This window comes from Salmo trutta, chromosome 37 (genome assembly GCF_901001165.1).
Source record: "Salmo trutta chromosome 37, fSalTru1.1, whole genome shotgun sequence".
NCBI classification, from domain to species: Eukaryota; Metazoa; Chordata; class Actinopteri; order Salmoniformes; family Salmonidae; genus Salmo; species Salmo trutta.
Window position 1 is genome coordinate 565680 of NC_042993.1, and position 69958 is coordinate 635637.

The window sequence follows — 69958 nt, forward strand, 5'->3', positions numbered from 1 at the left end:
GTGGCTAAGAATGTTAGTCCCAGATGTTGCATATTGCGTTCTGCCAGTCAGGTTGCAGAAGTCTGTATACCCCACCCATAGCAGCGTTGGCGGATGTTTCTGGTTTTCAGGAACACAGTATTTTTTAACTAACTTCTGTTTCCCCTGAAAAACAGAAGTGGGAACTCCGCTCAGGCTTCTTTCTATGCCTGCTATGTTAGTTTACCTCTGGCTGAACTGGGAGCGCAACATCATGGAAGAGTGCGCTTGTTTGAAATGGAAAAGCGTTGCAGTAGCTTTTGATAAAGAAGAACATCAAGACGAAGATTGTGGAGATTGTGACAGCCGGCTAAATGGCATCCCTTGAGAATGCAAGAACAAGATGGATGTCAGGAGAAGTGCAGTATTATCACAAGGAGATGTATATTTGGAATATGGAGGAGGAATGGAGGGAAAAGAGAGGCAGAGGAGGTCTAAGAGAGAGGAAGGAAGAGGCTGAGCTTGAGTTGGTTAAAAATGGCGGAAAAAAGGGAGATCATTTGTTAAAGAAGAATTGTAGAAAGTGTAAGCAGATTGAGCTGAAGACAGGAGGAGAAATGGAAGTGAATGAGGTTGAAGTATCGGAGGTGGAAGGTGTGGTGAAGTTCTCGGAGCCCGAGGGTCAGGATAAAGAGGAGTGTGACAGTAGGAGTGAAGTTTTGGGAAAAACTGGACCCCTGCCTTTTGGCTGATCCATTTGTGGTTTCAGGCTGGGTTAAAACAGAGATGGGGGCTGTGAGATGGGTGCTGTTTTGTGATAATTGTTTGTGTTTCTGCTGGTCAGAGGGAGAAGGCACTCCACATTAAACGAATGGGAGCAAGAAATGTGAATTGTTTTGCTCTCAAGAAAATGGCACCATTGAAAGGATTGATTACTGGGTTAACAGTAAATGTAAAAGTTGACCAACTGAAGGGGAAGAGTCCCGGTGTTTGTTATGCTCGTCATTTGGTGCGATGCAGACAATGTGGCGAGTGGTGAAACAGAAAAGTAATTTTCTGTTCTTTTGAGTTTTGATGTTGAGTCTTTGCCCAGCAAAGTGATGTGAGGATATTTAAGTTATCCTGTACGAGATTTTGTGCCAAATACATTACATTGTTACAGGTGTCAAGCTTTTGTGCATGTGGCAGCAGTGTGTTGGGGGGAGGTTCCTAGTTGTGAGAAGTGTGCAGAAGGGCATGAGACAAAGGAACGTGTAGCATTGGGGAAGGTAGTGGTATGTGTTAGTTGTAGGGGTGTCGATGGGGCTGAGGATCAAAAATGTCCAGTGCAAGAGAGACAGGTTGAGGTTTCCAGGGTTAGAGTAGTTGCCATATGCTGAGGCAGTGAAGAAAGTAGAGTAAGATGGGTCAAGGGGAGGGATCCTGAGAGTAGTGGTGTGAGTTGTAGATCTGTACCAGTACAGAGGGATATGCCAACAAGTGATATACGTTTCAGGAAGATTGGATGTTGGGCATTTATAGCAATGGTTATCAACTGTACTGCAGGGATGGAACCTAAGTCGCAGAAAATTGAGGTTGTGGTGGCAGCTGCAGAGACGTATTTGGGTGTGCGGGCTTGACATCAGAAAAATTACAGGATGTGTTAAGTGGTGGTGTCCCATCCTTTGAGGTTGTTGGCCTGAGGTAGGACTAAATAGATTTAAATAGTGTAGTAGGGTGGTGTCAATTTTTATTCATTTTTTGTAGTGTTAGATTGTAGGATTTTTGTTAAAAAAAATTCAGGCAAAGTATAAGGGAATTGTACTCCAGTCTAGTAGGTGGCGGTAATGCAAGTTTATTGGATGCCAACCGCCGTTAAACCTCATCGAAGAAGAGCGCGACATCAGGAACTTGCATGGTGTTTCATAAAGAAACTATACATATTATCTCTGTTCCCCCCGCCTTCTCGCCATTGAATTAGAATGTTTTATGTGCGAACCGGTCTAAGGGAGATACACAAAGTCATAAACCAGCCTATTTCTACAATTTATCTACTTAAGTTTTTATTTTAAATCTAACCAGAACCACACTGCTTAACCGTATGTCTAACCATAACCCCAAATTAAGACCAAATAGCACATTTTGGTTTTCATATAGTTTTACAATACAGCCAATTTTGACTTTGCCGCTGGCCGTCTACTAGCTAGTGGATACCCATACCAAATATTTGTTATATCTGTTCCGATACCGGCCAATCCAAAATGGCGACCGCCGTTCCAGTTGATTCGGGATTGACTGCTCCGACAGGTATCTATAATAACTAATTTAGGTCTCCTTGAAGTAGTTTGCACGAAAATGCAATCTAATTAACGTAGCTACAGATTCAGCACCGCCTGTAGCTGAATATGGTTATTTTGTCTGAATTCAACTGACTCAATTTCTCTTTCTGTCTGAGCTAGCTAACGTTATCACAGTTGCCGTTAGCCAGTTTGCTAACGTCAACAATCGGATCGGATGGATAGTTAGCTAGGCATCTAACGTTACCAACTGTCGTCACACACTTGAAATCGGGTCATGTACTTTATGGATGTTTGTAGTAAGGGCTTGGGATGGGATAGCCGCACACCCGAAAATGTTGTTATTTTCAATCAGATGTAGTTAGTTAATGTTAGCTCACCCTGAATGGGGCAAATTCTCCAACTCAGCAATGTTAACAAACTACAGTAGTTGGCTAATTTACTGCCTCTGTTAACTATTTGTTATGCTCGAAACAAGTGGGCCTTTGTTGATATTTTGTCATATTTGCCGCATCTCGTAGTAGGACAAAACACCTGTTAATTGATGTTAGCTGATTAACTCGCCAGCTAACTAGCCAACCCAACAAACTGAGGCCAGCCAGCAATGTTGGCTAGCTAACTAGGTGTGTTGAATATTTACTTGTAATGCCAACACAATTGTTTTCGTGGATAGAATGTGGTGGTCATGTTTATGTTGTTGACACAGTAATGTTCTTCTGCAGCTTTTGGACTCATGAAAAAAACAGGCAGTCACTAATCAATTAGGCTAAGTAACTTTAGTTAGGGTGGAATAGATACAGATTTCGCTTCCACGGGAGATACAATTTTTTATTTAACTAGGCAAGTCAGTTAAGAACAAATTCTTATTTACAATGACGGCCTAGGAACAGTGCCTTGTTCAGGGGCAGAACGACAGAGTTTTGCCTTGTCAGCTCGAGGGATTCGATCTAGCACCCTTTCGGTTACTGGCCCAACGCTCTAACCACTAGGCTACCTGCCACACCGGCTCCCTGATAATAAGCAATAGTCTGAGTAATGTAGGCCTATGTGGTTGAAGAAGAGACTCCTGCTTTGTCATCATTCCAGCACATTTACAGAGAACTTCACAGGAAGTCACAGAGAGGAAGAGGAATTCACGGGGAGTCCTGACTAGAGCTGGGCGATAAGTACATAGATCCATATCGCGTTAAATTGCCCGAATTGATGCGAGAATGATACGTTTATAACATTAATGTTCACCACACTTAAAAAAAAAATCATCCTTTATACTACTACTGGTTTGATGGTTGTAGTTATCAATTGTCCCATTAACAATCGCCCAAATTAGCCAACTTATTTCATTTCAAACTTCACATTTTTCTAGTATAGGCTATGGATTGAAATGAACGATATCAGCAAAATGCCTGCGATAAGTGATTAGTGTTGATCATTTTTGGTTTATTTCCCCAGGTATAGTCCTGACGGATTTGGTTTTTGGTTGTGGTCACGTTATTCACTTGTTCAGAATCAGTTGATATCAGAGGTAATGATGTGAACAGTGACGCTGGGTCCGGACAGGAGAGTCTTCTCCACCTTTCTAAGCCTGTTATGGTACAGGCTCTTATCAGCTTGACTACGGTGTTTGTTACAGTTGATCTTCCCTTGGTACTGTAGTAGCTAGCCAGTTTGAGTCAGGTCATGAGAATAGACAGGTCTGTTTTGGTCCCGCAATAACAAGACTGATTGCTTTATGGGAATCTAAGTCTGAATACAGGACTGCGAACTGAGGCAATAAACACACACATACAAATGATACAGGGTGTTTTCACTATATACAGTACCAGTCAAAAGTTTGGACACATATTCATTGCAGGGTTTTTCTTTATTTTTTTACTATTTTCAACATTGTAGAATAATAGTGAAGACATCAAAACTATGAAATAACACATATGGAATCATGTAGTAACCAAAAAACTGTTAAACAAATCAAAATATTTTATATTTGAGATTCTTCAAAGTAGTCACCCTTTGCATTGATGACAGCTTTGCACACGCTTGGCATTCTCTCAACCAGCTTTATGAGGAATGTTTTTTGAAGGAGTTCCCACATATGCTGAGCACTTGTTGGCTGCTTTTCCTTCAATCTATGGTCCAACTCATCCCAAACCATCTCAATTGGGTCGAGGTCAGCTGATTGTGGAGGCCAGGTCATCTGATGCAGCACTCCATCACTCTCCTTAGTCAAATAGCCCTTACACAGCCTGGAGGTGTGATTTGGGTCATTGTTCTGTTGAGAAACAAATGATAGTCCCACTAAGCCAAACCAGATGTGATGGCGTATCGCTGCAGAATGTTGTGGTAGCCGTTCTGGTTAGGTGTGCCTTGTATTCTAAATAAATCACTGACAGTGTCACCAGCAAAGCACCATCACACCTCTACCATGCTTCACGGTGGGAACCACATATGCAGAGATCATCCATTTACCTACTCTGCGTCTCACAAAGACATACCGGTTGGAACCAAACATTTCACATTTGGACTCATCAGACCAAAGGACAGATTTCTACCGGTCTAATGTCCATTGGTTGTTTTTCTTGGCTCAAGCAGGTCTCTTCTTCTGATTGGTGTCCTTTTAGTAGTGATTTGTTTGCAGCAATTCGACCATGAAAGCCTGATTCACGCTGAATTCTCCGCTGAACAGTTGATGTTGAGATGTCTGTTACTTGAACTCTGTGAAGCATTTATTTGTACTGCAATTTCTGAGGCTGGTAACTCTAATGAACTTATCTTGAACTTGAACTTATGTTGGGGGCGGCATGTAGCCTAGTGGTTAGAGCGCTGGGCCAGTAACTGGAAGGTAGCTAGATCGAATCCCCGAGCTGACAAGGTAAAAATCTGTCATCCTGCCCCTGAACCCACTGTTCTTAGGCCGTCATTGTAAATAAGAATTTGTTCTTAACTGACTTGCCTATTTAAACAAAGGTAAAATAAAAATCCTCTGCAGCAGAGGTAACTCTGGGTCTTCCTTTCCTGTGGTGGTCCTCATGAGAGCCAGTTTCATCACAGTGCTTGATGGTTTTTGTGACTGCACTTGAAGAAAATGATTTGGCTCAAACGCATTAAGAAGGAAAGAAATTCCACAAATTAACTTTTAACAAGGCACACCTGCTAATTGAATTGCATTCCAGGTGACTACCTCATGAAGCTGGTTGAAAGAATGCCAATAGTGCAAAGCTGTCAAGGTTCATGAGGTAATCACCTGGAATGCAATTCAATGGCTACTTTGAAGTGTCTCTAATATATGAAATATTTAGATTTGTTTAGCCTTTTTGGTTACTACATGATTCCATATGTGTTATATCATAGTTTTGATGTCTTCACTATTATTCTACAATGTTGAAAAAAGTACAAATAAAAACCCTGGAATGAGTAGGTGTCCATACTTTTGACTGGTACTGTATAAGTTCATAAATTAGGCCAATAACCAGCACATTTACTCTACTCTGTCAGACAAAAATAGGGGAGTGTCCCATATTATTGCTCTACATGCAGGCTACAGTACAGGCTGCTAGCAGGCAAACAGCCAACATGTGTTTTGAACTGAACTGCGCTGGCACTGGGAGATATGTTTAGTATGCACGCACCCTCATTGTAACTGTGGAAATGTTTGGACACAATGTCGAACTAGGATGTTATTGAAATCCTATTGTAAAAACAAGCTTTTCTTAAATGGAGCGCTGCTTGTTTCTAGATCTCTGTAGCATGTGGTCCATTTAGGCTAATTTAGAGGCGAGCAATGTGATTGAAGCCTAATTCGGTTGCATGCATGCCTTGTTCATGTGTAACTGGTTGTGGTTGTTCTGTATCTTCTTCCATAGACATTAGGACTCAGTTCTGGAGGAGAGCCTTGCAGAGAGGTACCTGCATGGGGTTGTAGTGTGTGTTTGCGTGTGCTTTGTTCCTGTGAGTGCCTCTTACAGGTATTACAGGGCCTTGTGCATTTCAGCAAGCTGAGAGCAAGCAAAGGACGAGTGGACCAAATATAGGCTGTTAACCGTTGTTTTCTATTGTGCGTGTTTGCTTTCTATTGTGTGTGCAATGCATTTCGCAGTGAAATGGCTACAACATGGTTTAGCAAGACAAAGTGCTTCTCCACTCCCTGAATGAACTAATCCTTGTGGTGTTTGCTCAAGCAATGTGGATTGGTTTAATTGATTGATTTCATCCATCTCACAATTTGAATAGGCCTAGCCTAATATTACAGACAAATAGCCGTTAGGCTGTTTCCTGTTTCGCTATCAGTACCCCACCTTTCCATTATATATTTTCAGTAGGTCTTCCTCTTGCCTCTCACTGTCCTCAACGTAACTCTGACCTGCCCACACTATTACTATAACAGCAGACAAGTTTTTTGCCAACTGGTTGTAATATCACTATGTTGAAACTCAGAAATAGCAGTTGCTATTGGTTACAGGCCTGAAGTTCTCATGGAGTGGGTGAGAAGGCGAATCTCACACACGCACACAATTTTAAATGGCGAATCCTTTTGTGAGGAGCACATTTTTCAAGCATTGTCATGATGATGTGAGAACATAGAGAAACACGTGTGAAAAATCTAGAAGCAAAATATGTCTGGTATTTTCTCAATGTTGGCATGTTTCACACAAATTGGCAATGTTTTACAATAGGCTAGGACCTGGGGTCTGCAGGATCGAATTTATTCTTAGAGAGGATTGGTAATGAGCACATCCCTACCAAAAATGAAGATTGTAACTCATTGAGTCACAGGGAAAGTCCCAAGCTTAGTTTGGGTGATGGAGAAAGTTTAGTCATTTGCCTGTTGTAGAGGACCCAGTGGTCTAGAGAGAGTATCAGACTGGGGTTATATCTGCCAGAGACCTGTGGTAGAAGACCCAGTGGTCTAGACACAGTATCAGACTGGGGTTATGTCTGCCAGAGACCTGTTGTAGAGGACCCAGTGGTCTAGACACAGTATCAGACTGGGGTTATGTCTGCCAGAGACTTGTGGTAGAGGACCCAGTGGTCTAGAGACAGTATCAGACTGGGGTTATGTCTGCCAGAGACCTGTGGTAGAGGACCCAGTGGTCTAGAGACAGTATCAGACTGGGGTTATGTCTGCCAGAGACCTGTGGTAGAGGACCCAGTGGTCTAGACACAGTATCAGACTGGGGTTATGTCTGCCAGAGACCTGTGGTAGAGGACCCAGTGGTCTAGAGACAGTATCAGACTGGGGTTATATCTGCCAGAGACCTGTGGTAGAGGACCCAGTGGTCTAGACACAGTATCAGACTGGAGTTATGTTTTGCAGAGACTGGTGTATGTCCCTGTGTCGATGCCAAGAGTTCTCGTAATTTCCTCCCACCATCCTGACCTTTCCCTGTATCCGGTGTTCCCCATTAAACCTAATACCAGGCTATGTCCACTCATCGCTCTGTATTTCTGTGTGTGTGGTGTGTTATGCAGCGAGTGGTCAGTTAACTTGTTGCCCTTCCACTGCTCTATGCTCTCTCACAGTATCTGCTCTGTGGTAGACTGTCTGAGAGGGAATGTCTGCTGTCATACTATACTATACTGTCTGGAGATGGAGGCATTAAGTAACAGATAGGCAGTCAGTAAGGGTAGTAACTGCAAGCTACAACATTTGGTGTTTTAGAATTTAGTGAAAAAGTCATACAAATGCAATGCATCCTGAGCAGTGACTGAAGTACAAGGGTTCCCCTGGATTGTTTTAGGCTTGAGGCAAAGGCCCAACCACAACAGCATCCAGGGCAGGCTGACATGGAAGCAGCATTAGAGGGAAAGTGGTGTAAATCTAGAGCAGAATGTGATTGGGAGCAGCAGTTAGCCTAGGCCTATCCATTCCTGTGGCTGTGTAGGTCTAACTATGGCTCGGCATCTGGAAAATTACACGGTTGATGGCTGTTTTTGTAATTAACTAAGAGTGGTTGTCAAGCATTTACTGTGACAAATTTCTTCTCAAGTCAAAATTACGCAGAAATGTATTAGGTTTTGTGCATGGAGTGGAAAGACTGCAATGAAGCAATTCGGTCAGACACTAGGTTTGTACGATTGCATCGTTCATGATGACATCTCAATGTCAAACGATAGTTTAACTTATTTGAATTTGACTACACCGCTGGAGTCTGTTAGCTCACAACAGTGCAGTGAGCACACAGCAGGGCGGCATGCCAAATGGCCTACACCCTAATTGCCGTAGTCTACATTTTCAATACATGTGGTAGTTAGATTATTAACATAATGCAAGAGAACAATGTAGAAAGAGCGGAGAGCAGCAACGCAGAGCAAAATGTCAGACCGGGCCTAACGTGTGTTTAAAAAAATCCCCTCTCCAATGGGTCTTTTGCAGCTGACACTCTTGTCTGGTTTATTGTTTTAAAATCTTAATTTCCCTTTTTGTCCTTAATCCCCATTCGTTGTTGTTGTAGGCATAGCCTACTCTTTCATGATCAACCATCCAATGAATCTATAGACGGAGTTCCATCTCAGAAAGTTGTTTGCAAATAGCCTAAATAAAAACGAGAGCGAAAACAATTGCAAGATCGACTAAGAAGTTTAAACAAACCTGATACAGTACGTTTCAGCTTTACTTGATAAGTGTTGGCAATATAAATTCTGCCGTTAAATCCCTCTTGTCAATAAGTTGCAGTAAACGTTACTTTGACAAGTTCAACTAATGTATAATATTGTCGAAGTGTTTTATTAATGTCCTTGAATTGTGCAACGGGCAATCGGGTATAAGCTCCTGCAGCAGCATTTTCAATAAGCGGGAACGAAAAATAAATGAATGTTGTCTCACAAAGAGTATCGAACTCAGCAGGATGACGGAGGTGTGTGGTCTCCATCCTTTGCCCTGATAATCTTTTCGCATATTCTGCAAGTGCCTTGGGTAAGGTCTGCTGGCTCACCTTAATCATATGGCCTGAAATTGAGCGAAAAACTGCCAAACAGGCGAAGACGTGCTTCCCCCCCACTAAAAGTCAGACATCGTTTTTTTTCTTCTGATTTAGCAACGGCAGGCTACACTACAGTTACTAAGTGAAATCCACTTTTTGAAACTGAAGGAAAGAAGCCTAATGGAAGAAAGAATGTCACATGCGCTTTTCCAGATGACCAAGATGAAATAACAATACACTTGATATGGCTGTAATATTTGTTTTTAAAAGGTCTACTAATATAACTGATATCGGAGTATTTTTATGGACAAGAGAATAATAGACCTTCCTGTTTGAAAATCCTTCTGTAGCCAAGAACAAGGTAAAAATAATAAGTAAACCATGTTTTGAACAATGATTTAATGAACTTGTTTGTGGCTTTTGTAACAGTTTGAATGAGAACAATGATTACATGCACCAAATCACAGTTCTGGTATAACCAATGTGTCTTTTTATATTGCGTTCTTCCCGCCAATTGACCCCTCCGTGCGCAATGTATATCAACGACGTTTGGATGGGACGATGTGTCATTCCAGACATCGCACAACCCGATCAGACACTTTAATGCCGGTTCCTTCCTCCAAAAACTACTGTACTATATGATAAGTTCATCACTACAGCTGGCTAGCATGACTCTAGCTCTGTGATATTCGTTAGGTTCTGTCGGTAACTATTAGATTCCAAGAGGACTGAGTTGCGCATGGAACATGGAGGAGCCTAACAAAAATTGGCCCATCACTCTGCTCTCTAATGTTTTTCTTTTTTCTCTCGCCTCTCTCCCTCAAGGGTCCAGTGCGTCTCGGAAAATGGCATCTCCAGAGGTAAGACAGACACCATCCCCGACTCACAAAACCACTAATTACAGCACTCTGCTGATGATGCTGGAGCACTGTTGATGAAACTGTGTTTTCCACTACCTTTAGGTTTAGGGAACTGTGTGTGTGTGTGTGTGTGTGTGTGTGTGTGTGTGTGTGTGTGTGTGTGTGTGTGTGTGTATTTACACAATATCTATAGACCCTGGTGAAGATGTGTTGTATATCACCTCTCTGTCTAGGGAGAGGACACAGGATATGTGGAAAAGGAGGGGGAACTGGTTTTGATGGTTTCTGTGTGTCAATGACAGATGTTTACCTTTAAGCTGTGTGTCATAAAACCAAACAATGGAGCGAACAGGATGATGCTGCAACTTGTTTTAATGGAGTCAAACACACCTTCTCTACTGTGCATTTCTTAGTTTCTTAATACCTTTTATTTCTCCCCATGCTCTCTCTTCCATCTCTCTCTCTCTCTCTCTCTGTGTCTCAGATGCCTGGATCCAGTCAGAGTATGAAGAAGACCATTGGACACAGAGGAGTTGAGACGAACACTGGAGAGACCACCTATAAGAAGGTCAGCATGGGGTCAACACACACACACACCACATGTGTGCTAAAATTACCCGTAGCCTGAAACCCTTCCACATCCACACCCAATGATGACTCGCAGAATGTAATGTACACAAGCATTTGAGAGTCATAGATTAATTATAACATGAGAATTCCTCAGACAGAATGAATTGATCAATCTCTCTTAACAAGCCTCCATTTCTCTCTTCTACTTCCCCCTCCAGACCACGTCGTCAGCCCTGAAAGGAGCAATTCAGCTGGGCATCACTCACACTGTGGGCAGCCTGAGTCAGAAGGCTGAGAGGGATGTTCTCATGCAGGACTTTGTGGTGGTCGAGAGCATCTTCTTCCCCAGGTTAGGGGTGTGTGTGTGTGTGTGTCACTGGCGTAGCACACAACCCCGGAGCACCTGCATAAGGTATGGGGGCCCCCGACTCCCCCCCAAAATATAGGTCGGGCCCCCCCAGATACTATATGAACATGTCATAAACCATAAAGGAAATGTTTATAATTACAGGAAATTGGCTTTAAAACTGAAACATGTTCTCTCAGCTTCATGGCAAAATGTGTAAAACACCATGAAATTAGCTAGAAAACAATTTTTTCTGAACTGCGCTACACCACTGGTCTGTGCCCATCTTGCATTGATGCTTGAGAGAAGTCTTCCTGTATTCAGCACTCATTAACACCCTTCTCTCTGTCTCTGTCACTCTCTGTCTCAGTGAGGGCAGTAACCTGACCCCTGCCCACCACTACAGTGATTTCAGGTTTAAGACCTACGCCCCCATTGCCTTCCGCTACTTCAGAGAACTCTTTGGCATCCGGCCAGACGACTACCTGGTCAGTAGACTACAAAAATTCACTTAATTGAATCTGGTTGATTGGTTGTAGTTCTCTATGGTTGATTGGTTGTGTCTGGTTGTAGTTCTGTGGTCAGGATGCTAACTAACTCCTCTCCTACAGTACTCTCTGTGTAACGACGGCCTGATAGAGCTGTCTAACTCCGGGGCCAGCGGCTCTCTCTTCTACGTGTCCAGTGATGATGAGTTCATTATCAAGACGGTGCAGCACAAAGAGGCTGAGTTTCTCCAGAAGCTACTACCAGGATACTTCATGGTGAGATATTGAAGGGGGGGGAATTCATGGAGAGATACAGTTGAAGTTGTAAGTTTACATACACCTTAGCCAAATACATTTAAACTCATTTTTTCACAATTCCTGACATTCCCTGTTTTAGGTCAGTTAGGATCACCACTTTTATTTTAAGAATGTGAAACGTCTGAATAATAGTAGAGTGATTTATTTCAGCTTTTATTTCTTTCATCACATTCCCAGTGGGTCAGAAGTTTACATACACTCAATTAGTATTTGGTAGCATTGTCTTTAAATTGTTTAACTTGGGTCAAATGTTTCGGGTAGCCTTCCACATGCTTCCCACAATAAGTTAGGTGTATTTAGGCCCATTCCTCCTGACAGAGCTGGTGTAACTGAGTCAGGTTTGTTGGCCTCCTTGCTCGCACACACTTTTTCAGTTCTGCCCACAAATATTCTATAGGCTTGAGGTCAGGGCTTTGTGATGGCCAATCCAGTTCCTTTACTTTGTTGTTCTTAAGCCATTTTGCCACAACTTTGGAAGTATGCTTGGGGTCCTTGTCCATTTGGAAGACCCATTTGGGACCAAGCTTTAACTTCCTGACTGATGTCTTGAGATGTTGCTTCAGTATATCCACATCATTTTCCTACCTCATGATGCCATCTATTTTGTGAAGTGCACCAGTCCCTCTTGCAGCAAAGCACCCCCACAACATGATGCTGCCACCCCCGTGCTTCACGGTTGGGATGGGGTTCTTCGGTTTGCAAGCCTCCCCCTTATTCCTCCAAACATAACGATGGTCATTACGGCCAAACAGTTCTATTTTTGTTTCATCAGACCAGAGGACATTTCTCCAAAAAGTACGATCTTTGTCCCCATGTGCAGTTGCAAACCGTAGTCTGTCTTTTTTAATGGTGATTTTGGAGCAGTGGCTTCTTCCTTGCTGAGCGACCTTTCAGGTTATATCGATATAGGGCTCGTTTTACTGTGGATATAGATACTTTTGTACCTGTTTCCTCCAGCATCTTCACAAGGTCTTTTGCTGTTGTTCTGGGATTGATTTTCACTTTTCGCACCAAAGTACGTTCATCTCTAGGAGACAGAACGCGTCTCCTTCCTGAGCGGTATGACGGCCGCGTGGTCCCATTGTTTCTACAGATGAATGTGGTACCTTCAGGCGTTTGGAAATTGCTCCCAAGGATGAACCAGACTTGTGGAGGTCTACAATTTGATTTCTGAGGTCTTCGCTGATTTTCCCATGATGTCAAGCAAAGAGGCACTGAGTTTGAAGGTAGGCCTTAATACATCCACAGGTACACCTCCAATTGACTCAAATGATGTCAATTAGCCTATCAGAAGCTTCTAAGGCCATGACATCATTTTCTGGAATTTTCCAAGCTGTTTAAAGGCACTGTCAACTTAGTGTATGTTAACTTCTGACCCACTGGAATTGTGATACAGTGAAATAATCTGTCTGTAAACAATTGTTGGAAAAATGACTTGTCATGCACAAAGTAGATGTCCTAACCGACTTGCCAAAACTATAGTTTGTTAACAAGAAATTTGTGGAGTGGTTGAAACACTTAGGTTGGAGTCATTAAAAGTAGTTTATGTAAACTTCCGACTTCAACTGTATTGAGGGAGGGGAGAGATATTGGAGGACGAGGGGGTGGAGACTTCATGGAGAGATATTGGGGTAGGAGGGGACTTCATGGTGAGATTTTGAAGGAGGAGGTGGGGGGAGACTTCATGGAGAGATTGAAGGAGGATGGGGGACTTCATGAGGAGATATTGAAGGAGGGGGGAGACTCCATGAGGTGATACTTCATGGAGAGATATTGAAGGAGGAGACACTTCATGGTGAGATTTTGAAGCAGGAGATAATACCTAGCTGTCTGTGGTGGCCTCTTGTCTTTTTCACTCTCCTCCTCTCCTTTCTACTTGTCCCTTCCCCTTCTATAGAACCTGAATCAGAACAAACGGACCCTGCTCCCTAAGTTCTACGGTCTGTACTGCATCCAGGCGGGAGGGAAGAACATCCGCCTGGTGGTGATGAACAACCTGCTGCCCCGCGTGGTCCACATGCACCATAAGTACGACATGAAGGGTTCCACCTATAAGAGACGGGCCTCAGCCAAGGAGAGGGACAAGACTTTTCCCACCTTTAAAGACCTGGACTTCATCCAGGACCTGCCTGATGGACTGCTGCTGGAGACGGACAACTACAACGCCCTTAGCAAGACCATCCAGAGAGACTGCCTGGTGAGAGGGAGGGAGGGTGGGTGGGGGTGTGTGTTCTGTGTGTGCTGTTTGGGTCTACTGTATAGTAACTCTTGTGTGTTTGTGTGTGTGCTCCAGCTCCTGCAGAGTTTTAAAATCATGGACTACAGTCTACTGGTGGGGATCCATAACCTGGAGCAGGCTAGTAGAGAGAGGGAGCGAGGTGGGGGGCAGATGGGGGACAGTGGGGGGTCAGAGGGGGCGGTGACCCCAGACCAGCGCCGACCCCAGGCCCAGAAAAGTCTATACTGCACAGCCATGGAGTCTATACAGGGAGAGGCCCGCGGGAAGGGAGCCCTGGAGTCTGAGGACCAGTGAGTCAATCAATACATCACACAATATTACCTTGGGAAAAGGTAAATCAGGATTTGTTGATGGTGATTGGTTGGTGTGGCGTATGATGTCATTTCAGTATGGGCGGGATCCCAGCCAGGAACTCTAAAGGAGAGAGGTTGCTGGTCTTTATCGGCATCATCGACATTCTGCAGTCCTACAGGTAGGTGCTTGTGTTTCTTTGTGTGTGTGCGTTCTTGTGTACAGACTACATACAATTTAACATAGTAATATAATGACACAGTGCTCAAAGTATTGGGAAAGTGACACATTTTTTGTTTGACTCCAGCATTTTGGATTTGAAATGATACACTGACCTGGTATGGATGAAAATACACTCAAATCAAAGCTTGACAGTCTGCACTTTAACCTCATAGTCATTGTATCATTTTAAATCCAAAGTGCTGGGGTACAGAGCCAAAACAACAACAAAAAATTGACACTGTCCCAATACTTTTGGAGCTCACTGTATATACCATTTAGCAGATGCTTTTATCCAAAGCGACTTAGTCATGCGTTCTTATATTTTACGTATGGATTGTCCCGGGAGTCGAACCCACTATCCTGGCACCATGCTTTACCAACTGAGCTACGTTCACTAAGACTGTTTTTCAGGTTCATCAAGAAGTTGGAACACTCGTGGAAGGCCCTCGTCCACGATGGGGTAAGATCTACACACACACGCATTACCTGAAGTACATTATGAAAGATGCCACAGATGGATGTGTCAGATCTGCCACTCCTTATGTCAGGCCTCTGTCAGGTTATAACTGGTTTATTCCTTTTCCTCTGTAGGATACAGTGTCGGTGCACAGACCAGGCTTCTACGCTGAGCGCTTCCAACAATTCATGTGTAACACAGTGTTCAAGAAGATCCCATGTAAGACTGCTGTGTGTGTGTATCTTCTCTTTTCAATATTTACTTTTATGATATAACGTGCTGTCGTTATTTTGTTTTCCCCACCCCTCAGTGAAGCTCTCCCCATCCAAGAAGTCTCGTGGTGGGGGTCCGGGGGGTCTGAGGAGAGCTCCTACCTTGGGAGGCCCCACACCCCTCTCCCACGCTGCTGGACAGTCTGTGATGGACTCCCGACTCGTCTACCAATCCCACTTCAACAGGACTGACGCAGAGGGAGACAGCGGTGAGTGAACAGTTAACACAAACATTGATTGTATGTTTGATCAGAGGTCAAGGTGGACCAGAGCTACATGAAGTGCCTATGGACAAGGCATTAGAGGTGGACTTGGAATTGTGCTATTAGTTCCCCCTATTTACTCCCTCTTTCTGTTCAGGCATGCAGTCGGGCAGGCCAGACCTGGTGCCAAGGACCCCTCCCCTGGCGGCAGGGTTAGGGGATGCAGAGGCCAACTTTTCCACGTCCTCATTAGGAAGCACAGGACTCACCTCCTCCTCTCCTCCGCTACAGTAACACATCCCTCCATCCCCTCCACAAAGTCAGTCCTCCTCTTCAAGTCATCCAGTTCTCATGTGTTTCTCACCCTCTCGCTCTCTCTCTAGGTCAGTAGGGGTTGAGGTGCATAGAGCAGTAACAAGCACAGACCAAGACCACGGTGTCTCCCACAGGTACACAAATGAATTACACCACTGACTCATATAATCCCACTTACATGAACACACACAAACCCTTATCAGTCTTCTCTCTATGTCTCTCAGTATGGGTGCGGAAGTGGAAGCATCAGGTGATCAGTCAGGTAATGAAGATGCCATCTCACTATCAGACATCGTCCCAGAGACCAACATCTGCTTTGTAAGTCTGGCCCAATCCTTTTCCTCCTCCTCTTCTTAAGATCTTCACTATGGTGTTTCCCATAGCTCACTGGCCTCCCTCCCTGTGTGTCCCCCACAGTAACAACTGATCTGGAGTCATCTGAGGAAAAGGTGATTCTGGAACCAAGGAGGTGGGTGGAAGAGGGGGAGAGTAGTCTTGCATCCTCCATCCTCTTTCGATCCATCCCTCCTTTTCTGCGGGGGAGGTTTAGAACATACTTCAGGCTGACTGAATGGGATGGGGGGTTGGAAGTGAAAGAGAGGGAGAGTGTGACTGGGTGCCAGAGAGAGAGGTGTGTGTGTGTGTGTGTGTGTGTGTGTGTGTGTGTGTGTGTGAGAGAGGTGGTGGCTGTCTAAAGGCTTGGTCAGCCAGACAGACACACGGCTATGCTGCTAGAAACCCTTCTCCAACTAAGTTACAGGAGTCTCTGTGTCACGAAACCCACTTACACTGTCCCACCTATCACAAAGCCTGAAGGGGAGATGGATGTGGGCATAGACACCCCTGCATCAACAGTGTGGAGGAGGAACACCATGCTCTATATCACTCTCTGTTCTGTTACTTTGTGCATTCCTTCTTGTGGACAGTCTAAGTGTTTTCAGTGACTCTGAGCATAATATCTCATATGTTATCATTCTACATCTGTCCACCCCCTCCTCACTCCACACAGCCAGGAGATGGGACGGACACAGGAGAATCATCTCTATATGTAGTGTTTTTTAATTCTTTTTATTATGACCACACTTTTACTGCTATGGACAGAACATATGACTTCATCACACAGACCTTCTATTCTTTTAGATTATAGATGTATACAGTAGCTGACTGACTGGATTTGGGGGCAGGAATGTACAGGCCAGAGCTATACTGCCCTACTAAGCAAAAAGGCAGTAACTGCTCATAGCGTGGAACTGAGAAAAATGGCTTTTATTTACCTTAGTTTCACAGTTACCTAGTGCAGTTACTGCTAATATGACCCCCATTTTCTCAAACACAATACGAGGCAGGATACTTGCCCACATGATTAAGTCATTTTTGCTACATTAAATATATGCTAACTCATTTTTGACCAAATGAGCAGTTACTGCCTTTTTTCTTGGTAGGGCAATATGGGTAGGCTATACACCAGAGGAGGTTGGTGGCACCTTAATTGGGGAGGACGGGCTCGTGGTAATGGCTTGAGTGGAATGGTATAAAATACATCAAACACATGTATTTGCACTGTTCCATTCCATTTGCACTGTTCCAGTCATTATTATGAGCCGTCCTCCCCTCAACAGCCTCCACTGCTATACACAGTGTTACCGGCTGATGGGATGGCTCTGTCTGTCACTGTCTCCATGGTTATCCTGGAATCTTCCTCTCTGATGAGACCACATGTGCTATATTGATCTAGGAGTGAGAGACCAGAGCAAGAACATAGTAATGGCCGCCACCTCCATGCCCTTAGAATAGAGCGGGGTTCTCCAACTGGTGGCCTGCGGATGCAATTTTTTTAATTGGTGGACATAAAAGGTAAACACCAGCAAATCAGCTCCAAATGATTTCAATTTAAGAATCTGTTCTAAAGTATTCCTATGCAAAATAGAGATGTGTGATTTGTAAGCAAGGTTTGAAATTGTTTGTCAAATATTATCTGTTTGGGCTTTCTTGCGGTCAATTTTCAGTCTACAAATTATTTGTAATTATGTTCCGGCCCCCTGACCATCCGCTCAAGAAAGAAAATCACCCCACAGCTGAATCTAGTTGATGATCCTTCGAATGGAGGTTCACCACACCAGAGAAGAGACAAAGAGGAGCAGTAACAGAAGGACAGTGACCTGACCACACTAACGCTAGCTGCCTGTCACTTACGGTCTTCCTTTTTATAAAAGGGCCTTTGTGTCTGTCTGGTGCTAGTCTTGCTGAGCTGTGTGTGTCTCATATTTTTGTTTCTTTAATGTCCCGTTACACATACATTCAAACTCTTGTTTGTCTGTTTTTATATTCTCACTACCAATCAAAAGTATCTTTGAAAGAAAATTGACCAATCAACCGGCAGGGTTCAAAGGAATGAGCCAATCAAAATTCAGAGTGAGCATTTAACGCACACTCTACACATGCCTTTTTCTGTCTTCGTATGGCAGTTCAGTTTCATCACATTCATTCACACCCAGCCATTTAGACTGTTTTGTACACAAAGATTATAAGTGTTCTTCAAGCAATGGTAATTCTACCACTGTCATTCAAGCACTTTGATACTTTTATGTACAATGACCTGACTTTCATTAATAAGCAACAAGGGATTTCTGCAGGCTACAGAAATGGCTGCTTCACCCCACTGAGTTTGAGACTCACCACATTGTGTGAATGACTTTGTTTGCGTCTCTGTAGTACACCTCTTGTACATTAACGTTTATATAAACATGGGTTTGTTATTTTTTTCCCATTTGCTCAGTCAATGTGTAGAATGCTAACACAAGCGCCGGGTGGCCGCTCATACTATTTATCCTGTAGTAGGATATTTCAGACACAGGGATACATATCACTGCCTAGTGGTTATGCTAGATCTTGTATTTCACACCAACACAGTGCGATTTAAAGGGCCACCATGGCCTGATTGTGAGGACACATTTCTAAGTAGAAGGGAGTGCACGTGTGGTCCAAAGCAGAGAGGGAGAGATGGACAGACTGACAAAGTGGGGGATATCAGCCTGTGGTGGAAATGATTCATGTTCATCGATGCACCGTGAGACAATAGGGAATGTTTAAAGGGAATGGGGGAGTACAAGAACACAGCCATGCCCTGAAGAAACTAGAGGCTGGAAGTGGAGCTCTTTCTGATCAACTGTCATGACAAATTGGAAAAGCAATCAAAATGGTATGGACTTGAACATGGATGAACTCACTGCATATGGAAACTACATGGAGACCTATGCTTCAGAACTTGAGTTTTGATGAACTTGATGTTTTCCTAACAGATCTGAGTTTAATGACCCTTCAAACAGAGTTGCAGCGCTCACAGTTTTAGAGGAGCTGTCCTGCATGATAACTATACATATTTTAAAGCACACAGGAAGGAAGGGCACAAGAGAGGGTGGTATTGGTTCCAAGTTAGTTATTTACACAAATAACTTACTACATGGTTTGATTCATTTCAAGTCCTTGCGTTCACTACTTTTTCTCGCGAACCCACCCTCTTTGTAAAAAGCTCATATGGTATTCCTGGTTGATTTATTTCCAAACATGGCCCTCAATTAAAAGTTGTGCTCTTTTGAATGTTTTGACCTTTGACCCTGATAACCCTGCTCAGCTTCCCCATCATTTCAAAGAGCTCAGTTCAGTCTTGTGCTTTTTGTTTGAGAACAGTTGGACACCAAAGAAAACACTCCAAGCCCCATGTTCCCAAGTTTTGAATCACGTTTTCAAAAGATGGTATTGTGTCTTATTATAACAAGGGCCTTAGTGTGACAACAGGGTCTGGATTTGACTCCATTAACACTGATCATGACTTAGCGTATGCTTAACTTTACAAACTAACATCTGACAGTCAGAACAATGTTGTTTTAAAGCCTGTGTGCTTCTGTGTAGATGCTGGATTAAACCTGTTGCAGTGTCTGGTGACTTGACTGGACCACAGCACAACAAACACCTCACCCTTTGGTGCTCAAAGGGCGGTACACTTGCAACACAGACACTACAGAACATATGAACTAATGCAATATGAACAAGTCTGCCATCTTAAAGTTTCAAGAATCGTATTTATTGTATTTGTATTATTATGACCTTGTAGCCTGAAATTATTCATAAGTTGTACATGTACCGTAGATGATTGTACGTATAATAATGTATTCTTCTGACAGGAAATGTCAGATTTAAGTAGTGTATTGCATATGGGAGGGGATTATTTGACAATTTCACTTTTTATATTTCATGTTTGATTTTGATAGTGATATATTCTCCATTGTCCTGGGGCAAGGATGTCCCATGCTTTTCTATGTTGAATGTTTCACACAGCCTCCGAGCCAATGTTGCTGGTTACCGTCTATGCTTCAATTACTTTATTTTTACTCTTCCTGTATAAAATGTGTATATGTATATAGTAGTCACGGAAATGCCTTCTCATGCTGCCTGTTCCTTCTACCATCTTTCAGTAATGTGATGTTTTTCATATTGGCTCTCTGATTTTAGAATAAACTTATTTTCTAAATGTTGGTTCTTGTCCTTATTCCTGAACATGATACAACTGTTTAGGGATTGGAAGGGTAGGTCTACACTACAGTAGATCCACAAACTCACATCACTTTATTTGTGAGTGGGGGAGTCTTGTCCTTGACATGGAATTTTACAGTATATTGACTTTTAGGTTTTTATTTGCAGGAGAGGCTAAGAAGGCCTTAAGCAGGGCCCAAAAAATGTTATATTAGGTGTTCTTGCGTTCACTACTTTTTCTCCCTAACCCACCCTCTTTGTAAAAAGCTCCTAATGTATTCCTGGTTAATGTTATTAACAACCATGGCCCTCAAAAGTTGTGCTCTTTTGAATGTTTTGACCTTTGACCCTGATAACCCTGCTCAGCTTCCCTGCTCAGTAAACCAAACCAAAATGTGGATTGCAGTCTCTCTTGGTCCATAACGTATGTCAGTGGAGGCTGCTCATAATGACTGGAAAGGAAGGAAGGGCACAGAAGAGGGTGGTATTGGTTCCACAATGAGTTATTTACACGAATTACTGAATTACTACATGGTTTGATGTATTTGATAGCATTCCACTAATTCTGCTCCAGCCATTACCATCAGCCCGTCCTCCCCAATTAAGGTGCCACCAACCTCCTGTGGTGTACGTGTAAGTCATTGTCAACAAATATATGAGCAGGTATTTTGGGGCCGAACTGCATTTCCCATCGATCATCAGTTCTGGTGACGTAGACCGCAACAAAAAGATTCCAAGATGGGGCTCGAAAGTACTATGGTCTGGTAAGGGAAAGGAACAATAAATTGTCATATGTATTATTATCTAACTAAGAGGAAGAGTTTGTTTAGTTTAATGTGAACGTGCGTCTTTTTTTTTAATCATGAAATTGCCGCTAACATGAGTTTTGTAAACACGTCCGGACAGCAATCCTAGCCATTTTCCTGAGTCATTTTTGGCTTGCTAATGCTAGCTTCGCTATGACATGCAACGGTTATGATTGCAATACAACACATCAGAGAATTTAGAGCAGCTTAGTTAGCTAGCAAGATGTTCTACGAGAAGTTGTTTCAAGTAAGGTCGTGATGGATTTTTGCCAATGTAGCAAGCATTTCATCCCTAAACTTATCGTTAGCTAGCTAGTATTCTTTGTTATTTGGTGAACAAGGCAGTGGTTTAAACATAAGGTTCGGTAAACGATTACCTTAGTCTTTGTTTCTGCCTACTGTAAGCTGCTCTGGATAAAAGCTTCCTATGTCAACATCGACAACATTCGCTAGCTAGGCACCTCAATATGTCCCCTACCATCAGTCTGTTTAGGGATTAGCAGTAGTATGGGAGAAGGGGGTAAAATGGAGAGTCCTGGTTGGGGAAAACGGTTGGCAGAATGTTAAACTGTTGCCAGTTAAAGGGCACACTTAGATGCACGTTGCAGAAATGGCTCCGCCATTTCCTGGTTGCTAAAATTCTAATAGTTATAATTTGTTTGTGACAAAAAAAAGCAAGTATTGTGTAGAGCACCATTGTACCATCTAAACCACTGTGAAATATCTTTTCCATAACCACAAATATTGTGTTTTCAGTTGTTTTGAAGCTGGTGTACACAACCAAACGTAAAATACTTGCTTTCAATGAGAATTACAACTCACATTTCTATGTGAATTTGGTCAGTGCGCCCAAAAACGTACAAATGGCAGCATTAACTAATTTATGCTACACTGTTCTAAATATAGATATAATACCAGCCACCTTGTCACTGTGCTCTAATACAGGGTTTCCCAAACTCAGGCCTGGTGCACGTTTTGTTTTTTGCCCTAGCACTACACAGCTGATTCAAATGATGAACTCATTAAGCTTTGGTGGTTTGAATCAACTGTGTAGTGTTAAGGCAAAAAACTAAATGTGCACCCAAGGAGGGGCCCCAGGACCGAGTTTGGGAAACCCTGCTCTCGTGGGCCTACATCAGGGATGGGCAACTCCAGTCCTCGGGAGCCTAGTTGGTGTCACAGTTTTGCTCCAGCTAACACACCTGACTCCAAGAATCAACTAATCATGATCTTCAGTTTAGAATGCAATTCGTTTAAATCAGCTGTGTTTGCTATTGGGGGGGGTGACACAACTCTGGCCCCTGAGGACTGGAGTTGCCCCTCCCTGACCTACATGCTACACTGTGTAACGTATGTATGTACTGGGTTGTCCGTGTGCCTCAGTGTGGACAACAGTGAGTATATGAGGAATGGAGACTTCCTCCCCACCAGACTTCAGGCCCAGCAAGATGCTGTCAACATTGTGTGTCACTCCAAGACACGCAGCAACCCCGAGAACAATGTGGGCCTCATCACCATGGCCAAGTAAGGAGCTGTGTGTGTGTGAGATGTCTTTGTGTTTGTCCTATGGTCGCAACAAAAATTTTAAACATTCATCATTTAGATATTACAGGATGCCTGGATACTTGTGATTATTTTTAGTGATTGCATGTAAGAAATGTGTAGTAATTATTGTTCTCTGCGCAGTAACTGTGAGGTGTTGACCACGTTGACTGCAGACGCGGGGAGGATACTGTCTAAACTACACGCTGTCCAGCCCCGTGGAAACATCAGCTTCTGCACCGGCATCAGAGTGGCACATGTATGTATACTACACAATAATACAATACACTTCATCTTATTGTATGTCATGACACTGAACCCTGTGTCCTCTCCTCTCCCAGTTGGCTCTGAAGCACAGACAGGGGAAGAACCACAAGATGCGTATAATTGCCTTTGTGGGCAGCCCAGTGGAGGACAACGAGAAGGATGTGAGTGTTCTATCAATGCAGTGTGTGGCATGTGTTGATAACTGCATGCATGTCCCCTCTGACATCATTTCCTGTCACGTTCTCGCTAGCTGGTGAAAATGGCAAAGCGTCTAAAGAAAGAGAAAGTCAGTGTGGACATCATTAACTTTGGCGAGGAGGTACCAAATATCTTACCTAATATTTATCTGGTCTCATTATTTCTTTATAGCCATCACTGTCTCCCTTACATAAACTCCTTTTGGTCTCCAGGAGGTGAACACAGAAAAGCTGACGGCCTTCATCAACACTCTGAATGGGAAGGAAGGAGCAGGTTCCCACCTTGTGACAGTGCCTCCAGGTCCCAGTCTGGCTGATGCCCTGCTGTCCTCTCCTATCCTTGCTGGGGAGGGAGGAGCCATGCTGGGCCTGGGTTCCAGTGACTTTGAGTTTGGAGTGGACCCCAGTGCAGACCCAGAGCTGGCACTGGTGAGAGGGGGAGGACTAGATGGATTGATCATCTTCTCTCACTCTTGTTTTTACGCTTTCTAGTTCTCTCTCTCGCATTGCCTCTTTTTTGGGTGATTATTATCGTATGCTACAATCTTCCTCCTATGAACTTTTTCTGCACTCTGTGCCTTCTCCAGGCTCTGAGGGTGTCTATGGAGGAGCAGAGACAGAGGCAGGAGGATGAGACTCGCAGGGCAGCAGTGGTGTCTGCTGCTGAGGCCGGGGTTCCCTCGCCTACCGCTGACGGTGAGTCAAATACACAACTCTCCATCTACACCCTGTACACATAACTATAACCCTCCACCTACAAACTAATCACTCATCTATAACTGGCAACCAACCAATGCCCATACACCATTATCTCTCTCCCCTCTCTGTACTTGAATTTTCCCTGGAGGGAGACACTGCATATGGGGGACTAAACTGTTAACCTCCCCCTGTTCCAGAGTCAGACGAAGCTCTGCTGAAGATGTCAGTCCCCCAGGCTGACACGGCCACGCCCGCTATGCCCGACTTCAGCCGCATGACGGAGGACGAGCAGATTGCCTACGCCCTACAGATGTCCATGCAGGGTGGAGGTCAGTGACATATACCTGCCATAGCCAGTTATAACATGGCACAGTCAGTCTGTAACATCTGTCCTATCCTACCCAGCAGAGTTTGGTGCAGAGTCAATGGACATGGACACAGGAGCCCCCGTAGACTCAGAGGGTGCTAAGGTACGGCCAACTCTCACACCACTGAGATGAAAGTGTACATGTGTAGCGGACATATCCCGCTTGTTACACATGCTCAAAGGCTCTTGTTTTTCTAGCGTATGTTGATCTCTCTCTGTAGGATGAGGAGGACTATGATGTGATGCAGGACCCAGAGTTCCTCCAGAGCGTCCTGGAGAACCTACCGGGTGTCGACCCCAACAACGAGGCCATCCGGAATGCCATGGGCTCGCTGGCCTCACAGACAGGATCCAAACCTGACAGCAAGAAAGATAAAAACGATGAGAAGAAGAAATGAACATTTACACAGTAAACATAATAGATACCCTGGCGTTGACCTGTTGACAATGGCTCCTTTAATATAATAGTTGTGCAAACTGTAACCTCAAATGACCTCTAGGTTTTTTAGTATCGCCATACTCAAACAGTTGAACAGGGCTTTCTTTATCTTTGTTGTGTCAAGGTTAATGATGCATGTTGCCTTTAAAAAAAAAAAAATACGTTTGTACTAAAGTGGGACCTTATCAACCCAAGCACATTCAGTAAGTGTACATTTGTGTGCTGATAATAATAAATACATTTACATATTTCAAGAGAACACCTCGGCTGGTTGTTGTGGAATTTTGTGCCAATGTTGACATGCTGTACACATACTCCTTCCAAAAAGGGGATTGATGACTACACAACAGATGTGGTGGAATATGGACTTTTATTATAAAAATGTCAGATAAACATTGATTTTATTGCAAACTATCCCTGTGTAACTGTAGGTCTTTCTGAAAAGCCATGCTTTGTGAAACACATAAGATATGTTGTCCCTGCAACACCACAAATGCAACAAAAGCATGCCCTTGGCTTTGGAGGACATTGTGCCATAAAGGTTATTTGATTGTACCACTGCCATTTTCAGGAAAAGATAGCCAACACTCGCCAGAGCAAGAACAAGGCATTACAATATAACACGTATGTACGTCAGGAGTGTGGAAAACAGCTGGAAAATTGCATACACATCAGCTTCCAACGTTGACACGTTATGAACCTGGCAGGACCCATCTCCCCTGTCGTTTCTGGTGACGAACAACTCATGCGTCAAAAAGGAAAGTCGGGAACCGAAGAGCCAGGTAAACAAACCACATTTCCTTCACATTTAAAACTAGATATACATTTCTGCTTGTCACATATACCCGTATAAACCACTTATTCAAAGGAATGTCCTTAAATAATTTCCAATTGTATGGTTTAAATACCTGAAAAGCAGGCGTTAAAAGGCTTCCTTGCGTTGACGACGACGTAGAAAATTCTAGCTAAGTAATGTTAGCTACGCTAGCTTGTCGGAGCAATGCTAGAAGGGAACGTAACTAGTTAGTGTATGTGTGCCGAGGTGGTTGACAGTTCAGTGTGGTAGCTAGCTACATAGCTAAATACACATTCTGTCTGATAACGATAAAATATCCATATTTTGTGTACTCGCAAACTCAGCGAGTATAGCTAGCTAGCTAGAACAGCTGCACTGCATGAAGCATGTGCAACAAGAAAAAAAAAACGCTGTCTGAACTAGGCCTAGCAATCGGTCTTGTTAGCTGTACTAACTTGCTAACATTAGCTCAGTAGCCAGTTCACACGAGGGCAGTTGGGGAACTTGAACTTTCAAACAAGTTTCTAACTTCCAAATAAAGTGGTTGCTTCTAACTGCTAACTCATTCAACAAGTTTGCCAGGTTTGAGGTTTATTGGGTTCCAGTAATTTACTTACATAGCTACCTGAAATATAGGCTATTCAACATTGCTATTCAACATTATGATGATGATGATGCATGTTCAAAACAGGAAGTCACATCTATGTTTGTCATGAATTATCAAGATTCATAGTATTCGGTCCTGCCTCAGGCTTCGGTTGGGTTGGAGACAACAGTGTTTATTTCTCACCCCTGTGTGTCCGTTCTGCAGGTTTTGTAATCCGGGAATGGGGGACATGAAAACCCCAGATTTCGACGACTTGTTGGCAGCCTTCGACATTCCAGACATCGATGCCAAAGAGGCCATCCAGTCTGCGCCAGAAGAGGGTGGGGAGGGGTCAGGGAAGGTCGGGGGCAGCGTGTCGGGGGCCGGGGGTCCCTCGCCAAGACCTTCCAGCCCCACTGACTCCCCTCCCAACTCCCAAAGTGAGCCTCCAGTGGTCAGTGTGATTGTTAAGAACAGGGTGAGGCCTGACTCCTATGAAGAGACTGAGGGGTCAGATGAAGAGGATGGGGACAGCCCTGGGGGCAGTGGGACAGACCCTGAGGTGGAGACTGGGATGGGAGTCAAGGGGGCCCTGCTGAATTCACAACTGGCTCCTAGGATGCCTGGTCTGGTCTCCTCAGAACCTCTCCTCCAGAATGGGTTTGAGGGGTCCACAGTCACGCTGGAGCCCAGTGTGAGAGGCCAGGGGTTGGGCCAGGCCAACGGGGATCTCTGGTCAACCTGCTCCCCTCCCACTGCGAGTGAAGGAGGGGGCAGCATTGGAGGCGCAGGGGGGTCGGCCTGCACAACCAAACATACAGTTAATATTCTCAACAGACGGAAACCTCTCTCCTCTCATACTTCTGCTGGTCCTATAACCTCCACATCCTCCTCATCATCATCGTTGTCCTCACTCTCTGTCAACCCACACCTCTCTCCTCCCTCCATCCTGAGTGAGGACACTCCGTGCCCTCCCGGGCCTCTTTCCTCCCCCCCTCCCTCCAACGGAAGCCTGAGAGTGGGGGTGAGGCGCATCATGGACTCGGATGAGGATGACTCTGAACCGGATTTGGGAAGCCCTCTAGTGATCCAAGAGAGCCCAGATTCTCCCATGTGCTCCCCTCCCAAATTTCCACGCAGACACCGCCAAGTGTCCTCTTCAGAGCTGTTCAGCTCCCCAACTCCCTCCTCCCCTCCTCTCCTCTCTTGCCCTCCTCCTCTCTCCTCCAAACCCCCTCCCTCCATCTCTCAGACATCCTCCAGCTCTAAACCCCCCCCTCCAGATGAAGTACCCTCCACCCCCAGGTCTCCCTCCCCTCCTCCTGCCCAGCCCCAGGCCCGTCAGTCCTGGCTGGCTGCTGCCCTCAGTAACCCCAGACCCATCTCTAGCCCTGTGATGGAGGAAAGAAACCCGGAACATGTGATCGAGGAGAGGGACTCACCAGAGAGCCCCCCGCCTGACCAGACAGGTTCTGCTATGTCCACTGTGCCCAAGAGGAGCTCCAGCCCTGCACCAACCTCAGCATCAACTCCACAGAGGGCTAGAGAGGGAGAGGAGCCCATGGAGAGTGAGCCTAGCCTGGGGAGCAGGTCAGAGAACAGTGAGAAGATGGAGGTTGTGGATGGAAGACAAACAGGAGACACAGAGACAGCTCTGGCCAACGCTACGACAACACCAACAGCCCCCGTTCGCCCGCTCAAAGTCCGAATCAAAACGGTCAAGACCCCTACAGGCAGCATCACCAGGACAGTGACGCGAGTAGCATCCAAAGGAGCAGGGGGGACCCCCTCAAAAGGCGCAGATGGCTCCAAACCCTCCCCGGGGGGTCGTAAGGTCCTCAGCCGGAGGGTGGCATCTCAGCAGCCTCCGCAGCAGAAGTCAAAGGGTGGCAGCGTCCTGCCTGTGTCTACACTCCAGGATGCAAGTACCGCCATGTTGATGGCCGCCAGCAAGGCCCAAAACAAGATGGCCGCCGACAGCAACAAGCCCAAAGTGTCGGCTACGGCTGTCAGCATCACCAAGTCAGCAGCCCTCCCTTCTGTCTCTTCCGCCTCTTCCTCATCCCCCAGATTCAGTCCAGGGGGGGCCGGCGTGCGCAGCCTGGGCCAGAAGACCCTGAATGGTGGTGTGTCTGTGTCCCCCTCCCCCCTCCTCACCCCTCAGGGGGGCAGTAGACCAGCCTCCATAGTGAACAGTACAGGAGCCATTATCTCCAGGAGCCAGTCCAGTCTGGTGGAGGCCTTCAACAAGATCCTCAACAGCAAGAACCTGCTGCCCAGCTACAGACCAGACCTCTGTACACCACTACCACCGGAGTGGGACCTGCCTCTGCCTGCACAGGTAACAGACTACACAACAGAATACCCCCTATATCAGGGGTATTCACCTCTTACCCCATGAGGTCCAGAGCCTGCTGCTTTTCTGTTCTACCTGGTAATGAATTGCACCCTAAATCGGTCCCAGATTAGATGGGAACAGTGAAAAAACACAGTGGAACTGGCTTTGAGGTCCAGAGTTGAGTTTGATGGGTCTATATCAGCATGGATTCAATATTGCACTAGTAGTGGTTGGAGTAAAAGCGGACGTCCAATTTCTGTTAGACCTTGTGTTCAGTAGACCAATAAATCGCTCTTGTTTATGTAGTTTTTTTATGATCACACACCAGATAGGTGCAGTGAAATGTGTTGTTTTACAGGGTCAGCCATAGTACTACGGCACCCCTGGAGCAAATTAGGGTTAAGTGCCTCGCTCAAGGGCACATATTAATCCCCAAAGGGGAAATTTGATTGCGCCAGCCAATACATACAACACCAATGAATATGCATTGTATCTAGAGACATGTCATCGACATAGGTATTGTATTCATGTTGTTCTTCCTTTGCATCGCAGGGCTACCGCTGTCTGGAGTGTGGTGATGCGTTTGCCCTGGAGCGCAGCCTGGCCCGCCACTACGACCGGCGGTCCCTGAGGATCGAGGTGACCTGTAACCACTGTGCCAAGCGGCTGGCATTCTTCAACAAGTGCAGCCTGCTGCTCCACGCCAGGGAACACAAGGAGAGGGGACTGGTCATGCAGTGTTCCCACTTGGTCATGAGACCTGTCAGTGTAGAGCAGATGATAGGCCAACAGGACACCACTCCCATCGGTAAGAGAGACTGTGTGCTATTACTTTCATATCTCACCTAGGACTGTATACATACAGTGCATTCGGAAAGTATTCAGACCCCTTGAACTTTTCCACATATGTTTTTAGTTTACAGCCTTATTCAAAAATGGATGAAATAGTTTTTCCGCCTCAATCTACAGACAATACCCCTTAATGACAAAGTAAAAACAGGTTTTTAGAAATGTCTGCAAATGTATAAAAAAGAAAATAATGAAATGTCACATTTACATAAGTATTCAGACCCTTTACTTTGCTGAAGCACCTTTGGCAGCGATTACAGCCTCGAGTCTTGGGTATGACACTACAAGCTTGGCACACCTGTATTTGGGGAGTTTCTCCCATTCTTCTCTGCAGATCCTCTCAAGCTCTGTCAGGATGGATGGGGAGTGTCGCTGCACAGCTATTTTCAGGTCCCTCCAGAGCTGTTCAATCGGCTTAAAGTCCAGGTTCTGGCTGGGCCACTCAAGGACATTCAGAGACTTGTCCCGAAGCCACTCCTGCGTTGTGTTGGCTGTGTGCTTAGGGTCATTGTCCTGTTGGAAGGTGAACCTTCGCCCCAGTCTGAGGTCTTGAGCGCTCTGGAGCAGGTTTTCGTCAAGGAGATCAATGTACTTTTCTCTGTTCATCTTTCCCTCGATCCTGACTAAGCTCCTAGTCCCTTCCGCTGGAAAACATCTCCACAGCATGAGGCTGCCACCACCGTGCTTCACCATAGGGATGGTGCCAGGTTTCCATCAGACGTGACGCTTGGCATTTATGGTCTGAAAGTCCTTTAGGTGCCTTTTGGCAAACTCCAAGTGGGCTGTCATGTGCCTTTTACTGAGGAGAGGCTTCCATCTGGCCACTCTACAATAAAGGCCTGATTGGTGGATTGCTGCAGAGATGGTTGTCCTTCTGGAAGGTTCTCCCATCTCCACAGAGGAACTCTGGATCTCTGTCAGAGTGACCATCTGGTTCTCCGTCACTTCCCTAACCAAGATCCTTCTCCCCCGATTGCTCAGTTTGGCCGGGCGGCCAGCTCAAGGAAGAGTCTTGGTGGTTCCAAACTTCTTCCATTTAAGAATGATGGAGGCCACTGTTCATTTTTTGGTACCCTTCCCCAGATCTGTGCCTCGACACAATCCTCTCTCTGAGCTTTACGGACAATTCCTTCGATCTCATGGCTTGGTTTTTGCTCTGACATGCACTGTCAACTGTGGGACCTTATATAGACAGGTGTGTGCCTTTCCAAATCATGTCCAATCAATTGAATATACCACAGGTTAACTCCAATCAAGTTGTAGAAACATCTCAAGGATGATCATTGGAAACAGGATGCACCTGAGCTCAATTTGGAGTCTCATAGCAAAGGGTCTGAATACTTACGTAAATAAGGTATTTCTGTTAAAAAATATATATACATTTGCAATTATTTCTAAAAACCTTTTTTCTCCTCGTCATTATGGTGTATTGTGTGTAGATTGATGAGGGGGAAAAAATAATGTAATCAATTTTAGAATAAGGCTGTAACGTAACAAAATGTGAAAAAAGTCAAGGGGTCTTAATACTTTCCGAATGCACTGTAAAGCATCTCAGAGTAGCAGTGCTGATTTGGATCAGATTTGACTTTGAGATCATAATGAATATTATCTAAACGGGGGACCTGATCGTAGATCAGCACTCCTACTCTGAGACGCTTTATGAATACTAGTGCAGCGCTGTTTATCAGTACCTATCTACCCCACCTCTCTCTTTACCTCTCACTTTTTTCCTCTTTACCTTTCACTCCCCTTCCCCTATCTATCTCCCCGTCTCTCTCTATGCCTCCTTCAGGCATGCTCTCTCCCTCCATCTCCACCACCTCTGTCCCAGCGTCCTCTGCTCCGGCTGTGACTTCAGCAGTGACCCCGGCAACCCTGAGCCCCGCCCCCCAGCTGCAGCAGCCAATCATCAGTAAGAAGGCGACAGAGCCGGTGCTATACACCAATAATAAGTGTCCTGAGTGTAAGGTGCAGTTCTGCAGCAAGGCTGAGGTGGCTGCCCACTTCCAAGAGGTCAAACCAGCCCTTAACACTGTGAGTAGAGCAGTGTGTGTGTTCAAAAATCCACAGAACTTTTTCAGTCTAGACACTGTATGTAATAGCTTGTTTCATGGCTTTAGGAGTACCTGCCTTACTGACCTGTGCGCCCTCCTTTCCCCATTTGTCTCTCTCCCTCCAGTCCTGTACGGAGTGTTCTCCTCCCATGCTCCTTCCTAACGGCTGCAGTGCCTCTGCTCACGCTCGCATCCACAACCCCCGCCCCCCCTACGTCTGCCCAGAGTGTGGGGGTGTGGCCAAGCAGCCAGCCTTCCAATCCCATTTGGAGGAGGCCTGTCTCCATTTCACACGACGCATCGGATACAGGTGACCTTTCACCCCTCACTCCCTCTGTAGTTGAAACAAACCTAGTTACTCCCGTAGACACTGATCTAGGATCAGATTACCTTACCACCAAATAGGGCTGTAGCGGTCATGAAATTTTGCTAAAGTCTGCCGGTCTCAAGGAAATTGACCGTTAATTAACGTAAACGTGTGCACCTTTGGAACGTCACCATATAAAAAAGTATAATAAATCTATGTAATGTACACCATCACAATAAATTGATTATTTATTTTAGTCAGGTCTAAAGAAACATTTTGATATGAAGAAAATGTATTTCAGAAGAATAACATTTTAGTTGGGCTACTGTAGGCCTATGTTATCTGGCTATGCTCCATGCCATAGGCTGTAGGCTTGTTCATTTAGCTGACAATATATGCCTTTTATTTTATATGATTTTCACCCATCAGACTATTCTTAATTTAAACTTTTCTTTACTAATATGTAAAATGTATTTTGATTTAGAATGGCTCATTATCACAGGGGCAGGGGAAAAAGACATGTCATCTGTAGGCACTCCAATAGTGAATGGAGGCTGTGCGCTTTCCCACTGGTCCGTTTTGTAGGCTACTTGGGTTTTATAGCGGAGCATGTGCTTAATATGAGCAGCTGAGCTCTGGCTGCCCTACAGGCCGTGCTCTGGCTGCCCTACAGGCCGTGCTCTGGCTGCCCTACAGGCCGTGCTCTGGCGGTCCTACAGGCCGTGCTCTGGCGGTCCTACAGGCCGCGCTCTGGCTGCCCTACAGGCCGCGCTCTGGCTGCCCTACAGGCCGCGCTCTGGTGCCCCTACAGGCCGCGCTCTGGTGCCCCTACAGGCCGCGCTCTGGTGCCCCTACAGGCCGCGCTCTGGCTGCCCTACAGGCCGCGCTCTGGTGCCCCTACAGGCCGCGCTCTGGTGCCCCTACAGGCCGCGCTCTGGTGCCCCTACAGGCCGCGCTCTGGTGCCCCTACAGGCCGCGCTCTGGCGCCCCTACAGGCCGCGCTCTGGCGCCCCTACAGGCCGCGCTCTGGCGCCCCTACAGGCCGCGCTCTGGCGGTCCTACAGGCCGCGCTCTGGCGGTCCTACAGGCCGCGCTCTGGCGGTCCTACAGGCCGCGCTCTGGCGGTCCTACAGGCCGCGCTCTGGCGCCCCTACAGGCCGCGCTCTGGCGCCCCTACAGGCCGCGCTCTGGCGCCCCTACAGGCCGCGCTCTGGCGCCCCCACAGGCCGCGCTCTGGCGCCCCCACAGGCCGCGCTCTGGCGCCCCCACAGGCCGCGCTCTGGCGGCCCTACAGGTGCTATTCCGTCCAAACTATGTATGCCATGGGTTCTCCAACCCCGTTCCTGTAGCTACCCTACAGGCCGCGCTCTGGTGCCCCTACAGGCCGCGCTCTGGTGCCCCTACAGGCCGCGCTCTGGCGGTCCTACAGGCCGCGCTCTGGCGCCCCTACAGGCCGCGCTCTGGCGCCCCTACAGGCCGCGCTCTGGCGGTCCTACAGGCCGCGCTCTGGCGGTCCTACAGGCCGCGCTCTGGTGCCCCTACAGGCCGCGCTCTGGCGCCCCTACAGGCCGCGCTCTGGCGCCCCTACAGGCCGCGCTCTGGCGCCCCTACAGGCCGCGCTCTGGCGCCCCCACAGGCCGCGCTCTGGCGCCCCCACAGGCCGCGCTCTGGCGCCCCCACAGGCCGCGCTCTGGCGCCCCCACAGGCCGCGCTCTGGCGGCCCCACAGGCCGCGCTCTGGCGGCCCTACAGGTGCTATTCCGTCCAAACTATGTATGCCATGGGTTCTCCAACCCCGTTCCTGTAGCTACCCAGTGCTCCATTTGAGAAACCAAGTGAAATCTGTTTGAGAACATCGATAGTGACATGTTTTCGCAATAAAACATATTTCACTAAACTGTTGACAGCCCGTCTGCGCGCTGGAGAGAGGGGAGGAGATGGAAACGCATGGTGGTGAGATACTCTGTATAGCTAAAGGTAATGTGTCAAATATAAAAAATGCCCTATTACTAGGCTATTCAAAATCAAATTCACTATCATTGTAGGCTAACTATAAGCTGCCCTGCACGATAAATGAAGCAACAGCATGGCCTAGGCCTATACGTTCTCTTCCAGACTCATGGATAGAAATGTTGGAGCGTAGCATAAGGTAACCAGTCCATCCAGTATGCATAATAATACAGCCCACACTCAAAGGCCATTACTAGAATTGGTTTAATTTTGGAGTATAGGCTAGATCAATTATGTACCAAAGACATCTTAAATCAGTTTTGTTTTATGTTTTTCTATGTGCATAATATGCTGTATGCTATGTATTGTATAACAGGCTTGGGCTCATATAATAGAAGCCTATGCATAAGCTCTAATATGTGTTTGGGTGTTTTGAATGAATCATCACCTTAGAAAGCGCTGTCCATTTCATTGTGTTAGGCTTTGAAACAACATCCACAACGACCATATTTTGCACTGGTCCAAGTTGAACTGCTGTTGAACTTCTTTCTTCAAATTGATTATCACAGTGAGTTTTAAAAGTACAATAGTCCTACTGTTTTGATGATTAGTGTTTGATTATATTTTCCATTGATGTCAGTGGTTAGAGGGACAATAGAGCCCTGAGTACCAGGCCATTAGGACCTGATGGAGGGACAGTAGAGCCCTGAGTACCAGGCCATTAGGACCTGATGGAGGGACAGTAGAGCCCTGAGTACCAGGCCATTAGGACCTGATGGAGGGACGGTAGAGCCCTGAGTACCAGGCCATTAGGACCTGATGGAGGGACGGTAGAGCCCTGAGTACCAGGCCATTAGGACCTGATGGAGGGACAGTAGAGCCCTGAGTACCAGGCCATTAGGACCTGATGGAGGGACAGTAGAGCCCTGAGTACCAGGCCATTAGCACCTGATGGTAGTTAGCGACTTGAGTACTACTAACACATGTCCAGAGTGCATAAGAGATTACCATGACTCAACAATTACGTGGAAGTTTACTCTGGTCATGACTCGTGACTGCCAGTGTGTCAGTAGTATGGTCACCGCAACAGCCATACCACCAACCCATGCTTTAACCATTAGGAGGATGAAGAAATATTTGAATCAGTGTTTAGGGACATCTACAATGATATTTCTCTCTGTCTGCAGGTGTTCTAGTTGTCAGGTGGTGTTTGGAGGGTTAAACTCGGTCAAGTCCCATATCCAGACGGCCCACTGTGAGGTGTTCCATAAGTGTCCCAGCTGCCCGATGGCCTTCAAGTCCTCCCCCAGCGCCCAGAGCCACATCAACACCCAGCACCCCACACTCACTGGAGGACAGGCCAAGTATGTACACACACACTGGTTGTGTTCTCAGATATTTATTTATTTAGTTCACCTTTATTTAACCAGGTAGGTTCTCATTTACAACTGTGACCTGGCCAAGATAAAGCAAAGCAGTGCGACACAAACAACACAGAGTTACACATGGAATAAACAAACATACAGTCAATAACACAATAGAAAAAGTCTATATGCAGTGTGTGCAAATGGCGTAAGGAGGTAAGGCAATAAATAGGCCATAGTAGCGAAGTAATTACAATTTAGCAAATTAACACTGGAGTGATAGATGTGCAGATGATGATGTGCAAGTAGAAATACTGGTGTGCAAAAAAAGTACATAAAAACAATATGGGGATGAGGTAGGTAGATTGGGTGGGCTATTTACAGATGGGCTGTGTACAGCTGCAGCGATCGGTAAGCTGCTCAGATAACTGATGCTTAAAGTTAGAGAGGGAGATATAAGTCTCCAACTTCAGCAATTTTTGCAATTCGTTCCAGTCATTGGCAGCAGAGAACTGGAAGGAAAGGCAGCCAACGGAGGTGTTGGCTTTGGGGATGACCAGTGAAATATACCTGCTGAAGCGCGTGCTACGGGTGGGTGTTGTTATGGTGACCAGTGAGCTGAGATAAGGCAGGGCTTTACCTAGCAAAGACTTATAGATGACCTGGAGCCAGTGGGTCTGGCGACTAATATGTAGCTAGGGCCAGGAGACTAGAGCATATAGGTTGCAGTGGTGGGTGGTATATGGGGCTTTGGTGACAAAACGGATGGCACTGTGATAGACTGCATCCAGTTTGCTGAGTAGTGTTGGAGGCTATTTTGTAAATGGCATCGCCGAAGTCGAGGATCGGTAGGATAGTCAGTTTTACGAGGGTATGTTTGGCAGAGTGAGTGAAGGAGTCTTTGTTGCAAAATTGGAAGCCGATTCTAGATTTCATTTTGGATTGGAGATGTTTAGTATGAGTCTGGAAGGAGAGTTGAAAGTCTAGCCAGACACCCAGGTATTTGTAGTTGTCCACATATTCTAAGTCGGAACCGTCCATAGTAGTGATGCTAGTCGGGCGGACGGGTGCGGGCAGCGATCGGTTGAAGAGCATGCATTTAGTTTTACTAGCGTTTAAGAGCAGTTGGAGGCCACGGAAGGAGTGTTGTATGGCATTGAAACTTATACCCTTCACTCCTTCCTTACAGGATGATCTACAAGTGTGTGATGTGTGACACGGTATTTACCCAGAAGCCACTGCTGTACGTACACTTTGACACCCACTTAGTCAAGCAGAAGGTGCACGTGTTCAAGTGTCCTGAATGCCCCAAGCTCTACGCGCAGAGAAGTTCCATGCTGGAGCACATCAAGGTACATCTATGGGTTCCCCTCTCACACAGTCCTTCTCCAGACTGGGTTTGGGTCAGTCAGTTCTGTTGATATAATATGTAGCTTAACTTTCCTCCATCTCCCTATTTGCTGTGTTCCTTTCTCTATTCTCCTCCCCCTTCCCTCGCTCAGACTACTCACAGAGGCCCCGCAGTCAAACAGGAAGTTCCCGTTGCCATGGCGCCTTCCCCTGCCCCTCCCCCTCGGGTGCGGAGCTCGGTGAAGACTGAGAGCTCTGACGGAGAGGAGTGGGGAAGGGAGGAAGAAGAGGAGGAAGAGAGCAGTAAGACAAGCCCAGGGTGGAGCTGTGCTCCCTGCCACGCCCGCTACGCTGACAGAGAGGACTACATTACCCATATGGCCGAGCAGCATGGCAAGGTCAGGAACACAGACTGCACATAGACTACACATAAAGACAGTTAAATGTTTCATGCAGTAGTGATATACTGTTTGATGTGCAGTACAGTAGATTGATTCTGAATCGGTTCTAACTGATCAGTGATCCATTGTATCTTCTGACCCTCTAGGTCAGGCCTACTCTACTGCCGGCCCACGGGCCCAGTCCCGCCCAAAATTAACCCCTATCTGGCCCTTAAACAAATCACCTAATCACCACAGGCCCAATCCTCACTTGAGAAAAGTTATGCTTAATACGTCACTTACGTTCTTCCATCAAAATACGATCAGAGTTTATTTATGCTCACCTTTGAGCTCCCCAGGTGTTTCTCAAGTTGGGATTGGGTCCGATCATATAGGTTATAAAGTCATATCATGTATATCTCTAAAGTTCTGGAGCACACTCACCTCTCACATGAAGTGGAGGGATCCAGGAAAGTTTGCCCTCTTTTTTTTCTTTGAAGAACAGATTTTCAGCCGTTTTTCTCAGTAAGCATCATTGTCTCTAGTAGCCTTTCTGTTTTTAAACTAGGGGAGCTGAGGGGACTGTTCACTGTAAGGTGCCTGTGTTTTGTGTAGATCCTGAAGAAGTTCCCGTGTAGTCTGTGTGAGAACTCCTTCTCCTCCACGTCCAGCCTCAGACGCCACATCAGAGTCAAACACAAGGGCATCAAACGAGCCTTCCACTGCCGGTGAGTATGCACACTACACCCTAACCCCTACATACCCTACCCCCACGTTAGAGTCTAAATGAGTCATCCACTGCTACTAAGTATGCACACTACACGCTAACCCCTATACTACCCTACAGCAGCTGTATCTCACCTTAACCCCTACACTAAACCCTAACGTGTGTTTGTGTGTGTAGGTTGTGTAGTGAGGGTAAGAGGACGTTCAGCAGTAGACTGGTGTTGGAGAGACATGTCCAGCTGAGACACGGCATGTCAGCTGTGGACACAAAGGTAGAGTTCCACTTTCTCTCACAACTACCGACTGCAGCCTTAATATAGGAAGACCGGTTATTATTGCTAAATGTCATTAACTCTAATTTTCTCTGTCTGTCAGCGAGGGAGGGGTGCAGAGGGGGCCGACAGTTCCTCGGAGCAGGACGGAGGCTCCAACCCTCCGTTCACTGTTTCAGCTGAGGAAGACGGAGGAGGAGGGTTGAAGACTGAGGAGGAAGAGGACGATGTGTCCGAGGGCATCATCCCTGCTAAGAGACCTCGCGTCACCTCCTCGGCCCCCCCTCCTCAGCCAGAGTCTGGGTTCCACTGTGCTCCGTGTGGCTTCACCACCGAGGACCGCGCCGTCTTCCTGGACCACATCCCCCAGCACCGCTCCGAGGCCCTGGGGGGAGGAGTCAGCCTGCAGTGTCTACAGTGTGGAGCCTGCTTTGCCTCCGCCCCCTCCCTCTCCCGCCACCGCTTCATCAGCCACAGGGTTCGAGACACGCCCCCTGACAACCACAGCCGTCACGGCCATAACGACCGCTCCCTGACATCATCGCCCGGCAATGGCGGTAACCACGGTGACGGGAGTCCCAGGGGGGGTTCCCTGCCAGGGTCTCCCTCTTCCTCGTCTCACCCCCCCACACCGCTGGGGGAGGACGGGGAGGGCAGGGTGGGGTGTAAGGTGTGTGGGAAACGCTTTGAGAAGGTTTCGGATCTAAACACACACTTCAGGACTCACGGCATGGCCTTCATCACCGCACGCAAGACAGACAAACCTGTCTGAGAGAAAAAAGAGAGACAGAGGGAGGGGAAGGTAGAGAAGGAGGAGGAGATAATATTTTGGAGGGAAGGAGGGTGATAGAGTACTATAAACTGCAGATATTTTAGTAAGAGAGAGGAGGTATGGGAAGGAAAGCTCTTCACTGTAAACTGTTCTTCAGCAGTGTGTTCCTGTCATCACTTATCCGATACACAAGCACGTTGTGATAACAGTTGTTTTCATTCAATTTTTTCTTATTTAATTTTCTGGCGCATTTGTCATATGGCAGCCATAACCTGTGTGTGTTTGTCTGACTGATTCTGGATGCAGTACCTCAGGTGCTGTACCGGTCTAAACTGAGGTAGTATTAACATCTTCTCACTGAGTTGTAAACAGTGGAGGCTGTTGAGGGGAGGATAATAATAGCTGGAACGGAACCAATGGAAAGGCATCAAACACATGGTTTCCACGTGTTTGATGTAGTTGATACCATTCCACTGATTCCACTCCAGCCATTACCACGAACCCATCCTCCCCAATTAAGGTGCCACCAACCTCCTTTGGTTGTAAATGAGTTATGAAACGCATTATTACAGGTTATATTACCAAATAACACTTCCATTCAGAAGTGTACTTTTTAAAATGGAGACGGTTAACCACCAGTCAGTCTACAGCTGAGTTCTATTAGGGTTCTGTTGTCCGTCATCAACAGGGAATGTGACTGGTGTTGGAAGAGACTAGTCAACATGGGGGTGTGATTTGCTTATTGATTTGAATGTTTCAGTTTCCTATGGTTTATCCAAGCACAGAATCTCACAGTGGATTGGTGACAGCCACCACTGGCCTTTCTCTGTGTAGAGCCAGTCCCAGTTCTCATTCTCACTATTGCATTGATTTTAGGTTGTGTATGTGTGGGTATTTGTTTTTCATTGTAAGCTCTGGATTGGCTTGGTCTCTTGAATGTTCTCCATTCTCATCCCGGTCCGTCTAACCATATGGTATGATCAGGGATGAGATTGGCTCCACAGAGACGTCAGGTAGAGTATTCCTGTTGATCCGGCCTTGTAACATCAGGAATTCCAGATGAATCAGGAAACATCCCATCTCAAGATGACCCTCTATAACCTGGAGGGGTTGGACCCTTCCATTACTAAAGTGTGGTTGTACTTGAACATAACTGAACCATAACCATGTAAATATGAGTACTAGACAGCTATCCTCTCTTTCTCTCTCTGAGAGGGAGGGAGGGAGATATGGATGGAGTGATAGTGAAACTCCTGGTGTAGGAGGAGAGGTGTGAGGGGTTGAGGACAGTGATTGTATGCTAAAGAAAAGCATGTAAGGCGTGTTGAACTGCAGTAAAAAAATATATAATTTTTTTAACTTAAAGATTAGTCACCCAATCAGCGGTGTTAACTGTTATCTCTTCTACTCTTTTGATAAAGGTATTGTGTGCGTGTCTCCAGCTAGAGTTTCTTCAGTCTTCAGAGATTACAATGTTAACACACAGCCCTCTTTCTCCCTGTAACCCAATTCAATGTTTTCTTTCTTGTGTAGAGCATTTCTAATAAAATACCCAGAGATAAAGTGATTATTATATTCTGAGTCTCATTTGAGCTTCTGTCAGTTGTAACAATCCATAGAGTAAGTGATAGTAGGTTCATAATCTTTTATTAAGTTCATCTTCCACTTCCAATCTTGTCAGCACTGGGTTAGCACCCATAATCCTCGTCTTATGATCCCAACTCTCAGAAAACAACCAATGCAGATCACCGACTCACACATTACATGTTCCAGCATTGTCCTACTAGAAGAGACCCACCATTGCAACAAAGATATAGAAAGATACATATTTCTTTAAGAAATAGAATACAAATATCTTAAGTGCTTTTACATTGTCACAGGTATCGGTTTTGATGTGCTCAAGACCTGCTCTGGCTTAATCTAGAATAGGTAAAATAAGAAGCAGGATATACAAGTTATATTTGTTACTGTTAAATGTGTTAAAATATGCCATATATATTAACAATCTCTATTCTTGTTCAACACATGCATGAGTAGTTCCATATGTCATGCGTGTCTATTGGAGGTGTAGTTTCTCACTACAGGACAAACCCCAGCAGTAGGAACAAGAAAGGCTGCATAAAGACTCCAACTCCCAGAGTTCCCAGCATAGATGCTCCTGCTGGAGAAAAAAAGGCATTACGCCACTTGACTTCTCTCTCTCTCCTGCCTATCCATCTTCATTTCAGTTTCTTCCTCATAGTCTAATCAACTCTTTATCTTTCTCTTACCTGACCACAGGAGCATTCCTTTATCTCTACCTATCTCCGTCTCTCACTCCTGTTGTGTTCATAACATCTCGTAAATGTGTAATTACCAGCATATGACTGGGAAATATCCACTTGTTAATAATTGGGCGGTGGGTAGCCTATTGGTTAGAGCGTTGGGCCAGTTACCGAAAGGTTGCTGGATCGAGTCCCCGAGCTGACATGGTCGTTCTGCCCCTGAACAAGGCAGTTAATCCACTGTTCTCCGGTAGGCCGTCATTGTAAATAAGAATTTGTTCTTAACTGACTTACCTAGTTAAATAAAAAATTAAAAAATCTGTGAGCTCAGCTTGTTTGCCATTAGCCAATCGGCATTCTCAACTAGTTCAAAGCACTAGAACGCTTTACAAGTAGCATTTCCTGAGTTTCCCACTTGTTATGAATGCAGCATTCATCTCTTCCCCTCCCAGTCCCCTCTCTCCTACTCACCTGAGAGTTGGGGCAGGTTGCTGGGTGGGTTTGTAGTCGGTTCTGCGCGGTCATAGGCCACTCGGTCGTAGGCCACACCCAGAGCATTGCCAAGAGCGGCCCGTTGTGCCTCCCCCAGCACCGCCCACTGTGCATTGGTTACCATGGCAGCATTGTCAGGACCCAGGGCCTTCAGCTGGCTGGTTGAGAGTGCCTGATCAGAAATCAGAAGAGTATGGAGTGCTGGGTTCCAAAGTCAGCCAATTTTTTTCCATAAACCTAGTAATTAGAAAACCTCAGTGGAACACAGCAGAGATAGAGAAGAGCCCCCTAAGCAAACTGGTTCTGGTGGTCTGTTCACAAACAGACCCCACAGAGCCCCAGGACAGTAACACAATTAGACCCAACCAAATCATAAGAAAACAAAAAGATAATTACATTGGAAAGAATTTACAAAAAAACAGAGCAAACTAGAATGCTATTTGGCCCTAAACAGAGAGTACACAGTGGCGGAATACCTGACCACCGTGACTTACCCAAAATGAAGGAAATCTTTGACTATGTACAGGTACAGACTCAGTGAGCATAGCCTTGCTATTGAGAAAGGCCACCGTAGGAAGACCTGGCTCTCAAGAGAAGACAGGCTATGTGCACACTGCCCACAAAATGATGTTGAAACTGAGCTGCACTTTCTAACCTCCTGCCAAATGTATGACCATACTAGAGACATACATTTCCCTCAGATTACACAGATACACGAAGAATTCGAAAACAAACCCAATGTTGATAAACTCCCATATCTACATGGTGAAATACCACAGTGTGCCATCACAGCAGCAAGATTTGTGACCTGTTGCCACAAGAAAAGTGCAAGAACAAATACCATTGTCAATACAACCCATATTTGTTTATTTATTTTCCCTTTTGTACTTTAACTATTTGCATATCATTACCACACTGTATATAGACATAATATGACATTTGAAATGTCTTTATTCTTTTGTTTACTGTTCATTTTTTAATTGTTTATTTCACTATTGTTTATCTATTTCACTTGCTTTGGCAATGTAAACATGTTTCCCATGCCAATAAAGCCCTTAATTTGAAATTGAAATTGAATTGATAGAGGGAGGCAGGCAGCGAGAGAGTGTACTCACAGAGAGGCGGTCTGGGGGGATGAGGGGAACGCTGGTCGGACTGAGGAATGAGAAGGCAGAGGGACTGAGAGAAGGAAACTCTGACAAACTCAAACCAGCTGGAGAAAAGTGAGATAAAGCAGAGAGAGAGAGAGAGGGGTGGAGGAGGGATGAGAAATGGCTTACATTTTAAAATGTATTTCACAAAATAAGAGAGAGCCATAGAGCATGAGAGAGAGAAAGAGGGGAACAGAGGAGTGTATCTGACCCATGATGTTGCCCAGAGAGTTGACCCGAGCCTCGGTCCATCCCTGTGGTTCTCCAAACACAGCCACGGCACGCTGCTTCAGAAGCTCTGTTACTGCCAGGGGGCACTGCACCTCGCCCACCGACTGTACTGCCTCCCTATAGAGATACATAACACATTATAAAACAAGCTCACGCAATCACACACACACTGTCCATGTCTGACCTGAAGGCATCAGTGTTGAGTTGACCAGTCTCCTCAGTGTTCAGACCACAGATGAACTGGTCCAGTCCCACCAACTCCACAGCTCCCAGTTCTCCCACTGTCTTATTAATACGCTCCACAAAACCCCTCCACACAGCCTCCCTCTGCCAGGGACCAGACATGATCATCATTAGAGTCTAGTATTTATTTATTAAGTGTGTGTGTGTGTGTGTGTGTGTGTGTGTGTGTGTGTGTGTGTGTGTGTGTGTGTGTGTGTGTGTGTAAGTTCATATATACAGTACCTGTGGTTGTGTCCAGGAGCAGCGGGAAAGTGTCTCCAGAGTGTCCAGGGAGGAGAAGGGGAGGCTGGGCAGCTCAGTGAGGTTGAACCCCTGAGAGACACAACCCAGCCGGAGCACCTGGCTCTCATTCAAACCTGACACTGGACCCCAGGCCTGTAGTACAATATAGTACAGCACAGCTCAGAAAGACACTCAACATCAGAACAAAAAAAGATGCTCACCCCTGGACTCGAGATTCTTCTAACTTCTGTGGAGTTGGATAAAATGGCCCCAAGATTAAGACACTGATCTAAGGTACGTTTGGGAATCCCCTGTAGACTTGAAGAGGGTAAACTGATCTGAGCCTGGCCAACTACCTGGATGGCCTTCTCTCTGAGCACCACTAGTTGCTCGGCGCTGTAATCAAGGACCTCCCCCAGCGTTTCCACGGCAGCGGTGATTGTGGCGACGTCCATCTTGGAGAGCTGGGCTGGGCTCCAGTAGACATTGGCTCCGCCCAGTTCCTCCAACAGAGACACAGTAAGGCCCGCCTCCCCCTGAGGGAGAACTAGAGAGAACGGGTCCAGGGAGGTTGTGGTAAATGTATTGTAATGTACGTCTTTATCATGTTCACATTCAAAATAATCCCACACACATTCTTATCTGCACCTTAGTGCAGTGTGTGTGTTTCTCCTCTCTCACCTGCTCTCCTCCTGCGCATGGGCATTACTTCAGATGTGGAGGTGGAGAGAGAGAAGAGTTTCCATCGCAGGGCTGAGAGGTCCGGACCCCTACTAAACTCCTGAGGAGGGGTAGGGACCGGAGGGCTGGGTAGGCTGTCCATCAGGTCAGACAGAGTCTCTTTCAGCCACGACTAGAGGGGGGAGAAGTCAGGGTAGATAGTAAAATAGCAGAGGTTATCTTCATTTTTTGAAATTCACAGAAACATGGATAATGAAAGCTTTCTTTTTTTTCACAAGCGTAGACAACATCAGGGAGAGACTAGTCAAGGGCCTTTCATATGTGGTTGTCAGGGAGATGATGGTGATAGAGAGTCACTGACCTTAAAGCGCAGTGAGCGGACAGCAGAATCATCCAACAGGAGGAGAGGACCCAGGGATTTGATGGTGTCAGCTGTCCAATCAGACGGGTCACTTTCAGAGGAGAGAAACAATAATAATTGTATATTTGTCACATGTTATTTTGGCAGTAGCAGTTCTATCTAGAAAGATGAGAGGATGTGCTTGTTCGTACCCGTATGTATCATTGAGCAGCTGGAAGAGCGCCCTCCAGTGGCGTGGAGGAATCTGTTTGCAGGAGGCCAGGGCCTGCACGGTGGAGTTGAGGACCTCAGGGGCCAGGAGGGACATCTGAGAGGGGGCCAGCTCACACAGCAGCGACCCCAGACTCAACACTTCCTCACTGGACAACTTTGACATGTTCCTCCCCTGGGGACACAGGGGTGCACCGGGCTCTGTCACTCATTGCAGTATGTGTGTGTGTGTGTGTGTGTGTGTGTGTGTGTGTGTGTGTGTGTGTGTGTGTATGTGTGTGTGTGTGTGTGTGTGTGTGTGTTTGTGATTTACACTAAGATTTAGGGTTAGGGTTGGGGTTGAGGCTAGGGTTAAGGTTGAACTAGGATGTGGACATGAAGCTAGGGTTAGGATTAGGGTTAGGGTTAGGGTTGAACTAGGATATAGACATGAACCTAGGGTTAGGATTAGGATTGAACTGGGATGTGGACATGAAGCTACACATGTAGGATCTTAATTTGAGCCCGTCTGCTACAGTAGGACAATAATCCTGCAGCAACAGGAAATGTGAATTATTATGCGGATTATAATCAATGGAATTTTTTGTTGTTGGGGTTGATAAAAAATATTGTTATGGCAAATCAAGTCTGACATTTTAAAGTAGAAATTATAAACTTAGAAGCCCTTTTAAACCTTGAATACACTACAAGTTTGCATTCCTACGGTCTCAGCAACAATAGAGTGACCAAATAAAGATCCTGCATCTGTAGGGTTATGGTTAGGGTTGTGTGTTTACCAGGCAGTTCAGGGCTCTGTTGGTCAGTGTGGGGCGAGAGCAAGAGGTGAGAGGCAAAGAACTCAGGTTAGCCTCTTTCATCTTCTTCATGAACACAGCACATACAGAGGCAGGTAGACTGGCTATCTTCTCAGCCCTGAGAGAGAGAGAGAGCGAGAGAGAGAGATAGAGAGGGGAGAGAGAGAGAGAGTGTAAGAGAGAGAGAGAGAGAGAGAGAGAGAGAGAAAAACAGTATATGTGTCTGTGTGTTGGGGCCCCCCACCCCCAAAAGAGCAATTTTTCCACAGACATTACCTGCTGATTGATTCTTAGTTTATTATCCCACAATTGAAAATATTTATTTCATGTATGTTTTTAATTTCAGGAAATTCTGAAATGTATAGGGTATACACTTAAAAGAAATACATTTGCATAAAAACAATGGGTCAGTGTGGCCCCCTGGACAGCTGGGGACGATTTCAATTGAAACCCCTGAAACACAGAAAAATCTGCCAGTGTGTGTGTGTAATCACGGCAGGTGAAGCAGCAGCAGGGTGGGGATCTCCTCCAGCTCTGTGTCTGTGATGTTGTTGAAGTAGCCTGCTCTCTTTTTCTCCAAACCTGCAAACAGACTCTGTGCAGTACAGCACACCTGACAGACAAAGTGAGAGGGCGGGAGATAAAAGAGTGTCTCAAAATCAATGTAAAAATAGCCCCTAAGCATGTAATAACCAGCCTGACCTCAGAGCTATATGAAACAAACTTGTATGTATTTCTGAGCATCTCCAAGACGTATGATATCTACTAATGGCCTAGTTACTTTAGACAGAAAATAATTTAGGGAGGTTGGTCGGAGAGGATGAGTGGGTGTAATTCGCGACCATCTAACAATCCAAAGGTTGCGTGTTTGAGTTGTAACGGGGGCAATTGTAGCTCTTTATACAACGGGTGGGTCTAACCCTGATTGCTGATTGGTTAAAATCGCATTCCAGCCGGTGTCTATTCCATAAATTACCACCGGCTAAATCTATGACGTTAAAATACCTATTTACTCCGTTTCATCTGACTGCACAATCCACTGTCTCATCAGCCCAGCCAAGCAATTTATAAACTTGATCTCCACTATAAGAAGCATTTAGACATTATCTCACATTTCTTTTAGACAGTGTTTAGTTTTCAACAGTGGAGATTTGTATAAACCTTGCCGTCTGTCTCTCCAACATTTGCAACATTGTTTCAATATTCAAATTCGACTCCAGCTGTCCCATAGTAATGAACGTTTTGGGACGAGACATGAAGGGAACGGTTTCTCAGCCAGTCGAAATCATGAATCAGCTGGCATAATTTTCATGGATATATACAAAGAAATGTAAATTGAAAAAAGGTCAAACAAAACGAAGTGCAGCTAGTTTGCAGTCTTTCCAGCTTCAGTTTGAAGTGATTGTGTTAGCGGTGTTGTTGGCTAGCTCCTCTGAACAACAGTGTCCTAACGAGAGAGCACATTTTCTATGCCAGGCGAAATCGCGCATCATTAGCTCATTGTTATGGATGTATCCAAATAAATGTCACTAGAAAACAGCTTAAACAAATGCAGCTACTTTGCTATTTTTCTGGCTGCAACCCTAGATTTGTGTCCGGAATATATCTTGTGGAAGGATGAAATAGTATGAATAAATTAATCAAAATAATGTTTTTAATGAAAATATGTCAATCATTATTTTAATATGTTGGTAACCCATTGTATAAAAATGATAATGCCTTCGAAGCCGATGTTTGGAAGATATATTGGCAGTTTGCCGGCCCTCGACTTTGTCACGGGCCTAACAACACCCATGCCAATATATCCTCCAAACACTGTTTTATCAGGTATTATCACTTAATTAGCTAACCCAAATTAACCCTTATTCTAAATTTGACCCAATTCACCTAGAAGGCTATGCAAATTATCCTAACCTTTGTTGTTAGTTCATCTAACCACGAACGTAATTCTCCTTCGCTGTTATGATGCAACAAGCACCCTGGTCTCAGAGAAATACATATCAGTCCTCCAAGATGTATAATAATTTACATCATCCAATTCGTATGCTATTGTACGACCAGGTAAGCTGTATGATACTATACGTCCTCTAATTCATATGATATTTAATGAGCGCTACTCCATTCATAATGTAACCTAATGTAACCTATCAGTTGTCACAGATTTACATACAGAATAGTAGGAGTTGCAGTCATGACTTGTGTGTGTGTGTATGTGTGTATGTGTGTATGTGTGTATATGTGTGTGTGTGTGTACCTGTGTCTTAGAGAGCCAGCGTGGAGTTTCTGTCACAGCTTGGGCCATCTCCATGACGCCACTTTCAGCCACCTTTTCAATCATCTCACAGGCCACGCCCTGCATCGCCGAGCCCAGCTTCCTGTCATCATCATCATCATCATTTACATTGTAGTCATTAGGCAGACGCTCTTATCCAGAGCGACTTACAGGAGCAACTACCTTGCTTATCATCATCATCCTCATCATCAGTACCATTAAAAACTGTATGTGTGTGTTCTCACCGCATGTCTGTAAGTGTCATCTTCTTGCCTAGGATATTTCTGACCAGAAAGGCCGACTGCAAGACAGAGAACAGTGTGTAATGTCACACCAGTGGCCGTAGTCCCCAGAGGTGCATTCAGAAGACACACACACACCTGTGCACGTGTCCACTGCTTGCCCTCCAGTTGGTCGAGGGAGGTCAGGTTAGCCTTGTCCAAGGTGGTCAGGGATAGGCTGGACAGCAGAGAGGCAGGGACTTTCTGGATCAGCTCTGAGGCATTCACATCACCAAGCAGCTACACACACACACACACACACACACACACACACACACACACACACACACACACACACACACACACACACACACACACACACACACACACACACACACACACACACACACACACTACTTTAGGATCAACCTGAACCATCTTTGCTGCACATCTAATTTTCTTCTATGACTTTTCCCTCCCTTCCCCTCTCACCCCCTCCAACAATGATTTTCTCTGTAGACTGGTCATCCTTTGACTCATCATGTCCAGACCCTCATTACCCAGAAGCCCCTGGGATTTGACCTTCCTGAGGACAGAGGAGGTCACGCCCGTCACAGCTGAACCCAGAGACATTAACTCTTTACCAGACACCTCCTGAGAGAGAGAGAGAGAGAGAGAGAGAGAGAGGGAGGAAGGAAGGAAGGGAAGAAGGAAGAGTAGAGATACAGAAATGAGAGTTTTTAGAGCTGCTCTCTACTTGACCATTAGTTCCTAACTCGGCCCCTCATACAATAGAAGAGGATCACCTAAACATTCCAGTTAACCTGTTGGGGGTAGGGGGCAGTATTTGCACGGCCGGATAAAAAACGTACCCGATTTAATCTGGTTACTACTCCTGCCCAGTAACTAGAATATGCATATAATTGTTTGATTTGGATAGAAAACACCCTAAAGTTTCTAAAACTGTTTGAATGGTGTCTGTGAGTATAACAGAACTCATTTGGCAGGCCAAAACCTGAGAAGATTCCAAACAGGAAGCGCTCTCTCTGACTATTTCTTGGCCTTCTTGATCATCTCTAACCAAAACAGGGGATCTCTGGCATAACGTGACATTTTGTAACGCTCCCATAGGCTCTCAGAAGGCGCCAGAACGATGAATGGTGACTTTGCAGGCCATGGCTGAAAAACAGTAGCGCATTTGGATAGTGGTCGATCTGAGGACAATGAGACTGGAGGAGCGTGCACGAGCCGACACCATGTATACTTTCTCTCTCTTTGAACGAAAACAACGGCTCCCGGTCGGAATATTATCGCTTTCTTACGAGAAAAATCGCATAAAAATTGATTTTAAACAGCGTTTGACATGCTTCGAAGTACAGTAATGGAATATTTTTTGTCACGAAACGCGTCGGGCGCGTCACCCTTCTTTACCCTTCGGATAGTGTCTTGAACGCACGAACAAAACGCCGCTATTTGGATATAACTATGGATTATTTGGAACCAAACCAACATTTGTTATTGAAGTAGAAGTCCTGGGAGTGCATTCTGACGAAGAACAGCAAAGGTAATCCAATTTTTCTAATAGTAATTCTGAGTTTGGTGAGTACCACACTTGGTGGGTGTCAAAATAGCTAGCCTGTGATGGCCGGGCTATCTACTCAGAATATTGCAAAATGTGCTTTCACCGAAAAGCTATTTTAAAATCGGACACCGTGATTGCATAAAGGAGTTCTGTATCTATAATTCTTAAAATAATTGTTATGTTTTTTGTGAACGTTTATCGTGAGTAATTTAGTAAATTCACCGGAAGTGTTCGGTGGGAATGCTAGTCACATGCTAGTCACATGCTAATGTAAAAAGCTGGTTTTTGATATAAATATGAACTTGATTGAACAAAACATGCATGTATTGTATAACATAATGTCCTAGGAGTGTCATCTGATGAAGATCATCAAAGGTTAGTGCTGCATTTAGCTGTGGTTTGGGTTTATGTGACATTATATGCTAGCTTGAAAAATGTGTGTCTGATTATTTCTGTCTGCGTACTCTGCTGACATAATCTAATGTTTTGCTTTCGTTGTAAAGCCTTTTTGAAATCGGACAGTGTGGTTAGATTAACGAGAGTCTTGTCTTTAAAATGCTGTAAAATAGTCATATGTTTGAGAAATTGAAGTAATAGCATTTCTAAGGTATTTGAATATCGCGCCACTGGATTCAACTGGCTGTTGAGTAGGTGGGATGCAAGCGTCCCTCCTAGCCCATAGAGGTTAAGAAGCCTGTTAATAGTACTGACTGAGACAAAGACATATTGATAAGAGTAACACCTCTCTCACCTGCTTCCCCTGCAGTAGTTTATTGGCCAGTGTTTTGGCCTGGGTCAGACCCCACTTCACCTCTGACCCCAGTGACATCAGGGTGTCCTTGAGGGCGTCGGGGGAGAACTGGGAGAGATGGAAAGGGGAAAGCAGTGTAACACCGGGACCCAGCGCCCGCAGCAGCTCAGGACTGGAATCATCCACAGATGATGACATCACAGTGTTGACGAGCTTCTTCTTCAGCTGGAAGCCGGAGGAGGAGGGGAGAGGAAGTGGAGGGGAGATGTGGGAGGAAGAGGAGGGTTAAAAATAAACACCACAGATTATTCCCATAATTGTTCTCTGTAAAACCCCTACTTTAGTGATTCCTGAGTTATAAACTATAAACTACAACAACTTTGGAAAGAGTGAGAGAGAGGGAGACTGGGGGGATACCTTGTTGACTCCAGAGTTGCTACAGTCGTCGAGTTGAGAGAGGAGGAGCCGGCTCAAGGAGGAGTTTAGGGTTGGGGCGTCGTCATAGAAACATGCCAGCGAGCCTAGTCTGGATAGGAAAGGGTCAGGGGTCATAGGTCAGAGTTAAGTAAAATACCCTACTGGCTATTCAGTACTGTGTTTGGTAAGTCATCCAACATCTGTTCTGAACTCTCCTCCCTTGTTTGTTTGTCACATTTCTGTGACTAAGCACTCGCTCATGGTCAAGTTGGATGTACTGTAGATCTGGCTAATTCAGGAAAATTGCTAATCTAACCGTCAATACCTATTTTGTTTAGTAAAGTAATTATGTAACTACAGCATAGTCTGAACAATTAGAAAATGAATGGTAATTTGTATGTCCAGCACAGGAGGTTGGTGGCACCTCAATTGGGGAGGATGGGCTCATAGTAATGGCTGGAATGGAATGAATGGAATGGAATTGAACTCATCAAACACAAGGTTTCTATGTGTTTGATACCTTTCCATTCACTCCATTCTAGCTATTATTATCAGCCGTCCTCCCCTCAGCAGCCTCCTGTGATGTCCAGGTGATACTGCTCCAGTCCTTCTCTCAGGCACGTACAGACCTGTCCAGGTTCTGGACCAAGTCATCTCTCTTCTGGGAACACTCTCGGATCTTCTGGAGTATCTTTCTGCCCTGAAGAGGAGGGAGCCCCCCCACCCCTCTGAAGGAGGAAGGGAACTGGGGCGAATGGAAGAATTGACACAACTAGGGAAAGAGAGAGATAGTGGGGAAAACAGATAGATTAAAATAGGGGACTGTGATCTGTTTGAGGGCCTCAGTGAGGTTTGATGTGATCCATTAAAAAGCAGAGTGGGGAGAACTACAACAAACAAAGACCTGGTCGTTGGGGATGGTTTGGATGTCGTCCATGGGCAGCCCGGAAAGGAAGGGCCCCATCATCTTCATCACATCCATCTTCAGCCACAGCAGCCTGGGAGGACAGGGGCTGGGCATCACTGGAGAGAGAGGAGGGTGGCAAACACACACACACAGTTGGCACACACACATACACTCACACACACAGGGCAGAGTAGTACTTGAACACACACATGATGTCACAACAGTGGTTGTAGTCACCAGAGTTGTGTTCAGTAGACACACACACACACACACACACACACACACACACACACACACACACACACACACACACACACACACACACACACACACACACACACACACAGGCAGGGCCCAGTATTACTTGAACACACACATGGGTACTTGAATACACACATGCAGATGTAATAAACACATAAACACACTGCAGAGTGAAGATCTGTGTGACACACACGCAAATCAGGTGTTGTGTCTCAAATAAACACACACCTCTCCGCTGTCCTTTGGACACAACTCACTCTCTCCCTTTTCATAGCCGCGGGAAGTAGTTTTGGGGTGATTTTTCAGGAGGTGCTGCAACACCCTCAGCATCCCTACTTCCCTTTTCATGCCTCTCCTCCTCTTCCTCCTCTTCCTCTCTCCTTTCTTTACTCTGCTTCGGTCTTCTCCTTTCCTGCTTGTATCTTTCTCTCCTTCCTCCATGCTCTTCTCCTCTCCTTTCTAGCTTGTATCTTTCTCTCCTTCCTCCATGTTCTTCTCCTCTCCTTTCCAGCTTGTATCTTTCTCTCCTTCCTCCCTGCTCTTCTCCTCTTCTTCCAAGCTTGTTTCCTGTATTTTCTCATAATTTCTTTCCATTTGGTTTTCCTTTAGGTTTCCCACCTTTCAATGGTTTCTTCTCGTTCTCATTCTACTCCTCTTTCCTTTCCTCTCTCCCCCTCTTGATTTGGGTCCCTCTCATCCTATCTATCTTTTTCTTTCCCCGGTTTGACTTGAAGAGATTGATCATTAGTATTTGGGTCATAAGGTACAAAACAAGACTGTTTCTAAGAGCTTGATAATTCAAGGATAAAAAACAAGACTGTTTCTAAGAACTTGATAAATCAAAGGATGTTGTAACATCTAAAATCTCAACTAAACATATTTGTATCAGTATTGAGTTTAATTATAATAATGAATAATGTAACATATTCTATCTCTGCAGAGGTGGTTCTCACCTGTCATATCAGGCTGTGGTGGTCTAGCAGGCCAGTTCTGTCCTACTTCTGGTCTGAGTGTCTGTCCTGGCTCCTGTTTTGGTTTAGGTGTCTGTCCTGGTTCCCGTGCTGGTCTGTGTGTCTGTCCTGGTTCCTGTGCTGGTCTGTGTGTCTGTCCTGGTTTCTGTTCTGGTCTGTGTGTCGGTGCTGGTTTCTGTTCTGGTATAGGTCTGGGGCGCCAGGCTGCAGCAGTGTGGCTGCAGTTGTAGTTGTTCTGGGCCACCCGTTCCTTGGCCCACTCTCTGATCTGAACACGCTGCTCCTCAGAGAGAGACCCAAACACCTCTCCCAACATCTTCATCCTGGAACCAGACCATACTGTTACCACACACACACACACACACACACACACACACACACACACACACACACACACACACACACACACACACACACACACACACACACACACACACACACACACTCCAGCCCCACATCCACTCACATCTCTTCCAGGTGGGGGTTCTGTATCCAGGGAGGCAGGGTCATCTGAGGCGGGGGCATGTTCTGTAAGAGGGGCTTAGCGGCCCACACCAGCCTCCCATAATCCTCTGGTTCCATGTCGTCCCCACCCTTCATCATCAGGGCAACCCAAGAGAGGGGGGCGATGAACGCTCTCAGGAAGCACTGGGGACCAGCCTGAGAGAGAGAAAGAAAGATGTTGCATTTGGGAAGTAAAACAGGAGCATTGATGAAGCCAGGTTATAATCTCATGCTAGGACTAAACCTGTCACGCCCAACGCAGGAGATGAGAAGCAGGTACAGGAAGTGAACCATTTAATATAGACGGACACACAGCGGAACAAGAACAGCGTCTGGACATAGATATGACACGACAAACAGTGCTACTACAGGGAACAACACAGAGGAGCAGACATATATGCAGGGACAATCAACAAAGTGAGGGAGTCCAGGTGAGTCCAATGAGCGCAGCTGCGTGTAATGATGGTAACAGTTGCGTATAAGGACAGGTAGCCTGGCGCCCTCGAGCGCCAGGGAGTGGGAGCGGAAGCAGGCGTGACAAAACCTAGACTAGTGGGAGGGCTGAAGATGCAGTATTGTTGAAAACAGCTGGTAATTGGCTGAGAGGGTTTGAGTGACACTGACCGAAGAGTTCCTCATGTGCTCAATGAAGCTTGGTAGACTGGAACAGTTCCACATCCTCTCTGTCACGTTCTAGAAAAAGAGAGATAGAGGAACATTTATTAAAAATGTCATTATCTTATGCCTTTTAGTTTAATAAACAGGTTATAAAAACCACTGTAAAACCTTACATAAAACAAGACCAAATATGGCCTTTGTGTCTAAAATGGATACAATCCCCATTATGTAAATAATTGTTTGCAACCCTCTTGGTGTATGACTAGAGTACTGTCAGTGTATTTGCATATTTTGAATATATCTAGCTATGTAAATGAAGATGAATGTTGAGGTACCCATTCACGGTCCGAGGCAGGGTATTTCATGGTGCTATTGGGCTGGAAATAGAAGTGGGAAGCAGAGTCCATGTCTGTGTCTGAGTAGGTATCTGTTTCCTCAGCAGAGAGGGAGGTGAGGAGAGAGTGGAAGTGGGAGAGAGGGTTGGGACTAGACATGCTGTCTTCCATTTGCACCCCACTGATAGAGAGAGAAAGAGAAAGAGCGTGAGAGAGAGCGAGAGGGGGGGCTAACTTGTAGATCCATTAATTTGCACACACACACACACACACACACACACACACACACACACACACACACACACACACACACACACACACACACACACACACACACACACACACACACACACACACACACACACACGGGTCACCTTGCCTGTTATTAAAGGGGTTGTCCATCGTCATGGGTACCAGGTGTCCTGTAGCATAGCAACCATGCATTAAGAAACACGATGATGTAATAAGCATTATCAAACTGTTTTAATGTATGCAACAATAATGTAGTGCTGTTTCCAGCATGTTGTTCATGAGCAATATTATTACAACGATACATTAGTGATACCCTCTGTGTTTACTAGGTTAGAGGAGGTATGTGCTGTGTCCTCACCCATTTGCAGGCATCTCATCATCTGTGGGGACAGAGGGACACCAGAATGAACTACGGAACTGTTACTTTTACTGATGTCTTTCTACCTGTTGTATCTTCATTGACTATCTACATGTAACCTACAGTACAAACTGAGGTATAATGTCATACCACTTTACAGTGAGGTGTGAGACAGCCTCGCCAGTCAGCCTTCTAGGGTGTCACAATACACATAGCAGGTGAAGGAGTCTGTGTAGGGCTTAAACTACAGCTGGGTAACATGAACATAGGCCAACTGTGTCTGTACTGATCAGTACTGTAGTAACATCACCCAGAGGTGTGTGTTTGATCAGTACTGTAGTAACATCACCCAGAGGTGTGTGTTTGATCAGTACTGTAGTAACATCACCCAGAGGTGTGTGTTTGATCAGTACTGTAGTAACATCACCCAGAGGTGTGTGTTTGATCAGTACTGTAGTAACATCACCCAGAGGTGTGTGTACTGATCAGTACTGTAGTAACATCACCCAGAGGTGTGTGTACTGATCAGTACTGTAGTAACATCATCCAGAGGTGTGTGTTTGATCAGTACTGTAGTAACATCACCCAGAGGTGTGTGTACTGATCAGTACTGTAGTAACATCACCCAGAGGTGTGTGTTTGATCAGTACTGTAGTAACATCACCCAGAGGTGTGTGTACTGATCAGTACTGTAGTAACATCACCCAGAGGTGTGTGTTTGATCAGTACTGTAGTAACATCACCCAGAGGTGTGTGTTTGATCAGTACTGTAGTAACATCACCCAGAGGTGTGTGTACTGATCAGTACTGTAGTAACATCACCCAGAGGTGTGTGTTTGATCAGTACTGTAGTAACATCACCCAGAGGTGTGTGTACTGATCAGTACTGTAGTAACATCACCCAGAGGTGTGTGTTTGATCAGTACTGTAGTAACATCACCCAGAGGTGTGTGTACTGATCAGTACTGTAGTAATATCACCCAGAGGTGTGTGTACTGATCAGTACTGTAGTAACATCACCCAGAGGTGTGTGTACTGATCAGTACTGTAGTAACATCACCCAGAGGTGTGTATTTGATCAGTACTGTAGTAACATCACCCAGAGGTGTGTGTTTGATCAGTACTGTAGTAACATCACCCAGAGGTGTGTGTTTGATCAGTACTGTAGTAACATCACCCAGAGGTGTGTGTACTGATCAGTACTGTGTTAACATCACCCAGAGGTGTGTGTACTGATCAGTACTGTAGTAACATCATCCAGAGGTGTGTGTTTGATCAGTACTGTAGTAACATCACCCAGAGGTGTGTGTACTGATCAGTACTCTAGTAACATCACCCAGAGGTGTGTGTTTGATCAGTACTGTAGTAACATCACCCAGAGGTGTGTGTTTGATCAGTACTGTAGTAACATCACCCAGAGGTGTGTGTTTGATCAGTACTGTAGTAACATCACCCAGAGGTGTGTGTACTGATCAGTACTGTAGTAACATCCCCCAGAGGTGTGTGTACTGATCAGTACTGTAGTAACATCACCCAGAGGTGTGTGTTTGATCAGTACTGTAGTAACATCACCCAGAGGTGTGTGTACTGATCAGTACTCTAGTAACATCATCCAGAGGTGTGTGTTTGATCAGTACTGTAGTAACATTACCCAGAGGTGTGTGTACTGATCAGTACTCTAGTAACATCACCCAGAGGTGTGTGTTTGATCAGTACTGTAGTAACATCACCCAGAGGTGTGTGTTTGATCAGTACTGTAGTAACATCACCCAGAGGTGTGTGTTTGATCAGTACTGTAGTAACATCACCCAGAGGTGTGTGTACTGATCAGTACTGTAGTAACATCACGCAGAGGTGTGTGTTTGATCAGTACTGTAGTAACATCACCCAGAGGTGTGTGTACTGATCAGTACTGTAGTAACATCACCCAGAGGTGTGTTTGTGATCAGTACTGCAGTAACATCACCCAGAGGTGTGTGTTTGATCCAGGTGGAGGGAGTAGTATGTGTCCTTCAGGGGACAGCAGGAAAATAGATCATCCAGTCACATGGTTCTGTGTATTGTGGTCACAGTTTACAGACACCTCTGGTGAGGGAGGTCACACCTGGTCAGGTAAGGCAGGCCATAGACTATTGATTGATTGGTTGATTGATTGACTGGTTGTTTGATTGATTGATTACCAGTTTCTTGGCCATGTCTTGGAAGCGAGCTGGCGGAGATGGGAAACCTGGGGTCGCGGGGTCAGTGTGAAGCATCATGGGAGACATCAGTGACATTGTATCTGGGTAGAGGGCTGAGAGGGGCATATCGCATACACAGACACACACATGAGCACGGACACGCACACGTCCACAAACTGTCAACATGTTATGTGTGTATGCTACACTTGTTTCCTGTTTGGATCCAACTGTAATTTAGGAATGATCCACTGTTGCAAAATGGAAGAGGATTAGGCCTGGTGCGTTTGCTGCTTACCTGAGACTGCATGGACTAGGAAGAGGAGGAGGAGAGCCTTCTCCCCTGGTGAATCCATGGTGGAACAGTCCACCTCTGCTTTAAAGAGGAGGAGAGAGGTGATGTCAGCCATTGTAAACATCAATTCTCAACGTGGAATCATTATAATTTCCCACCTTTCACTAAACGTAATTCTAATATTGTTTCTATCTATCGTGCATCCCTTCGTTCTCAGTAAAAGACAACTTTTATTGTCGGAAAAATGTCAGTTGGACAACGTGTCTCCATGTGAGCCAGGTCTCATGGATACTAGGGTATATTCTTTAAGGCTTCCTCCTCTGAGGCTGTGAGCTCACAGCTGCCTAGCTACCGCCCTAGTTACCCACCTAGTTACCTGCCCCATGGATATAGCCCACTGGGGGTAAAGGAAAACATGCTGAGAAAAACATGCACTTTAATTGTTATGTTATGTCACACCTTTTCTCCATCTCTCTATCTTTCTCTCGGTTATATTTGCTTTTCTACTGTACTCTTTTCCTCCTCTCTCTCCCTCTTCCCTCCACTCTCTCTCTCTCTCTCTCTCTCTCTCTCTCTCTCTCTCTCTCCCTCTTCCCTCCACTCTCTCTCTCTCTCTCTCTCTCTCTCTCTCTCTCCCTCTTCCCTCCACTCTCTCTCTCTCTCTCTCTCTCTCTCTCTCTCCCTCTTCCCTCCACTCTCTCTCTCTCTCTCTCTCTCTCTCTCTCTCCCTCTTCCCTCCACTCTCTCTCTCTCTCTCTCTCCCTCTTCCCTCCACTCTCTCTCTCTCTCTCTCTCTCTCTCTCTCTCTCCTCCTCTCTTTTCATGTCTCTCTTTCAAAACCACTGCTTTCCTATCATCGCTTCTGTAAAAGACTTTCCTCTCTAAGTCATTTGCATGGCTTCCGAAGATTTGACTTCTCATTTTGGTTTGGCCTTGAGGTGTGTCATGCAATCTGCCTGTCTGAGCGTGGGGATTCTGGGGTTTATGGTCATAATCACCAATCACACAATTATTTCACTATATGAATATACATTGGTTACAAATTCCTGGGACTGTCTCCTCTAAATACACTCCAGTCTATTCTGAATATCTTATTCATTTGAATTAGTTCATTAGTCCATGTTTAATACTCTGTCCTTGCACATTAGTGATGCATTTTTCATAGATTAACTATTCATAGACTGAAAATGGTGGCATTTTTAAAGTATTATAAATATCCTTCTTCTGTGAGACATAATTGTTTACTTCAAAATGTAAAAAGCAACACACTGTCAATCCTTATTAGATAATGATGCAATTGACAGAGCAACAACACACAAGCAACACAGTTCTAACCATAACGGAGGCCACAACCAACACAGTTCTAACCATTATGGAGGCCACAACCAACACAGTTCTAACCATAATGGAGTCCACAACCAACACAGTTCTAACCATAATGCAGGCCACAACCAACACAGTTCTAACCATAATGCAGGCCACAACCAACACAGTTCTAACCATAACGGAGGCCACAACCAACACAGTTCTAACCATAATGGAGGCCACAACCAACACAGTTCTAACTATAATGGAGGCCACAACCAACACAGTTCTAACCATTATGGAGGCCACAACCAACACAGTTCTAACCATTATGGAGGCCACAACCAACACAGTTCTAACCATAATGGAGGCCACAACCAACACAGTTCTAACCATAATGGAGTCCACAACCAAACCAAATATAAATGTACTTACTGAATGGTGTTTTCTTCTTGGATGTAGAGTAGAGTATGTAACAGCAGTATGTTCAGCAGGAGAAGAGTGTATGTGTCCTCTCTCCCTCCCTCCCTCCCTCCTGGGAGGTTACCTGTACAGGTGTCAGACCAGGTGCATATGCTCTGTGTGTGCGTGTCTCATACAAGCCCAGAGTATTGTGTGTGGGAATGCTATGTTGGCCATGTTACAGTAATCAGGCCTTAGTTCACAGTCGTTTTATGTCAAAGATAATCATTATCATAGTATATCAGAGAGAAATACATTCTCAGAGAAGAAATGTTTTGAGTCTTGGAAAAAGGCTTAAAATCTCTTTTACGTAATCTTTTCAAATGACTCAAACACAGGTGAACTTTCAAATACACGTTAACATGAAAACATCAAACCCTGAACCAGTAATTAGTTGCAACTTGTACCTACTCAAACATGAGAGACATGATCTTTGTGTACATATTTTTTTAAATGTAACCTTTATTTAACAAGGCATGTCAGTTAAGAACACATTCTTATTTACAATGACGGCCTACACCGGCCAAACCTGGACGACGCTGGGCCAATTGTGTACCACCCTATGGGACTCCCAATCACAGCCAGGTGTGATGTAGCCTGGATTCAAACCAGGGACTATAGTGACGCCTCTTGCACTGAGATGCAATGCCTTAGACCGCTGTGCCACTCGGGAGCATGTCTGTGAGTGGGTACACCGATCATGGCCCTGTGGATCTTGTTATTGTACGTCCATTCCACACAATGACCTTTAACTGACCTTTATGGAAGTTTAGATCCTTGGGATTACCCTATGGCATCATATCAACTTTGTAACATGGTAAAAAAACAACCTTGTAGTGAGGTTTAGTCCTGTTTCATATCTTTGTGCTTATCAAAGTCTACACAGGGCAGAAGCTCTCTCCATTCAGTGCTCTCTCCATTTAGTCTTCTCTACATTCAGTGAGGTAGGGGAATGTTTGCACTAATGACAATGAGAGTGAGATGCGGGTAAACAAATATTTGTATTTCTGAAGATGAAGAGATTGGGCAATGGGTGGGAAGGTCAGAATGACTAGGCCCTATATTCAATCAAGTAGCCTCACAGTAATATAAGTAATGCTACCATCTTTCCCTGTAACAGTGTGGCAGGTCAAAAGACTCAGGATGACTGGAGTTTGGGAAACAGCCGTGGCCATATTTGACTAAACATTACATAACAATATGAACACAATGGCATATTAATAACAAAGAGATCAAATGTTGTTCCTCACTGCATTGACTAACAATTTCCTTGTTAGAAATATGACACAGGCTGAAAAATGTTCACTTTATAAACCGGTCCTGAACATTTGACCTTTAGTTGATGATCCATACAGAATCGTATACCAGAGGGTTGAGTTCCCCCAGACAGAGCCTCAACCATTACTGTATACACAAAGAAAAACGCATAGAGATTGGAAACTCACATAAAACATCTATCTATGAGGAACTCTTTAGGAGTGGTGGGTGATGAACCTCAATCAATGGAAAGGTCAACAGACACAGCGGATCCAGATAGTGACACTGTCATGTACACAGCATGAGACCGATACGTTACAGAAACATCTAACATGGCCTACCACCAATAGGAGAAGGACATTACTACCCTACAGGGCTGGGGTGAAATGAGCAGCTCAATATCAACACATAAGAGCCAAATGCAATAGGCTGTCAGTGTTCACAATGTTTACTCTGAAAACAGTGACGGGAGTCTTTGATTTTAGTCTGATTTTTTTTTTAAATACTACTGTGTATACTACTGAGTAAATACTGAAATGTGAGTAATTGAATTGGACCTCTATTGAGTTTGCCAATGGCATTATTTGAGATGAACTGGGTACACAATGACAACAAAAGCCAACCCCTATCTCAAATATATATATTTGTTTACCTTTATTTAACTAGGCAAGTCAGTTAAGAACACATTCTTATTTACAATGACGGCGTACCCCAGCCAAGCCCTCCCCTAACCCGGCCAATTGTGCGCCGCCCTATGGGACTCCCGATCACGGCCGGTTGTGATACAGCCTGGGATCAAACCCGGGTCTGTAGTGACGCCTCTAGCACTGCGATGCAGTGCCTTAGACCGCTGCGCCACTCAGAATCCCATAAATATAATCATCATGACTGGACATTAGGTGTAGCATAAACTTTGACCCAATAGTACTTCCCCTGCCTCACAGTTACATATGGCTACACACACAGCAGACTATGGTACTGTAGGTTACCACACAGAGAGGCCAGTTGTAAGGTTCTGTTCCTAAACCTAGCAGCAGATGCAGTGGCCTACCCTCCCCAGGCTGCCTGATAAACAACAAGCCAGCTCACTGCAATCCCCCAGGACTCATCTCTAATTAGCAGTAATAACGATGCTCATTAGGAAAAGGAACAGTACATGTAGCACATTTACCTGCTTGTTCCTGCTTTAAAGACTTATTTGGCATTGTCATGCATGATGAGTTGCTGGCTAAAGCAGAAACGCTACGGCTACCAAGCTACATGCAAGGTGCAGTAGCCTGCTTCTGAACATGGACAACAATAGTTGAGTATCCATACCATGTAGCTAAATAAGTGGTGCATACTACAGAGTCTGCAGCAATGGCATTACAGGACAACTCACCACTTGCAGCCAGAGCCAGGGCCAGAAAGAGCCAAGACATCAGTTTACTTTTCCAACGCTCGACTGACCAGAAGGTGGCAGCAGAACCAAAGAAGCTAAAACTAACTGTCAGGAGTCCTGAGCTATGCAGCTACTGCGCTTTCGCATATCCTGTTAGATCTCATCCTGGAGCGTTTGGTGCTATAAAACATGTGTGAAACGCAAACGAACCCAGGCTGAAACAAATCCTGGACCTGCATGAATAGTAGTAGATACAGTCCAAAGAAGAAGCCTGAAGGAGGAGAGATTGCTAGAAATGAACTCGGTTTAACGTTACCCTTTTATCTGTGGATTAATTGTCAGAGTAGAGGACCTTGTGCATTTCAGGTAAAATAACAACCCAATGTTTATATCCCAGGACAAATTGGCTAGCAGCAGAAAGCTAGCTATTGCCATAAATGTTTAATACCTTTCGACCTGTCCCCAAATTAATATAGGTGGTTCAGAGTTTGTTTATATATGTCAACCTGCGTGTCCTGAGCACGTCTGGTGTGGGTGGACAAAAAAGCACGAGTGATGTCTGTTCAGCATGTAATTTGAAGTAGGCTAGAGGCGGAGAGGGCAGTAAGTAGGGCTGCACGCACCGGTAGATAACAGTAGCCAGAAAATACTGGGCCGGTACCGAAGGATACAACCGCCAGGTGAGTTTATTTTCATTGTATCGGTTGGGTTGTTGAATGTTGTTTATAGAGTACCGCTGTCTTTCATGGTGTTTCTAGACCTTGTTATGGAATTGTATCACATGTCAAGGTCGGCCACGCTTGTAGTCTACGCTTGTAGACGTAGACTATATCATCTTATTTTGCATGGAATATAGCCTATTTATTTGAATATATCGTACTGTTCTGATAGCCTCTAGATAATTTTGGCCAGACAATCGTCTGACCCAACTCGATAACCTTGTTGCGGTCTCAGAGTCTGCGTGCCAGGATAGGGAGCAGGTCAACGTTTGTCATGAATCTTGCCCTGTATGCAGAATTGAGCGATTTCTTCTCTGGGCCAGCGGTTGTTGGCCTTCATTTAACGTTCGAGTTAGGCATTAGGGTTAGCAGTGTGGTTAAGGTTAGGTTTAAAATCCGATTTTATGACTTTGTGGCTGACATCTCTGCAGAACTGCCTCCAAGGTAAGATTCATGACAATAAATGCCAAACTGCAGATAGATACTGGAATGCTTCAAACCACATGTTCCGGTGTATACCGAGAATCTCTCCCCTGACAGAATACCCCCCCCCCCCATTTGCGTTCTTCATTGCTGCGACTTGCTTGCTAGTTGAGATTTCTGCTCTTCACTCCGTTGTCAGTTTAAAACCTCTCTGGGCTAGGTGGGACGTTATGTCAGGAGAGTACCCTGCCAAAAATAATCACACAGCCATTTTCAAAGCAAGCATATATGTCACAAAAATGCAAACCACAGCTAAATGCAGCACTAACCTTTGATGATCTTCATCAGATGACACTCCTAGGACATTATGTTATACAATACATGCATGTTTTGTTCAATCAAGTTCATATTTATATCAAAAAACTGCTTTTTACATTAGCATGTGATGTTCAGAACTAGCATTCCCACCGAAAACTTCCGGTGAATTTACTAAATTACTCATCATAAACGTTGACAAAATACATAACAATTATTTTAAGAATTATAGATACAGAACTCCTTTATGCAATCGCTATGTCAGATTTTAAAATAGCTTTTCGGCGAAAGTACATTTTCAATATTCTGAGTACATAGCTCAGCCATCACAGGCTAGCTATTCAGACACCCGCCAACTTCGGGGCTCACTAAACTCAGAATTACTATTAGAAAAATTTGATTACCTTTGCTGTTCTTCGTCAGAATGCACTCCCAGGACTTCTACTACTTCAACAACAAATGTTGTTTTTGTTCCAAATAATCCATAGTTATATCCAAATACCTCCGTTTTGTTCGTGCATTCAGGTCACTATCCAAAGGGTAACGCGCGAGCGCATTTCGTTACAAAAAAATTCAAAATGTTCCATTACCGTACTTAGAAGCATGTCAGACGCTGTTTAAAATCAATTTTGATGCTATTTTTCTTGTAAAATAGTGATAATATTCCAACCGGACAATGTTGTATTCATTCAAAGAGGGAAAGAAAAAAATGGCGAGGTCTCGTGAATGCGCATCTCCAGTCTCTCTGTCACCAGGCAGACCACTGACAAACTGTGCTGCTGTTATCTGCCCAGAGACAGGAGACGCCTCAATCCGGTTTCTGAAGAGCCAATGGAAGCCTTAGAAAGTTTTACGTAACAGCACAGATACTGTAATTTCGATAGAGATGCAACAGAAGGACTACAAATTGTCAGACAGGCTACTTCCTGCTTGTAATCTTCTCAGGTTTTTGCCTGCCATATGAGTTCTGTTATACTCACAGACACCATTCAAACCGTTTTAGAAACTTTAGAGTGTATTCTCGTTTCTGGGCAAGAGTAGTAACCAGTTTAAATCGGGTACGTTTTTTATCCGGCCGTGAAAATACTGCCCCCTATCCCAGACAGGTTAAAGAGATAGATCCTAGTAAACCACTCTAGGGATAATATCTTGACCTCATATTTTAGCTACCATAATCGTGTCCACCAAGTAAGTTGGTAACACTTCTACCCATTTGCTATACCTATCTATTTTTGTTAAACACCCCTTCTTCCCCTCACTTTGGAATAGTTCAACAAGGTCCATTTCCAAATGTTGGAATGGATAGTCTACCATTTTTTTTAAAGTAATTGTCCTCTAGGCCACTAAGTCTTTCCTAACCTGCAGTTTCCTTACCTGCTCTACCATTCTCCCTCCCGGTTGACACCTGGCTCCGCCCATGTGTCAATATTGCCGCATATCTAAACAGTGTCTTTGGTAAGATTAGTAAATTATCCTTATGTCAGACCTCTTGTAGGATTGCCCTTTTCATTTTCCACATGCCCAATTCTCCCTGGGGCATTCGTTCTTGGCTATCCTGTAACAATTCTCTTTCAAGTGTCTTATCTTCTTTAAGATTTATCTGTGCTGCTTTGTATGGTTTTAAATGCATTTATGTGCTTGTCTGTGTAAATAGTAACTTTTCTCTCCTTTCTTATTTCGCCGGCTCTAGTCAATGCTACTATTTCGGCCTGCTGTGCAGAATAGTGTCTGGGCAATGGTTCAGTGTCTAACACCTTAGTTCCTGAAACCAACTAAGCTTTCATTCCACCTTGAGTTAGGGTAACAACTACTTTCAACAAAATCATCATCTCTCTTCCTAGCGAATTTACTAAACATAAACTTAAAATAAAAATAAAATACCTGCCTCTCCTCCTAACTTTTCATATTTCTTTAAAACCAATGGAGCCGATAATCTCTCCATGAATGAATATCCTAAAGCTAAGCGAACCAAATTCTCTTCCCCTTTTTTTTTTTATTCTGTCTTTTTCTGTCTGTCACGGTATTATTTCTGTCCCCCATTTCTCGGGAGAGCCTTACACTCTGCCATCTAATCCTGTTTATAATTTAACCTCTTACATTTAGATGTGCCGCTAGCGGAACGCCTCGCCAATATCCAATGATAGAGCGTGGCGCGAATTACAAACACCTCAGAAATCCAAAAACTTCAATTTTTCAAACATATGACTATTTTACACCATTTTAAAGACAAGACTCTCCTTTATCTAACCACATTGTCCGATTTCAAAAAGGCTTTACAACGAAAGCAAAACATTAGATTATGTCAGGAGAGTACACAGCCAGAAATAATCACACACCCATTTTTCAAGTTAGCATATAATGTCACAAAAACCAAAACCACAGCTAAATGCAGCACTAACCTTTGATGATCTTCATCAGATGACACTCCTAGGACATTATGTTATACAATACATGCATGTTTTGTTCAATCAAGTTCATATTTATATCAAAAACTAGCTTTTTACATTAGCATGTGACGTTCAGAACTAGCATACCCACCGAAAACTTCCGGTGAATTTACTAAATTACTCACGATAAACGTTCACAAAAAACATAACAATTATTTTAAGAATTATAGATACAGAACTCCTTTATGCAATCGCGGTGTCCAATTTTAAAATAGCTTTTTGGTGAAAGCACATTTTGCAATATTCTGAGTAGATGGCCCGGCCATCATGGCTAGCTATTTCGACACCCACCAAGTTTGGCACTCACCAAACTCAGATTTACTATAAGAAAAATTGGATTACCTTTGCTGTTCTTCATCAGAATGCACTCCCAGGACTTCTACTTCAACACCCAATGTTGTTTTGGTTCCAAATAATCCATAGTTATATCCAAATAGCTGCGTTTTGTTCTTGCGTTCAAGATACTATCCAAAGGGTGACGCGCCGGCGCGTATCGTGACAAAAAAATTCAAAATATTCCATTACCGTACTTCGAAGCATGTCAAACGCTGTTTAAAATCAATTTTTATGCGATTTTTCTCGTAAAATAGCGATAATATTCCGACCGGGAGACCTTGTTTTCGTTCAAACACTGAAAATAGAAAATGGAGTCTTCACATGCAAGCGCGCACCAGTGTCATTGTTCTCAGAACGACCACTTTCCAAAACCCCTACTGTTTTTCGCCCAGGGACTGCAGAGTCATCATTCCCCGTTCTGGCGCCTTCTGAGAGCCTATGGGAGCCTTAGAAAATGTCACGTTACAGCAGAGATCCTCTATTTTCGATAAAGAGGCTATAGAAGGACAAGAAATGGTCAGAGAGGGTACTTCCCGTATAGAATCTTCTCAGGTTTTGGCCTGCCATATGAGTTCTGTTATACTCACAGACACCATTCAAACAGTTTTAGAAACTTTAGGGTGTTTTCTATCCACATCTACTAATTATATGCATATTCTAGTTTCTGGGCAGGAGTAATAACCAGATTAAATCGGGTACGTTTTTTATCCGGCCGTGAAAATACTGCCCCCTATCCTAAACAGGTTAACTATGCTGGTCTCCACTCAGTAACTGTTATCTAACCCTTCTGTGTCACTTTTATCTTCTCTTCCTGGCTTATGCTCTCCTCCTGCTACTCCCAAACCATCAAGGTCTCAGCAGTGCAGGGGAGGACTTCTCCGTCTGTCCTCCTTCGTACTGTCTGTCGCTTTTGTCATAACAGTCAGTATCAAATATGGGTTGTTTCCAAATATTGACTAAATTTTGACTGTCTCCCTGGGTTGCACTCCTGGATTTTAGAAAAATCAACATGTCTATGGTAGTAATATCAAGATTATTGCATAGTTAATTAAGTTTATCTGATACTCTCAATGATCCTGGATCATCACAGATGTCATATATCCCTGTCCTGTTGGTTTAGAATATGTCCTAAACACTTAACCCAAGTCTTACCATTATTAAACTTCTCTTGCTAAGATTATAACCTTATTCAAAAACAAAATATAATAATACTATTATATAAATACCACCGCCTTGTTGTGTTAAATCTCTTCCACTGAATTCAACAACAACTGACTACCTAAGGGAATATAAACTTGGCTAGATAATGTATAAGAATACTACTACTGGTCAAAAGATATTCAAATAACATAATCAGATCAAAATCACTAATCTGAACAATTCCACAAAGAAAAACCATTGTACCCTTATGGTTCTAGGAAAATAGTCCTTCCCTGGGTCTACAACTTCCCAGCCTTCTCGTTCGGTCTCTGTTCATCGTAGATGCCTCAAACAACTTTCTAAAGACTGTTGACATCTAGTGGAAGCCTTAGGAAGTGCACAATAATTACTACGTCACTGTGTGTTCGATAGGCAATGACTTGAAAAGAGCCCACGCATCAGAACTCCACTTCCTGGTAGGATTTTTTGTCAGGTTTTTGCCTGCCATATGAGTTCTGTTATTCTCACAGACATCATTCAAACAGTTTTAGAAACTTCAGAGTGTTTTCTATCCACATCTACTAATACTATGCATATCCTAGCTTCTGAGTTTGAGTAGGAGGCAGTTTCATATGGGCACGTATTTTTCCGAAAGTGACAATACTGCCCCCTATGCGATTGGTGTTTAATCAAATCCTGGTGTAGGTTTTCGCGTAGTCTGGGCGGTGTGACTGGCGAGAGTAGGCCACCACATGCGCATTGGATTTTCGATTTCACAACAGTAGCAAAGCGTTCCGAACTTTTCTTATCTTATTGGGATAGTGGACTGTTTGGTATGGTTAAATACGACAGATGGTTACTAAAGGCAAAAATGAAAGGTTTGTTGGTCGCGATAGTATATAACCCTTTAACCTAACTCCTAGACTTAACACTAACCTTAACCCTAACATCTAACCATAACCCTTACCCTAGCTTACTTTAGCCAGCTAGCTAGAATTTGATAAATAAATAAAAAGTGAATTCCGATCTGTCCCTTAGCTCATGTGCAGCGTGTGCACAAACTGAGAAATCGATGACTGATTTCTTATGATTTTGTGTTGGAGGGGGTAGTCTTGCTCCGACCAATCTGTAAGAGTTTTACAGTAAGGATATGATATGTGAGGTTAAGTTGTTAGTTATTTAAACCCACAGAAACAAAAGCACTGTAAGGCCTTAGCTACTCTTTGTTGTGGGTTCTGGTTTGGGTTAGTGAAAGTCACAACAGTAGAGAGAACTACAGTTTAGCTATATTAGTAATCTCATATTCATGTTGTGTTATGGATGGCACATATTCACTTCAGTCAGTTTCATACCCAGGTATAGCTGTAATTATGCAGTAATGTAAACAGCCATTATTTTAGTTTAGTAACCTCTGCCAAAATCTCTCATTCACAGCAGGCCTCATATAATTGTAGTTTTTCTTCCCGAATTGACTGAATTGAAATGGAATTGACTCTGTATCTAGATAATTGAACTGACAGGCTATGGAACATAATTTCACTGTCTTCAAACACTTATTGTTTCAGTTATTCACATTTTATTTAATCAACTGTGTGGACATCCAGGTCCTCCTTGTAAATAAGAAAGTGTTCTTAATTGATCTGCCTAAGGTAAATAAATAAATACATTTACAATCAAAAGCTGGGTGAGTTAAATAACTTTAGGGCTCCCGAGTGGTGGAGCGGTCTAAGGCACTGCATCTCAGTGCTAGAGGCGTCACTACAGATACTCTGGTTTGAATCCAGTCTGTATCACAACCGGCTGTGATTGGGTGTCCCATAGGGCGGCGCACAATTGGCCCTGCGTCGTCCAGGCTTGGCCGGTGTAGGCCGTCATTGTAAATAAGAATTTATCCTTAATTGACTTGCCTAGTTAAATAAAAATAAAAACATTTATGACAGACCTTTTAAGTCTATCTAATCACCATCCCAATAATTATTTGAACAGGAAACCTGTTAGGCAAGGGCAAAGTACTCTGTTTTCAACTGCTGGTCTCGGATAAGGGAGGGTGCTAAGAGATAAGGGAGGGGAGGGAAGAAGGAGATGGGAGAGAGAGAGGGGCAAGGGGAGGGAGGGAAAGAGGGACAGAGAACAAGCCTTCTCTACACTCCCTTCCTCTCTCTCTCCCTGCCCTCCCTCCCTCTCTTAGAGCCCTCCCATCTCCTTCTTCCCTCCCCTCCCTTCTCTCTCCTCCCTCTCTCCCCCTGTCTCTCCTCCTCCTCTCTCTCTCTTCCTCCTCCTCCCGTGTACATTTCCTCAACACACAGAAAATAAGTAATGATTTGTAACATCCATCTTTATCTATATCCATCTTTACTTTGCCCTACTACTGTTCGACAGGTTGTTTAAAACAATTAAACCATGCAAGCTGTCTTCAGTTCTGTCTTGGTTTCTATCTTGATAGTTTCTCCCTTTTTCACTTTTAATATACTTCACGAATGGAAGGAGAGTGTGCGGTAATTCTACTCTGTAAGGATGTGACAATTGTCTGTTGTTATCCCTACCCAACCCAGAAAATATACAGCTAACTTCTTGCAATTTTACACATTTTGCCATGGGGCAGAGAGATACATTCACAATTGTAAAGCTAATCTCATGTCATTCTACACATTTTGCCACGAGGCTGAGAGAAAATGTTGCTGTAATACATTTTGCAATGGGGCAGAGAGAAACATTTTCAGTTGTATAGCTAATCTCATGCTATTCTCCTATTCTACACTTTTTGCCATGAGGCTGAGAGAAAATGTTGCTGTTTACGTTTTGCAATGGGGCAGAGAGACACATTTGCAGTTGTATAGCTAATCTCATGCTATTCTACACTTTTTGCCATGAGGCTGAGAGAAAATGTTGCTGTTATACATTTTGCCATGGGGCAGAAACATTTGCAGTTTTATAGCTAATCTCAGGCTATTCCACTTTGTTTTGACTTAATGCTGTTTTGAGCACCAGTACACATATTGAAATCAATTCATTCCAATGTGATAAATAATGTAACTTTTATTTAAAATAAAGATAGGCTATAATAATAACATGAACAATAGGTGATAACACAGTCGTTATAGGCTACTAAAACAAAACACCCTACTAAATAGTCCACGCCTATTAGGCAACCAGAATAATATTCTGTATGTGTTGCACATTACAGCACCGACCATTACCCCTTCGTATCGACAATAAACTATGTCCGTACAGAGGATTTGCCCTTTAGTTTTTCCTCCACGTACTCTTTCTCATTCCTTTTATTT

General features: G+C 44.8%; 4 protein-coding genes and 1 long non-coding RNA gene across 11 annotated transcripts; 3 read left to right on the forward strand and 2 right to left on the reverse strand.

The window, feature by feature from the left end:
* The first annotated feature begins 2140 nt into the window (after nt 1–2140).
* LOC115177447 (phosphatidylinositol 4-phosphate 5-kinase type-1 alpha-like) lies at nt 2141–20257 on the forward strand. Of its 2 annotated transcripts, none has more exons than XM_029738227.1 (16): nt 2141–2244; nt 9974–10008; nt 10493–10576; nt 10797–10927; nt 11295–11412; nt 11536–11688; nt 13628–13927; nt 14024–14259; nt 14358–14441; nt 14894–14942; nt 15074–15158; nt 15250–15420; nt 15572–15704; nt 15798–15863; nt 15954–16047; nt 16147–20257. In XM_029738227.1, the coding sequence occupies exons 1-16, from the start codon at nt 2199–2201 to the stop codon at nt 16147–16149; spliced, it is 1788 nt and encodes a 595-aa protein (XP_029594087.1). In that variant the 5' UTR covers nt 2141–2198; the 3' UTR covers nt 16150–20257. The 2 variants fall into 2 exon arrangements, with proteins under 2 accessions (XP_029594087.1, XP_029594086.1); XM_029738226.1 differs by lacking the exon at nt 2141–2244 and adding an exon at nt 5972–6130.
* Nucleotides 20258–20933: 676 nt separating this feature from the next.
* On the forward strand, nt 20934–24837 carry LOC115177450 (26S proteasome non-ATPase regulatory subunit 4). 2 transcript variants are annotated; one of them, XM_029738233.1, is made up of 10 exons: nt 20934–21023; nt 22449–22589; nt 22752–22866; nt 22949–23035; nt 23125–23193; nt 23285–23500; nt 23659–23767; nt 23968–24099; nt 24176–24240; nt 24359–24837. In XM_029738233.1, the coding sequence occupies exons 1-10, from the start codon at nt 20998–21000 to the stop codon at nt 24533–24535; spliced, it is 1137 nt and encodes a 378-aa protein (XP_029594093.1). In that variant the 5' UTR covers nt 20934–20997; the 3' UTR covers nt 24536–24837. The 2 variants fall into 2 exon arrangements, with proteins under 2 accessions (XP_029594093.1, XP_029594094.1); XM_029738234.1 differs by having other exon boundaries at nt 24179–24240; nt 24359–24735.
* A 315-nt stretch (nt 24838–25152) lies between these two features.
* LOC115177475 (zinc finger protein 687b) lies at nt 25153–39886 on the forward strand. Of its 2 annotated transcripts, XM_029738280.1 has the most exons (11): nt 25155–25358; nt 26184–28299; nt 28849–29104; nt 30938–31179; nt 31325–31509; nt 34643–34819; nt 36009–36171; nt 36322–36567; nt 37165–37277; nt 37454–37547; nt 37651–39886. In XM_029738280.1, the coding sequence occupies exons 2-11, from the start codon at nt 26200–26202 to the stop codon at nt 38317–38319; spliced, it is 4245 nt and encodes a 1414-aa protein (XP_029594140.1). In that variant the 5' UTR covers nt 25155–25358; nt 26184–26199; the 3' UTR covers nt 38320–39886. The 2 variants fall into 2 exon arrangements, with proteins under 2 accessions (XP_029594141.1, XP_029594140.1); XM_029738281.1 differs by lacking the exons at nt 37165–37277; nt 37454–37547; nt 37651–39886 and adding an exon at nt 36717–36961 and having other exon boundaries at nt 25153–25358.
* Nucleotides 39887–39949: 63 nt separating this feature from the next.
* On the reverse strand, nt 39950–58701 carry LOC115177476 (otoancorin-like). Of its 4 annotated transcripts, none has more exons than XM_029738283.1 (29): nt 58630–58701; nt 56893–56970; nt 56598–56710; nt 54418–54439; nt 54187–54229; nt 53808–53988; nt 53479–53547; nt 52817–53010; nt 52333–52673; nt 51116–51234; nt 50841–50983; nt 50212–50320; nt 49795–50019; nt 47954–48115; nt 47621–47761; nt 47486–47541; nt 47223–47343; nt 45463–45581; nt 44951–45086; nt 44156–44349; nt 43965–44055; nt 43604–43775; nt 43279–43469; nt 42923–43075; nt 42642–42784; nt 42438–42574; nt 42191–42288; nt 41055–41247; nt 39950–40477 (listed from the first exon to the last, which is right to left on the reverse strand). In XM_029738283.1, exons 2-29 carry the CDS (start codon nt 56948–56950, stop codon nt 40398–40400), a joined length of 3804 nt encoding a protein of 1267 aa, XP_029594143.1. In that variant the 5' UTR covers nt 56951–56970; nt 58630–58701; the 3' UTR covers nt 39950–40397. The 4 variants fall into 4 exon arrangements, with proteins under 4 accessions (XP_029594143.1, XP_029594142.1, XP_029594146.1 ...); XM_029738282.1 differs by having other exon boundaries at nt 39950–40480; XM_029738286.1 differs by lacking the exon at nt 56598–56710 and having other exon boundaries at nt 39950–40480.
* Nucleotides 58702–64754: 6053 nt separating this feature from the next.
* LOC115177233 (uncharacterized) lies at nt 64755–66331 on the reverse strand. The gene is made up of 2 exons (XR_003872376.1): nt 66284–66331; nt 64755–64841 (listed from the first exon to the last, which is right to left on the reverse strand). It is a non-coding gene; the product is annotated as an uncharacterized LOC115177233 (long non-coding RNA).
* Nucleotides 66332–69958: the final 3627 nt, after the last annotated feature.

Bases quoted from the DNA above. Each gene is read 5' to 3' on its own strand.
- LOC115177476 (XM_029738282.1), bottom strand. From the start codon at position 56,950: ATGGATTCACCAGGGGAGAAGGCTCTCCTCCTCCTCTTCCTAGTCCAT. The intron at 54,230-54,417 runs GTGAGGACACAG...GCTATGCTACAG, and splicing joins GATGAGATGCCTGCAAATGG to GACACCTGGTACCCATGACG. The intron at 44,350-44,950 runs GTAAACACACAA...CTGTGTCCCCAG, and splicing joins ACAGAGCCCTGAACTGCCTG to GGGAGGAACATGTCAAAGTT.
- LOC115177450 (XM_029738233.1), top strand. From the start codon at position 20,998: ATGGGGCTCGAAAGTACTATGGTCTG. The intron at 23,194-23,284 runs GTACCAAATATC...TTTGGTCTCCAG, and splicing joins TCATTAACTTTGGCGAGGAG to GAGGTGAACACAGAAAAGCT. The intron at 23,768-23,967 runs GTGAGTCAAATA...CCCCTGTTCCAG, and splicing joins TCCCTCGCCTACCGCTGACG to AGTCAGACGAAGCTCTGCTG.
- LOC115177475 (XM_029738280.1), top strand. From the start codon at position 26,200: ATGGGGGACATGAAAACCCCAGATTTCGACGACTTGTTGGCAGCCTTC. The intron at 36,568-37,164 runs GTCAGGAACACA...TGTTTTGTGTAG, and splicing joins TGGCCGAGCAGCATGGCAAG to ATCCTGAAGAAGTTCCCGTG. The intron at 37,278-37,453 runs GTGAGTATGCAC...TTGTGTGTGTAG, and splicing joins AAACGAGCCTTCCACTGCCG to GTTGTGTAGTGAGGGTAAGA.
- LOC115177447 (XM_029738226.1), top strand. From the start codon at position 6,040: ATGCCTTGTTCATGTGTAACTGGTTGTGGTTGTTCTGTATCTTCTTCC. The intron at 14,943-15,073 runs GTAAGATCTACA...TTTCCTCTGTAG, and splicing joins AGGCCCTCGTCCACGATGGG to GATACAGTGTCGGTGCACAG. The intron at 15,864-15,953 runs GTACACAAATGA...TATGTCTCTCAG, and splicing joins GACCACGGTGTCTCCCACAG to TATGGGTGCGGAAGTGGAAG.